This window comes from Ixodes scapularis, unplaced genomic scaffold (assembly GCF_016920785.2).
Source record: "Ixodes scapularis isolate PalLabHiFi unplaced genomic scaffold, ASM1692078v2 PGA_scaffold1__304_contigs__length_218370807, whole genome shotgun sequence".
In the NCBI taxonomy this organism is placed as follows: domain Eukaryota; kingdom Metazoa; phylum Arthropoda; class Arachnida; order Ixodida; family Ixodidae; genus Ixodes; species Ixodes scapularis.
In genome coordinates this window covers 34388929-34461017 of record NW_024609846.1, presented here as the reverse complement: position 1 = coordinate 34461017, position 72089 = coordinate 34388929, and the positions used below count along the sequence as shown (strand labels likewise).

General features: G+C 44.0%; 3 protein-coding genes and 1 pseudogene across 3 annotated transcripts; 1 reads left to right on the top strand and 3 right to left on the bottom strand.

The window, feature by feature from the left end:
* The first annotated feature begins 4456 nt into the window (after window positions 1-4456).
* Window positions 4457-10322, top strand: LOC121835683 (annotated as a pseudogene).
* A 5493-nt stretch (window positions 10323-15815) lies between these two features.
* Window positions 15816-24451, bottom strand: LOC8028727 (protein FAM151B). Its single transcript, XM_002401324.5, has 2 exons — window positions 23903-24451; window positions 15816-18286 (listed from the first exon to the last, which is right to left on the bottom strand). The coding sequence occupies exons 1-2, from the start codon at window positions 24257-24259 to the stop codon at window positions 17357-17359; spliced, it is 1287 nt and encodes a 428-aa protein (XP_002401368.4). The 5' UTR covers window positions 24260-24451; the 3' UTR covers window positions 15816-17356.
* Window positions 24452-39448: 14997 nt separating this feature from the next.
* On the bottom strand, window positions 39449-51948 carry LOC121836044 (protein FAM151B-like). Its single transcript, XM_042290680.1, has 2 exons — window positions 50976-51948; window positions 39449-41384 (listed from the first exon to the last, which is right to left on the bottom strand). Exons 1-2 carry the CDS (start codon window positions 51321-51323, stop codon window positions 40449-40451), a joined length of 1284 nt encoding a protein of 427 aa, XP_042146614.1. The 5' UTR covers window positions 51324-51948; the 3' UTR covers window positions 39449-40448.
* Window positions 51949-52003: 55 nt separating this feature from the next.
* On the bottom strand, window positions 52004-59913 carry LOC121835682. Its single transcript, XM_042290131.1, has 5 exons — window positions 59906-59913; window positions 59453-59586; window positions 56948-57255; window positions 55234-55653; window positions 52004-52270 (listed from the first exon to the last, which is right to left on the bottom strand). The coding sequence occupies exons 1-5, from the start codon at window positions 59911-59913 to the stop codon at window positions 52004-52006; spliced, it is 1137 nt and encodes a 378-aa protein (XP_042146065.1).
* Between the last annotated feature and the right edge of the window lie 12176 nt (window positions 59914-72089).

The following is a 72089-nucleotide window of genomic DNA, read 5'->3' as shown; positions in this document are numbered from 1 at the left end:
GAGCTAGGCACCCTCTGAATCTGCTGTTCAGAATGCGAATCCAGTTTCCGGCTGCAGCAATTGCCTGGTATCTCTCCTGCGTTTGCTGTCGAGCGCAAAAAAAGAACAAAAAATATATATAAAGACATTTTTGTGTTTTGCGAGTTATGCCGAAACCAATCTCTTCACGTTGAGCAGATTAGCGCCGAACTAGAGCCGAAACGAGGCTACCAGTGTCTGCCGTGTCTGCACATTATGTGCAATGGAATGTCCATTGTTCCAATGAAGCGGAAGCGTGCTTACTTACTTGTGCGCAATGATATCTGTTTGCTTTCAGGCTTATAATAATAGATTCGCACTGATTTTAGTTTTACATTTGACTTTTTTGGGTACCGGACATTTCATCGAAAGCCGTTTTATCGAATGAAAGGACATTTCATCGAACGCCATTTCATCGAACGCCGTTTCATCGAATCGCTAAGGGCCGTTTCATCGAATTTCTCTGTACCGAGTTTTGGGGCATAAAAGTGCTTTATCGATGTTTTACATTGTATTTGTTAGGGCCAAGGTACTCACTTGTGAAATTGTTTGGAACGTGGTGTCAAATTACTAGAAATAAAAACAATTGAGTATGCGACTTACTGAAAAGCTTTACTCATGTGCATGACTGAAACCATGACACTACAGGAAAGGACCCACACTTAACACACTTTTAAGTGTCTGTGTCGTTTTTTACCTGCTGTCTCGGGGTTTCAGAAATGTGTAATTCCGACCACCTCGTTTCCACCCTTACGCTTAGTTCAGGTTTATTCACGGAAAACATTTAGCTGCCAGGACAGCACGCGTATAATATAACGAAACTCTACCAGGAGAGCACATGAAATAAAATATAACGATACTCTGATGATCAACTTCCATGCTCAGATTAAACTTATCTACGTTTTTGTGTTTTTTTCAAACTTTATAGAGACAAAAGGTGCACAAAGTGCCTGCCAACATTGTTTTGGGCTACACCTGGATTGGAATCACCTCCCCTTCACTGTCACCTTTATCACCGACCCTTTTGCCTATGAATGATCTTCAAGACGCTTTCTTAGGAAGGCCACCCCGCGCCAGACAACAGTGAAGCCCTGTGTGAACTCTGTCACCCAAGGAGATCCCTTCCGGATCCTCACATAACCCAAGGCTATACGTACACGCTGTCAGACAATAAAACACTACCCGCTTCCCAAAAAGCACATCGTGCTTTCTGTTTTTCGTCTCAATTTTTAATTGTTTCATGTGACATGGAGAGGGGTCATTGTTTCATGGAGGCTTCCTTCTCGAAGCAGGATACGTTCACGATGGAACTTATAAAAAAGGGGAGAATTATATGACCTCGTGTATAAAAATTAAAATAAATTACAAAAATAATACAGGCTGTGACGGCGTTCGATGAAACGGCTTCGATGAAACGGCGTTCAATGAAACGATGTTCGATGAAATGGTGTTCGATGAAACGGCTTCTATGAATGCTGTTCGTGTCCTACGTTTTCGGCGGACGTTAGATTGGGCTATATTTAACACGATCGGTCGGCTAATTAACTAAGACTTCTCAATAAACTTTTGAAGTGGTTTTATTGTTCATGTTCTAATTGCAGTTTCAAAGCCAATCACTAATAGTGGTTAGACCAATTCACAGATTTTGCGAAAAAGCAATGCTCTTTAAATATTTAGGTATACGTTTTTTTTATGTTTCGCTGTAATTCTAAAACGTTCTGAAGCTCATTATCAAGGTACAAGAGTGACGTACCCGTGCCAGTAATGTCTTCTTTAGACAGTTTTACTATAGCACTGCTGGCTCTTCCGTACGCGATACGGAGTAGTAAAGCGTACAACTATCTGTTCAGAAAAAAAATCGGAAGGGTTCAGGCGAGCTGTTGAATATTAACCATGTTAAATTAACCTGAGACAGGGGTAGAAAAGAAACATCAAAACGTAGAAGGGACAAAAAATAAACAGGACGACGTCTCAAACTCAACTAACTCGTTTATTTAGTACTCCTTCTTATATAATCTCAATCTCAAGGTCATCTCCACGAACGCAAAAAGACGAAGTCTATACAGTTCAAGCGCCACAGTCTCCATCACACAATGCAAAAACGTTGACAACCTTTACAGGTCGATGCGATACCCTCTCCACATACAAAAAAAAAACGCTGAAGCGGTAGTTGGGCCAATACACGTGGAAAACCAAACAAAGCAAAATATGTTTTACAGGTTTTTGGAAAATCACAAGCAGGTCCACTTCAAACAACCTAAATCGCAAAATGAAAAAAATTAATAAAAATAATTACATATTTAGAAAGCTTTTTGAATTGCTTCCAAACTGTAGTAAAGCCTGACTTACGCAGTTGCCTAGAGACTTTATTCGCACGGTCTCCCTTACTACTCTCTTTACATCTTTCCTCTCTTTGTGTATTATTTCCGTCTCCGACCAGAGCGCCGTGCAGTTGTTGCATTCATGAATATGTCTTGCTATTTTTGATTTTTGTACATCGTTCTTTACATTTCTTTACTGTTCGTTTAATTTGTGATTGATGCAGCGTGACATCTGTCCTACATACTTAAATCCACACTCCAATGGTATCTCATAGACAACACCAGTCTCGCAACATACCAATTTTTTCCGATGAGCCTTTTTGTACTCACTCACGCCTTCTCGAGGATTCCGAGTCAAGAAGTCCAACGAGTGAAAAAACATCCGACGCGTCAAAAGATCCATTATTGGACCTTCTAACTCGTTGGGCCTTCTGACTCGTTGGACCTCTGACTCGTCGTGGATATTTTGACTCGTTGGATCTCTTGACTCATGGACCTTTTGACCCACATTGGATCTCTTGACTCGTGTTTGGCGAGTCAAAATACCCAACGAGTCGAAAGATCTATTATTGGACCTTTTGACTCGTTGGACCTCTTGACTCCATGCCCGATCATTGGGAGAAAGGGGAAGGGCTTAGAAGAAGTGCAGGAAAAGAAAGAAAAGCAAAACTACGATCAATGACGGCTTTCGGGTAACAACGAGGGGGCGTGACGGTCACTGCACTGCAGCGGGGTGGGATCCCGCGACTAATAACAAAGCAACAAAAAGTAAAGCCGTTTACAAGTCCCTGTAACACCGAATTCGAGCGCAGCTCTTGAGGAGGAGGAGTGAAGGGTACTGAGGGGAGGGTATACCCCTCCTCCCTACTCCTCACCTCCTCCTCCTGTCAGCTACTCCTCCCTCCGAGCGGCGTCGCCGTCGCCTCACGAGGGTCACGTGACCTCACGGGAGTCATGTGACGTCACCAGTGTCATGTGACTTCACAGGGGTCACATGACGATGACGTCATCAGTGACGTCACTGTTGACGTCATTATCACTAGTGACGTCATCAGTAACGTCATCAAAGACGATGACGATGTGAATGCCGGTGACGTCATCATTGAGGATGACGTCATCAGTGACAACGCCGATGACGTCATCAGTGACGTCACTGATGACGATCAAGCCCAAAGGCACATTCTGTGTGAAAAGGGGTCATAGAGAGAAATAAATGACTTACGTGAGTGATAGGACACTGACAAACGAAAACTCATTTGCACGCTGGGAGCCTTATTCGACGTTAAGGTTATGTATAAAGTTTAAGACATAAAAGTATAATTATATATAAAATTATAAAAGAAAACAAAAATCAACACTTAAACTTCCGCTTTACAAGACAACTTCAGGCATTGTTTCTCTCTTTGCAGCACGAGTGTGCGGGCTGGTGATCGAGATTCTTTAAACTAAAATAAATACGTGTTAAAAAAGAAGGATATGACACAAATCACGCGCGTTTAGCATGAGTGATGCTGTTGTTTCATAGAGTTTTTTTAATAAATTTTGTTTTTGTTTAAAGTTTTCTATGAAATTGTAGCCTGACCTGCTTTGTTGAGCTCGGTCTATTTTCATGTCCCACCGCGTATTAGCCGTACTCACATATTTTACTACCTATATGCACTTTTTACCACTTCCACCCGAATTGTTATAAGAACGCAACCTAAATTTAACAAGTTTTATTGTCCCAAACTTTAAATATCATTGGTGCAACAGCATGTCGTTGTTATCTTTATTGTGCGTTACCTGCGTTCATGAATGTCTGTGTCAATGTTTCTTTTTTTAGAGTTGTATTATATTTGTTGTGCATCACAATAAGGCGTTGAGCTGTTACAAACCTGTTAATATAAAACTCAGTATAATTATGCGTGCCAATTTTCAGCATTTAAATTCACTGCACACTTTCAGAGACAAAGCGGCAACGACTATCTTCCTGATTCTGTTTACAACGGCTGTCAAAATATTATGCTTCATTACTTTTAACATAAATATTAATTACTCTTTATTATATTAAAAACGCATTACGCAGTCATAATATATACTTATTTAAGAATTTCTTTGATATGTGATATTGCCGGGATATGGCGCCAGGTTGCACTTACCTCTGCACAAGTGGAAATCAAAGCGAAACCAATACCCAGACGAAAGAATACCAAAATGCTACCGTGTGCGTTGTAAGTGTACCTAAGCATTTTAACACCTTGTTTCCAACTGATTATTTTTTGTTTGTCACCCTTAACTGCAACCTTTAACTTTAAACTTTGTTTTTACGTTCTCGGGAATTTTAAAGTAAATTGAAGAAATCCTAAGAACGTTCTTTGAAGCTTCATTGTGTTTTTAAATATCTGATCAACAAGCAAGCTCCCTCCGTGTTAGAAATCAAGACATGACTTGGCTTTCAATTTCCTGCAACTGAGCATTGTTTGAGCTCATAGAAGTGTCATTCAGTTCTGTCAAATAAACCAGAATCAAAATAATGAATGACTAACAAACAATAAACGTTCTTAACAACCAAAGATAATGAAATGTTCTTTAATTGCAAACCACGTTTTTAATCCCTCCTGGGATAGCTGACTCTTTTGGTGCGTGCCTATTGTAGAAACTATTGTACTCCAATCTTTTCGCCCCTTATCCCTCTTAAGAAAGAAATATATGCAACACCAAGCTGCAGAAAAAAAAACGATATGGTTATTGAATTTTTATAAACGTTTGCCAGATGGTCGCGAAATTAATGTTTTGACGCTGCTGATGAATCATCATTTAACACCACATATACCTTACTCACAATAACGGAATGTATCGCAGTAACCCTTTTAGTTAATTGCTTAAAATAATTTCTGTAGAGTGGAATTACGATATATTGTGCAGAATCAATGTACCACTTTGGGTCGTTGCCGTATACGCGACTGTTACCATATAAATTCAGTTTCAGAAATTTTGTATGAAGCAAAATGAAAGAATATCAAATGTATGCATCTTATTTGTAGTAAGCGAACTTAAGATACCATTTTCTGCCGGCAGGCTTTTGACGACAACAATGATACGAAGCTGGATCACGTTGGGACTTGCTTTTGCGGAGAATGTCAGCGACATACCGAAGAATGTCCGGAATGTAGCAAATGTGAGAATAATTTATATGCAAACCTAATATTTAAAGATTAGTTATGCCTGTATAAAATATTTCGCAATTAACTTTTTGAAAGTATTGCTACGCGTTGCTCATCTATGCCCATACCAGACACGCACGGTACGTTCTTGGTTAAAGTTATCAATTTAAACTGCTCATTCTGGCTCCGCTTTGAAAATTGATATAACCTGCTTATATATAAAATATGCTCCGCCAATGTTGACATTGGTGGGACATTCAATATATCTTGTAGATATATAAACTAACTATTTAAATGGTGTCTGCGAACAGCAAGGTTCATATATTACACTGGAATTTGGTATAAATGTCTCCTTAAGTTGAACCAATGTTTCTCTGGAACGGAATCATTAAAATATTATAATACTGTTTATTCGAGGGCCGATGGGAGGAGCATAAAATATGACGGTTTTGTTAGATTCACGTAACTAAACCAAAAAGAGTGACGCGTAATGAAGGCATACGTAGTTTTGTGCGAGTTTAGCGGATACAATTTGATGCATTAAAGCTCGTGATGTGGGCAACATTTGTGAGAAATATTCACAGTGCATTTACCACATGGCTAATCTCTTTCAGTGAAGGCTCGCTTCAAAGCTTTATTAAGGTTATATACCATGTGGTCTTTCATTAATTGCACACTTCTGTTTTTTAAGCTGTCAAAAAGTTATAGATAAACCTGTTAAGCTTCGACAAAAAATATTTTTTCCTGTTTCTTTGAAATGAACATTTGTCATTTGAAAACAACAGTTTTGGAGTGCCGCTTTAGGGCTGCAAAAGTAAAAACTAAACGAGTTTTAATTGGTATGATGTTCTATAAAGCGCTGAAATTATGTGTCGAATCAAACATTGTTTTAAGAGCCCAGATATTCTGCGATATACTAGATTATCTATATATATTTTTAAGAAATGGCTTTTAAAGTATATAATAAACGTTTTCCAAACAATCTTCTCCGCATGCGCACCATTCTTTTTAAAACAGCGCCGAGAGCTCTAATTACTGTCTGTTTACGGAAATAGAGGTGGCGGATGCTCCCTGGCGACATGAGCTACCTGTCCACTCTACTCCGCGCTGAGAGCGTTAGTTTTTCAAATGAGTAGTATGTTTTTGCGTTCAACGTAAATAGCCTTCTCGGGAAGCTACGCTAGCCATGTATATGGTAGAGACGTTTAGAGACAAATTCGGTACAATTGAGCCCAGATCTAGTATTATAGCCAAGCGATGTGTCCCCAATACGTTCTCCTTTGCGTCGCTTCGATCTCAAATTTGCCATTCTGTTCCGACCGAAAGCGTATGAAGAGACTGGAAACTAGATTAAAATAATTCGCGATAATTATATGACTAATAGTTTTCTATCTAAACATGATGGTAAAATGGGAAGGGACTACCGGAACGTAGGTTGGGTTTGTGCCGGGCAGCCAAATGGTGCTGCAATCCTTTGCCCGAGAGAAGGGCTCACTCATTCGTCCATTCATTCACCTAACTCCCCCCCCCCCCCTATACTGCGTCCAACACTAGCTGACAGGGCACTGGAAGCTATACCGGCTTGTCGTACCATTCAATGGCCTGGTTGCATCCTTTTACCTGGCTTTATGCGCGCGAGTGCGAGTATGCTCACAAAGCGTCGTCACCTGATGCAAGTCTAAACGGTGACTGATCCACCGAGCACGCAGTACCCACCGCACTGCGCGGTGGTACTGCGCAGTGCCACCGCTGCTTAGCGGTAAACGTAGCATAAGCGAAGTGCTTCCGCTGACCGCTGATATTTTCTGTATTCGTATCACGACAAACGACCTCGAACAGAAATGGAACAGTCTTCCTGAGCTTGCCGGCGAGTTTCATCGATGCCCTACGCTGAACAAAGTGAGTTTACGAAAATGATTAATGCTTATGAACTTAAAATATGTGATAAATTGGGTTGTAACGCCTCTCACTCCTACACTTACTTCGCCGAGTTTTGCATTAAGCTGCCTGAACACCGCAGCAGGCTGACAAGTTTTCTAGCAACATCAATATCATGCGGTAAACAGGCAAATCAGTGATTGTTGGTGTACTTTCACAAAATATTTCCCTTTCAAACCATGAAATGTCTAGCCTATTGTTGTCAAGGTTGAAACGCTATCTGTTATGTTATCAAGAGTGATTAGTGGTGCTTTATCCCTTTAATTCTTTAGAGCACTCCCGTGGAAAATTGCCCGTATATTGCACGCGCGTCGGTAAGCGAGCGCGTGCCTGGCCATATCTGCACGGACACTCATAGGTCGGAAAGAAGGGATACTTCTACGGAATCTACCAGGATTCAAATTCCTGCACAATGAGTATTATCAAACACGTGCCCCTGAGTTGCGCAACCGAAAAGTCCTCTATTTTGTTGAGATGCGGTTGAACCCCATTGTTAAGAAACATTTGCACTCAGCTTATTTTTAACGAAGTTGGTAATAGACCGATCTCACCAGGAGTTGCGCGACGCCACCGCTGCCGCGGTGCATCCTGGTACCTGTAGTTCTCCCCAGTTTTCCGGCCGCGCAATGTACGCCCGGCGTTTGGAAGTTTTCGGGTTAGCACGAGACTTTTAGCCAGGTGTGTTTACTCATGGTTTTCAATCGGTGGCTTCACATGTTGTATGCCACGGAGCTATAATAAAAGTACCAGGCAAAAAGGCATCGGATATTATGTCTTCCCGCAAGAAGGAAGCATGGCAAAGAAAGGTCAACAGAGCCGGACAGAGCGGCAGGGAAAATAGCGTTTTACGATTTGTTTCGCGATTTGCTTCATAATTTATATCCAACCTGTTGCACGTCAGCTAAAATGTGTAAGATTACAGGGCTCGAGACATAGAACGTGCCGAAGTGTTCCGTAGGTTGGAATATCTCTGACCATTTGCTCCGTAGCGGTCTATCTCAAATAGGACCTCCGCACTGCTTTGTGGAGGCCGTTTTTAATACACTTCTTGCTCGGTGTATTTTGGTGGTTATAACTGTTATTGCGACGACATGTTTCAAGCACAACTGTGCTTCAAAAGATCGGGACAATCACTAAAAAAGAGCAGCTATTCCGATATGCACCACTCGAAATAAAACAACCTTTTCGGAAGCAGCCTTCATTTTTTTTTCCATACAAACGTGAAACATAATACAATTTAGAAGTTCAACACGTACTTACCGCCAAAAAATGTAACAAACGAACCTCATTCATTTTGTGGTGGTCTGTTAGGCTGGAATTACTGATTCATCCTGCATTAGCACCAGTCGAGACCGCAGGAAAAAGCTTCCTCCGTCGGGCGACTGTTAGCGTTCGGATATTGCGCAAACAAAATAATACTGAATAGAAACTGTGCACGAAAAATTATCTCCACCCCAAGCTTTCAGGTATCTGGCATGGTTGCTTCTTTTTTGATAGATGCCAATTATTACGGCGCGTCAGGCCTGGCCTTTCTGTAGATCAGTTCTTTGTGAGCAGGCTTCTCCCGCTGTTCATCTGTACTCTGTCGCACAGGCTGTCAACCAGAATGAAACAACTTCTAGAAAACTATCGCTGACCGAGAAAGTCTATTTAGCTCCTCTTACTTGATGGCTGATTAAACGTTATGCACAAGACTGAGCACCACCAAGCTCAGTTTTTTATCAGATTTGATGCTGTTCCGTGGTGCTACACCGAGCCGATTGTGCCTCGAATTTTCTTGTTCTTTGCTATTGCACTAGATGTTCACTTGTTTGCAAGGTAATTGAGACGTCCGAGGAGTCGAAATGCTCGAGTAGTGGCGCCGTTGATTTTTTTTTTTTTTTTTTTTTTTTTTTTTTTCGCGGCCGCACTGGGATTACCGCGTGAACGGCAGTGGGCTCACTTGTTCACTAAGACGAAGAAGCAGACGACGACGAAGCAGACGACAAGGCGATCTTAAAGCGATAAGAAGATTGAAACTGCTTTTCTGCACTTGCTGAGGAAAGCAAGTCATCACAAACAACATAATCTTATGAAGTAAAAACATGCAAGAGAATCAAGGTGATACCGGGGCGTGCCAAATGATAATCTATGATGATGTACGTACGCGCAGCCGTATGTTGCCGGGAAGCCGGGAACGGATGACTACAAGTAGCATGGCGGCGGCACCACTTCCGGAATGTGCGCGCCTGCGCAGTTCACTTGGTGGCATCGGTCTATTATAGTTTTGGTGAACTTCTTAACACATAAGCGAGATTGCGTCGAATTTTATACCATAATTATAATGAATACTCAGCGGCCAATCTACTTACTAACGCATACAAAGCACACTTCGGTCGCGCTGAAGCCTATTGCAAGCTCTAGATAGAAAGACATATTTAACCGCTTCCTCATGACCACTCTACGAAATTTCTTGCACAATTTGGGTGTCACAAAAACATTATTTCTGCGTTTTCGACGTTGACGTGTCAATAAAATTACAAATTACTAGTCTGGAATGCACGCACAACTCGGTGTTCCGAAAGGCTATATACATGCGAAATTTCGTAACGTTCTACACGGAGACAAACATTTTTTTCTTCTTTCATGTCAGCTGAAACGACCATAATGAAATCACTTGTATTACGCTACTATTAGAATGTTTGTTCTTCATCAGTCTACCTTGTTTTTATTTTATTTTTTCCAGTTCTGAGACGGCAAAGAGGGCGCCTGCAGAAGTGGATGGTGTTATAAAAAACGAAGTTATCAACCCGCATTCTTTACGGAACTGAAACGGGAATCGCCTCTCGCGAAGGTGTGTCTCAATAAAAAAATCTCTGGTTCTGAACTCTCCCGGCTGCTATTCATTACAAAAGTTTTCTAAATATGCCTCCTCTTGATGCAATTGCCCACAACTGCCCACAATTGCCCACAATTGCGGCCGATTACGATTCGTGTTGGTCTTGTGTATGACGTATCACGTAGATCCTTAAACGCTGTATCAGCCTTGTCGCGTGGCACTTTCGTTGCACTCTTGACACTGGCGCGTGCAAGCCTGGAGATACAAGACGAAGTTTTAGGATGTTGGCTATGTGCTGCCGCTGGTTCGATCCTCAAACTTCGGATTCGAAAAGCGTTTGCGGTTTCTCTAGTTATACGACTCAAAGCTAAGGTGATAAGCAATTATTCATGTTTATTTAATGCCTCAGATGCACCGAAGCGAGCGCACATATGGTCATGAGCATGCGAAAGCTCCCCAATATCACAAAAGGCCGTCCTACTGAATTATGATTTACCGAAGAATACTGCTGTTACCTTCACCCTAGCAGAAACACACAACCGGCTGAAACAAACGTCGGTATCGTAGAGAGAAGAACACACGCGGCATCCGCAGATAACACGGTTCTAAGGACCCGTGCCGCCAAATCTACGCAGTTGATTTGGCGGCCGCATCAATCCGACGGGAAAAGTCGGCTCCGACGTCTGAGGACGCACTACGTATTCAGACATGTCAGTTATATCTACTGCAATTGAGGCAGATCTGTTTGTTAATTGTTTACAGATTTCTTACAAGATCAGTTTGTTTGAGCTTCGTTTGAGGGAACACACATGCTGCCAAACTTACAGAACCGCGCATTAGTGAAGCTCTAAAATAATAATAATAATAATAATAATAATAATAATATTATGAATAATGATCATTATTCAACCCAGAGGGACTGTGACACCCCAGAAAGGTCATTGGCCCATACCTGAGGCCTGTGGCGCTGCATTACTACAAACCAAAACAAGATTCTGATACGAAACACACATTTGCATGCACACACGCACATGCACAAAAGCACGCTCGCGGGCACATGCACGCACACACTCAAGCGCGCGCCCACACACACACGCACCCGCACATAGGGGTGGGGAGAAAGAAAGAGGGAGTGCAAGTCATTGTTCTTGGGAGTGGCCGGATGTCTTCATGCCATCCTTGCTACAAGCTTTGATGTCCTGCTGCTCGAGAAGCCGGCACTCCGTCAGTTCCCTTGGCAGAGAACGACAAAGTGTTACAGCCCTGGTGAAAAGGAGTTTCGATGCCGCTCAGTACGACCGAATAGTGGCTGCAAATCACCAGATCTAGTCCGGCGCAGATGTGGCACTTTATGAAGCTCTTTTTCCTGTTTCTCTTCGTCTGTGTCCCTGTATTTTTTCGGCGCTTTTTGTTTGCTCCGAATCCCATGTCGAACACACTTGGCACACCTGTATCGCGGACTGAAAATGAAAAGCTAATTTTAAAGCGACTACTTCCATTAAAATGGATAAATATTCAGTACCTTCGATCGTCCCAACCGCATCTATTTGTCTTGGCCCGCCCGGCCTGCCGGCTGAAATTTTTCGCCGTCGCTTTAAACGTCCTGAAGAGAACAGCGACAACGCTAGCGGCCGCGGGCTCTGCGGGTCTCTGTGGTTCAGATTAATTTATCTGGTCCCTCCGCGTCGGGAACTGTCCTCACCTAAAGAGTAATACGCCGTGGCCCTGTCTCATACAACGTACTGAACGTCCTTGGTCTCACTACAGTGGCTTAAAGGGGGTAGTGTGGTTATCGCGTAGCCTCCACCATGCATCGGGAACGGCCACTCCTTGGAAGACGATGTAGGTGGCGCTTCGATCCGCAGCTCCGTTGGGTGCCTCAATCGGCCGGCAGGTAGAGGCACATTAAACACGCTTCATAACTAATATAAATACCTCAAAAACAATTATTTGTTTCCAGCAAACTTCCGACGACACGATTTGTGTTTGAAGGAGCATAAAACTGTGAAACTAGCAGACGACAGTGTAGTCGACAGCTGCGAATCGGCCGGAGCTGGCCGGAGCCAAGCTGACCAAGCGGCCAAGCCGGAGGCCATAGCCGGAACGACGGTGCAGCAAGCACAGGCGCCACCCGCAGCCGTCTTCCAACGCTGTGCCGCTTCTCCGGTTTCGTTCGTTACACTACCCTCTTTAAGCCACTGTAGTCTCGCCTCTCCTTGACTGAATCAAAATCAACATGGCGGTCGCCGTGTCGGTGGCGATGTCTGTTCCCGAACTCGGCCGCATGGTTAGGGGTGTAAGACTAACGAAAACACATCTTTTACAATCACACATGATTTTTTTAACAAACCATTCATTATACCAGGTGTACATTTATGTTAATTTGTGTAAATAACGTATACAGGGTGTCACAGACACAAAAAAATTTATAGTTTTTTTTTTTTCCGCAAAAATTAACTAGGCTTCGCCGAACGCTCATTCTCCGCCCACAGGTAGCGCTAGAGGTCACAACCAGATGCCAAAGTTTGAGCCCAATTCGATACCTTACTCAAAAGTTACAAGTGATTTTCTGAGAAGTTCAATGGGATAATGGCGGCCCACGGGGTTTTTGAATACATGGGGCTCTATGGGGGGGAGAAGGGGGGGGGGGGGGGGGGGGGACCAGAAACTGAAAACGGACAAAAATGGGCTTCATTTTCCCATTGACATTTTCAGAAAATCACTTATAACTTTTGAATAAGGTATCGGATCTGGCGGAAACTTTGGCATCTGGTTGTGACCTTTAGTGCTACCTTTGGGCGGAGAATGAGCGCTCGGCGATGCATAGTTTATTTTTGCTGTGAAAAACACTGTAATTTTTTTTTTGGACACTGTATTTCACCTACAAATATTCACATAATACACGGGACTTGCCAACAGTGTAGATCACGTCCGGGTCACCAACTATGTAGCAACCAGTGGTACGGTATCATACAAGATTTTATGTACATCTATTTAGAATTTAATGAAGACGGACGGGGACATCGTCTAATGTGGCCGACGCGTAGCTCTGTTTCTCTCTTGTGTGTGTGGTGGTCGTGGATCATTCACTATGCCATCTTTGCGCCCGACGCAAATACGACAACTCTTCCCACAACGAGTTTTTATACATCCTGCTCTCGCCCAGTCTATGCACATGCTCATTCGCTGGGATGCTGCCAAGAAGCCCCTCTTCGACGGGCCATACACTATTGTCCACAAGGTTTGCCGGGCGGTAGAGGCCAATTTTCTACACGGTGATTCAAAAGGGACGTCGAGAGACTGTTTTACTGGATCGCCTGAAACCTGCATTTCTATCACCTCTTGACACTGCTTCACCAATGTACAAGGAATACGCTGTCGCCTACTCCACGCCTCCAGCACAAGTGCCCCAGGCCCCTTGTACAAGGGGAAGAGAGAGAGGGGGGGGGAGGCGTCTGCAGTAGTGGCGCCATGGAACTTAACAAGTCGGCTAGCGCGAGCCTAGACCAAGAAACGCGGGCACCAAACGCACAACACAAAACCGAACAACCCGTCGCCTACACCAGGCGTTGACAAGCTACGTTTAGTTTAAATTGTAAACAGCCGTACATAAAATCTTGCATGATACGGCACCACTGTTTGCTGCAGCTGGTTGGGAAACAGCTAGACAGAAACAGAACTGCAAACTGTTCGCATTTAAAACCGTGCATATAGTATGTCTTTAGTGCATTTAACATTAAATTTATCCGTCACTACGTGCGTAGGGAAGACGGACTCATTATAAAACATAAAATTAACCTTGTGATCCGATAGAAAATGCCGAAATCGATCTGTCTCAACAGGTACTCACCTTTAAAGTAAAGAGAGCATATGCCTGTCATTCAGCGAAAAAAGGCGCGTGATGATAAAAATTAAACATTCTGCTACTGGTAACCCTAACACACTAAAACAATTTTCTTCGCGAGCCTCTTTGTAATATTAAAGGTGATCAAGAAAAAATATTTTTCATTAGGCTTGCAACCTCGCCACGCAAATTGAGAGCGCAATGTTGTCAGTTTGCAATCGAGCTGAAAATTTATTTGCGCTCGTTATTCTAAGTCATCTAAAAGCACAATGAGCTCACTCCATCTCGCTTGTCAAAGCCTTTTTTTGGTTTCTTTACACGCATAGTCTGTATGTAAAATATTGTTCCGGGTGACTTAGCATGAGTAAAAATGCTGTATTTATTGTACGTTTACACGTATGTTTTTCCCACAACTGTTTTGAATTTAAAATAAAACATTAAACATATAGCAAATGCAAATAGATGCTCTTGTATTCAAGTAACAATACACTGAAATTGCAATTACGCAAGAAAGTACATGTCAATTTACAATAGATTACGTAAAAAACGAATGCTAATATTCTTTAGGTTACCGACAGATTCTTCTCACATTTTTTTTTTTTTTCAGATACAGCAGTTGTTAGGTTACTTCAAAGTCATCAGCCTGCCAGAAGCCGTACGTCGAGTAATATAGGGCCCCCTTCGCAAGGCGGTTCAAGAGCAGCTGGGTGACTAGACGAACAGTCATTATTGCGTCCTTTCAAGTTCGGTCGACCTGAAGTTGTGCAAGGAGGTTTGATAATTGAACAGTCTCTTCACGCCGTCACAGCACGTCTGTCCCACTACAGTGACGCCCATAAAAAGATCACTATACTGTAGGTCTTGTCAATATATATCATTCGGTCATTCCACTTATATACGAAAGCTCGAAATAGGGACGGGTGCAATTAAATTATATCTCAAAATAAAGTTTTAGATATATCGTACTTTCAAATTCACGGCTTCACAACTGAATTCAATTTAATACTTCAGACCTTACGAAGGGCTCTTCGTACGAAAAGAAGAATATTAAAGATTGCCTTAATGAGAACATTTGTGTTATTTCTTTTATCTTTAGAGTTTCCTTTTGCATTCAAAGTTGTTTTTCTACGATAATCTTAACTGCCAATATCAATGTTGTACTTTTTGAATAGCTACATAGTTAAGTTCTGGTTTACTATATAAGGTCTGCCATAACGTTTAGCGTAAAAAAATTAATCACCATCCAAACCTGCCAAATTAGCCTCAGAAGTGCAAGGTCCAAGATTTATTTAATACATAATGAAAAACAAAAATATATTTTTATGGTATTTTCGCTTTTCTATTCCAGTTCAAAAAACTATGTACGAAGTTTTCATGTGGCTCTAAGTGTATGTGTGCCTGGCAAAACACCCCAACGCGCTAGTTTCAGATTTGGGCGATCATAACGATGGCCGAAATCCGAAAAATTTCGATAAATATATATTTGAAGCAAGAACAATTTTCAGTGTTGTTTTAGTCGAGAGCTAGCCTAGCATATATTTTAAACGTTTTTTCCATCGTCACATTTCTGTGAGATCCGAAAGAAAATAGCCCATATAATAGGTTGATTTCAATGACATGCCTTTTTAGAAATATATTTATCTCAAAGACCCCGTGAATAGATGTCTTTCTCACTTTTTTCACCTTCAATTGAATTCATAATAATAGCATTTGATTTACTAACAAAGTGGCAATGGATATCATCAAACTTTATTAACATATTTTATAAACATTTACATCTCTTAATAAAACGCACTTTAAATAGACACATTAACTCTATATTGCTAGACAGATGGTGCTAACGAGCACTCTTCTCGACATAGCGGAATATTATTGCTGATATCTTTATGTTTCCCACGCTGCATATTTGAGATGAGCAAAACCAGTCAATTCTTCAAAGACCTCTACAAAACGGGCACACTAAACAGTTCTTGTTTCTTTGTGCAGTATATCTGAAAAATATTTTTACTTCGGCATGCGCAGCGTACATTTCTATACGCCGTTTGGAATGAAGGTACACCAAACTGCAATTCAATGTATTAACTACTCATGTTTGATTTGGGTATACACTTGGTATGGCAAGTTCCAACATTTTGTTCAAATACAACGAGGAGAAAGGGCAGAGCAACCTGAATGCACTAACATTCATATTGCAAACAAATGGGATAGTGTAGGGAGGCAGTAATATGATGATATGTATGATTAAATTCGTTTGAGGACACGTGGAAGTTCACCTGCAAACCAATGATTGAAATTATTACTGTGCGCATTAGTAAAAATCAACCCCACCAGCACAAGCACCAATCCTGGCCCTCCTTTTTGATTTTAAAGGGGGAGGTAATTTTTTTTATTTATATATGTTATCCTCGAGCAGCAGGTTTTAAATACACCAGAAACAAATTGTGCCTTGTCTTCAAGTGGTCAGTGGTAAGCTGTCTACGTTCGGCCTGTCAATAAAAATAAATATACTCGCCATCGCGTTTCTCGTTTCATTTTATATAAGAATTTTGGTCTGAATCTTTGATCGTTTGTCAGTGTTTACATAACGGCTACGTTCAAACTCCGTGCAGTTTTATGTTCTCTACATAATTTCCAACGGACTGCGTTTCACAAGAAAGGAGGAAACTTCCCTACAAAATCACGGCTCACATGAAACTGTTAAATAAAACTATTGCATAAAACACAATCGTTGATTTATATTACGGTGTTGTCAGAGTTCCACAATGTCGACACCATGAGATTTCGTCAGTGCGCATTTGAATAGCTGCCACTCCATGTTCCCCTCATAGTTCATTAACTCGCTTGAGTATATATTGTAATGTACAGTTTCATTCATAATACTTGCCTATGCGATCATCATACCCTGTCGACTTACCAGAGATACTAATCGAATTTAATTTAATGCAACACATCAATGTCATGATTTCGCTAAGCCTGTCATCTTCTTTGTTTCTCACGACTTAAAGCGTTCAAAATGAGCACTCAAGGATTTATGTTGTGTTTTATTTCACTAGCCACTCGAAGCAATATTTTCACCTGGTATTTGCTCTTGCATTTATATATTATGTTGTAATTTTTGCTAGTGGGGGCTGCTTCACAATAGCCACGAGGTTCATACTTCGCTCGAATTCGTCCCTTTCTACAAACTTACTGGAAGACGGCGACGGCAACTTTGAACACTAACTTGCACAACACGTTAGAACACAGGCTGTCCTAAGCAGTCAGTTATACCCCCTCAGACGGCCAACACTGCAAGCGCCATCAAAACCAGTGCTAGCGAGCAGGACAAAGTCGGTGCGGCTGAATGGAAGTACGCTGCATAGACAACACCTCCAGGCGACGACTCAAACACAAGCGGTACCGTAGCGTTCTCGAAGTCCCACTCGCGGGTCATTTCCGCCGGGCTTTCTTTTCTGGCCGGATCCAGGGTGTTATCCTTGCAGGGTATGCCCCAAACATGACTTGTAACCTTTTGCCCATTCCTGTTGAGAACCATGTAAAAGCAGGGGCCTTCCAGTGTCAGCTTAGACTTGCCGAGGCTCACCGCGACAGATCTTGGTTTACTGAGGTCCAGCTTGGCCTCGAAGTTCGCCCATGGGTCTGGCAGAGTCGCCGAGACCGCCTGGTCTCCCAAGACCACTGCGCGCTTTCCGACCAACGAGGTCTTCTGACAAGGAGAGTCTCCAGTCAGCTTCCAGTCTATTCTCCAGTCCTGGTCTTCTTCCATGATGGGAGCGTCAACCAGATTCTCGAAAGGGTAGTCCCGCGGCAAGTCGTAGACAACGGACGACTCCGGAATTGTCTGGCGAAGTTTCAACAATGCTTCTGTAGGCGGAGCTTCTGATGACGGGTACCAGACAGAGAGGGTGGAATTTGGGACGACGTCCACGAGCCAGGCGAGCTGGGGCAACGAGTTCTCGAGCATTGAGGCGCGTACGGAGAAGGCGACTCTTTTCAGGTACGGTTGTCCACAGCGGGTGAGGCGGGCCATCGTCTCGACGTTCCGCCAGGAGTACGCACCCTTGCTCTTGGTGGTCCACCCAAGAGATACAACGGCGAACGGGTGGAAGGGCGTTGTGTAACGCAGGAAGGTGGAGGCGTCGACGGGTGGCTTGCCGCCGGGGCCTGGGACCGCGTCCGCGTGCAGCCACAGGTCTTTCAGGTTCTGCGCCGAGAACGCACAGGTGAAACTGTATCGCTATACTCACCGATACTATTAGTGTATAGCACTCAATCATATGTTTTAATGAATGGCTAACACTCAATGGAAGGCGGCTGATGGGAAGACAAGGAATCTTCAGATATGTATCAACTAAATGACAGCAAAATGTTTCCTTTGCGTCAACTCTACAAGGCAGTGGCCTGCCCTGGCCGGAGTTTCTAGGCCCGATTAGACCCTGCTCAACAAAGTCCTGACCCAAATCCCGTTTAAGCCGGTTTGTGCCAACACAAGGTGTATTATAGGGTTGTTATTTTTCTTTAAGAGCTACACGTAACGTTACAGAAAAGCGGACTCCCGAGCCCAGAAAGCTCATAAACAAACAACCAGCGCAGCTCGAAACACGCTGCCCATTATGCATATCTCGTTCTTATTAATATGGCTGATATAAAGGGTGGCTTCAGTGTATCTTTAGCGCTAAAACCTGCCGGAAACGACGACACCTTCACATATAAATTTCAAAATTTCACCGAATGTGCTTCGAGGTTCTGTATTAGAGTGTATTAGAGCTGTTCAAAGTGTTAGACATAGCTATTTCTCAGTGAGAAATGATACCACAACCCTGCCGGGGTTAAAGGCAGACGGATTCGCAGATGATCGAGTTAGCGATGCCAGTAACGCATGGCGCCATCTCCCGAAAGGTTCAGCGAACAGACAACATATTGCGTCATCTGCTCACTAAGTCTATCAGGATATAGCCCCACATGTTACAAGAATCGCTAACTCATTCGTCTGATAACCCGTCCGTAGTTGAACCTGAGAAGTTTGCTGGTATCATTTTTCACAGAACGAGAGCTATGCCCTAAACTATCATCACCTAAAAAATGCAACACCTCAAGGCCCATTCGGTGAAAGCTTCAACCTTCTATGTACAGGCGTCGATTTTAACGGCTCGTTTTACAGCGTAAGATTCATTAGAGACACCATATAGTTGTTTTTTTTTTTTTGTTGATGTTGTTTTCACGTCTACCTAAAATTTGACACGATCGAAAATTGTGTTTTTCTGAATCTGCTCAGTCTCAGCCCGACCAAGAAACAAGCGGGCCCGAAATTCACGTGAACGCTACTTATTTTTTCGTGTAATTGGAAATCTTTGTTTCCAATTACACGAACCACACCAACCCAGAAAGTTTTTTTTTTTTGTTAACTTTCTGTATATAGTATCTGCTGAAATATCAGTCAAGCTTAACTTTGTATAATCATGTTTAACTTTGTAGAATCATCAAGTTTAACTTTGTGCTTGTTCCTTGTTGACCCCAGGCAGGCAAGATGACCACAATGCAACTACTATAATAAACAAAAAATGCAGTTGTTTACAAAAAGTGTATTCTCCGCTTTATATAAAGCCAATAAAAACAAAAACAATATTTGAATTGAAATAATGTAGAATATCATTGCTGATATCACTTTACAATAGACAGCAAAATTACCCAATCACCAAGTGGCATACGCTCCTCTACAAGTCTAGCTACACTCGCTGTTCGTTCCGGAGCACGCAAAAATAACGGCCTTCAAGCAAAAAAAAAAATAAAACAGTTGCGAACGACACAACACAGGGTGGTGTGATTCACTGCATCGGTTTTTGTGTCGTTAAGTGGTGTGCCTCAGTACATTTGATTCAGGAGCTTTGCTAGCAGTAGGATAGTTGTCAGAGATGTGCGTTAGGAGATGTGCGAAAGGCGCTTACGCGCTGCCTCTGGCCCGTGGCACTCGGGGTCCTGCGCACTTCGCATGTTCTCGTGCTGCTGCTGCCCTCCGTCTAATATTCTCAGCGCGACACACTTGTGGTTCCCGATCGCTTTACGCACGGATACCGAATCTTGCATCGCCTGGTCATGTCTGAGAGACGGTCTCAAAAATTAGAACCGATCCGACCGGAATAACTGATTGGCCCGGGCACTCCGTCCTGCCCGACGCCGCACAGATGTTTACTGCAAAGTGTCGGCCAAAAAAAAGCAGTTCGTGTTTTCCTCACCGCAAATAATAAACCACAACCCCTGCAAAAGAAGCAGACGGCGCTCCGCAAAGAGGCTGCATGTGTCGTGCGTATTCTGCCGCTCACTGGGACTGGTTCGCAAGCGGAAATAATGCAGTAGCAAGATCGTCACAACTGCGAGCGTACATTTTTTTTAAAGTCTCAACACGCCAAAACAACGCGAGCCAAAGGCCAATAATTTGATTGTTTTACCAAGTAAAACGTGCGCTGAATGACAATAAGTACTTCGCACAAGCCATTGAAGTATTTCAGCAACTTATTATCTGTTAGCGTTTTTTTATTCTGTCGACAAACACATTTAAAACGAGGTCAGCGTGGACTAAACAGAAAACCTGGAGGAACTGTGAACTGAAGCTGGGAATTATGCCAATTATTTCAGAGTTGTTTTTTTTATAGGCAACTTTAATCTAGTGTAGATGGTAGACATAAAAAAGAGAGTAATCTGAATAAACCAAGAGAGTCTGACAAAAGGATCTCCTACGTAATAGTGATTATTAGAATCACCATGACGTGAATAAAAGTCATATGTAAGTTGTGCGTGTGCTCCGGGACAACCACTCAATTTAGTGTTCCCTTAGCTACTTCTTAGTGCGTGTGTTTATTTCTTATGAAGACGAGTCACCGATTGTGTCACTACTGTTTTATTTCCACAAAGTTTTATGAAGCGAATGTTAATAAAGTTGCTGCTGTGTACTGTGAGAGTGGCAAAAACACAAATTACTCGTGGTTAGTTATGTTTTTGTACTAAATGCTCTTAGTTAGCATTTAGCGCCTCAACGTTTCGCAGCACCAGGCGGTAAAAAAAAATATCAAGCTGTGAAAAGGTGCTCATGAATGACTCGCTGGAGGAGACAAATGCGTGGCTTGCACTGATGTCGAAATGCGCATCAGTGTCTATTGCGGTGGTCTTGCTGCTGAGCGCGCACCTTCTGCGTGCATTCCGCACAACCGACTTTGGTTTTATCGGTGGGAATAAGTAAGGGGGGATAATCCAGAAGGACCACCATCACGAGGCGATGACGTCACGTGCACGTTCTGCATAAGAGCGATGAACTCGGATTCGCTACCAATAAAAAAGCAGAGCAGCGGTGCTTTTCTTGTTGGATTGTGACATCCAAGTGCTGGTTGCTGTGCGCGCTCCCGTACACAGCTGCCCCAACTGTTTGCACACACGCGAGAAAGCTCGAGACGCCGATGTCGCCACGGCCGCGCTCTTTGGCTGGCCCTCAGTTTCGACAATCCCCGTAATTATTTAATTCCGGGCGGAGTTTGCGATAACATCCTTCTCCGAACACGAGACGTAATTAGAGCGCAACGGCTACGGAGGACGAATTTAAAGAAGAAAAAAAAGAAAGACGGACTTGTGCGGCTAATTATTGCGCAGTGCGCCTCTCTGTCTCTCTCTCTCTCTTCGCCTTCTTTTTATTTTTAGAGAGACTTCCGACTTGCATCACAACATTCGCGCGGCCGGCTTTCCACCCACACACGCCTGCATGGCGAGGAAACCGACGAATAGGACGGGGGAGGAACCGGTTCTTCGGGTATGCAACCGCTACTGTGACAAATTGGTTCGTAACTCGGCATAAATCGAGACAAGCAAACGCAAAAAACACGACGGACGTTTCAAACATGGACCGCCTCTTGAAAAATAACAAGGTAGGAAGAGACAATTCGGTGGTACTAGGGAGGGCGGTGCGTCCAGAAGCAATTTGAAGAAGCGAGTCGCACACGAAACGATTTAAATAAGGAAGTGGCAAACACGTCTTCCGTATTTGCTAACTCATTCCGCCTGGTATACTTCGTGGTCGGCAAGAGTAATTTTCCACTTAGGCGTGTATGGCCTTCTTTGTACACGTTCGTAAGTGTTCACTTATTTTTTTTTCTATCTCTTTTTATAAGCGATGGTAGAGTCTGGTTGTAATATACAACTCGTGATTGGAAATTTTAGGTTTTGGAGATTCTGTGCACCTGCACGATTCCACCAGTACAAAATACCCCGTAACCTCAATATTAAACCGGTCGCTAGTTTTGTTGCCATCAAAACAACTAGACGATACAAATTTTAAAATAGTTTAGTACTTTTTGTATGTGTTTTTTTTTCTTTCTCGCATGTAGTTCTTGTATTTTGAAGATATAACTCGCGTCACGGTTTTTTAGTATTGCTATAGTTAAATTGGGTGATGTTTTCAGAGGACATATACATGGCCATATGAAATGAGAGTATTTTTATATACCTTTTTCTTTAAGGGACCTTCCTGTAACAATCCGTGTCCAGACTATCATTATAAAATATAGAATTTATAGGCGAATAATTGAGCACAAAAAAATTTGAAAAACGTTGAATATTGGTAATATTCATGACACGTCAGACAGTTCTAAACATAATTTTCTGCAGGCGCATCGAACAATACTTAGGTTATTCAACCGAATTAACTTTCAGTAAATGTGTGCTTAATTATCATTATTTTAAAGTTTTGCTTTGATGAATTTAATCATATGGAGTGTTGAGATGCAAGAACGAACTTCATAAATAATACTTCACTCCAATTAAAAGCCGAATGTTTAATGTTGCTGGTCCAAGCACCCACCACCTCCTTTTACATAGACAGACACAGGTTTAGCATATTACATTCAAGCATTAAGTATAAACTTTTCGAGACACGCAATACCGATATATGTTTACAAATTATTAGCTTTCAGTATATGTTCTTCCTTTTCGTCTAACTGCGCAGACGCTGTTAGACATCAAGATATGCCCCCCCCCCCCTCTCTCTCTCTTACTTTTTTATCTCTGTAATTATTTTGGATATGAATGTCAAAAGTGTTCGAAAATTTGTTCAGAAACTTTAAGGACAACCATTAAAAAATGTCCCATGCCTAAAATATTAAAGTCAACATCATTACATCTGTAACAATAACAAATGTATTGCTTAGATGAACGTTACCCGAGGAATATAAAATATCCCCTGACGGCAACACCATGAGCGTTCAGCGGATGTTTCATAGTTAATTGTGTTGACGGCAGGTCGTATCGGTTTGTTTTGTTGTTTTGCCGTCAGCTCTATTGTTTTAACCTCATCAATTTTTTTTTATATTCTCATTTTTCTTAAATACATTTCTGCGTTGTGTTCATCCATTACTGCCTTGGGTATCAATTTCTAAAAGCTAAAATAAACGTTTTATTCAATTAACTCAGCATCAAAGTACAGCACAGCACTTAGCAAATTCGACTCGCAAGAACGAATAAAACATTTTCTTTCCCTGACCATGTCCAACTATACTATGCCACTTACTCACAAACACGCTGATGTTTGTCGCTAATTCCGGAAAAGGAGCGATAAACTGCTCCCGGATACGTTTTTTCTTTTTTTGCACAACACTCCCTAGATAGCAAGTCCTTGGTGCTAAACTTTTTACGTCACCTTATAAGCGCTAATCTCAGATTGGACAGAAGTGCTGGGTCACTATTCGGCTTGAACTCAGTTCAATCAGTGGAAAGGCGAGTCCCAGTCGAACGCTCATGCAGCGCTCCTGTCCGAACGATCGTCCCAAGTTGCGTTCCTCACCTCTGTCAGAGCACCCATAAGGACGTTGATGGCCGACGGAAGGACCTCGGTGCTCTTGAAGTCCAGCTTGAGGGTAACCCTCTTGGGCTTTGCCGTGACCAGGTTCAGCAGGTCCCGGAGACTCAAGTCCCAGGGCTGATCCAGAGGGTGCTCCAGGACGGCCATGCTACCCTCCACAACCACGTCCGCTTCCAGGAACACGGGCTCGTCACCCTTGAGGGCCTCATCCAAAAGGCGCCTACTGTTGGTCCCGTGAAACCACCGGGCATAAGTAGCGTCGCTGCTCGCACCGACGACGGCCACCGACAGGCAGAGACAGATCAGCTGAAGGATGGTCAGCTCAAGAGACATCGCCATCTCGCTGTCCCGCGGGGTCCTATTGCTGTCCCAAACACCAAGAAGAGAGAAGAGATGCTTTCCGCTGAAGAAGAAGAGAGGGGGGGGGGGGGGGGGGGCGTGTTCGCAAGTCCCTCCAGCTGGGCCAAGGACGCCGGGAAGTCTGCCAGAGTCGCCCTGCCGCACTCTGCCGGCAACCCCCTTAGCGGCAGTTATTTTAAATCGAGCTTGCGTGTTCGCGCGCTTTTTGTGGCGTGTAAATATTGGGACGTGAACGACTGGCACAGTGCCAGTGTCGTGGGTGTGTGAGGGGGAGGAGGACGGAACTGTGTCGCAACAGGGATGCCTCTGAGCAGGGCCTTCGGCTGTCGCGTGACTCCATTACGGTGAAGGTTACACGTTGAGAGGCGCGCTCGCTTAATCTGCCCAGTGGTGTGGGGAAGCAAGCACTCGACCGTGGCCGCCGGCTGCAGAGACACGCCTCAAAGTTGTGCCAAATTAGGTGATTTCTTGCGCATGTGTTATTAACTGGCATCTCATTTCCTTAAGAAGCCGCTTATTCGTGTGTAAACCTCGTGGTTTTTACTTTGCTACTTTGTCTATAGATTCCTTAAACTAATCTTACCCTGATTGGTCACAGAGGTGGGATGGCAATAGCACCCACAGACATTTGTCGGCTGGTGGCGAAGAAACCGGAGCAGTCATACATATTTATATATATTTATTAGCAGGTTGTTTGGCCCTTCGTTTCTCGGGTACGTTTCCTAATCCCCAGTGGATGTGCCTTTGTAATAACAATGTAATGAAACGATTGTTTACGATGATCAGTTCCACAAAAAATGTAATTTATTGTTTTCATGATAAGTAACTTTGTATACTTTAGATGCATGAATATTAGTTATTGGGAAGATATTTAAAGATATGATGATGAGAATATTATCAAAAACATCGAAGCTTTCACTGTGCAAGGTACGCTGTAATAGCCCTTGATTAGGTCACTCGACATATCTATATAATTGCAAACTAAAAATAATTGGATGACATTACTCAGTCATCGTTACATCCAGTGTGGCCTAGAATGTACGCTCGTTTCAGCTGTGACTTCATTACCATAAATCCGATGCCCCTGAAGTAAAGATTTTATCATTTTGATTTTCTTTGCAAATAGAATAAAGTTAAGTCATATTAAATACATTAAGTTTTAACTATGTTCTGAATTATTAAGTCAAAATACGGCTGGTGAGTTACCATCGCAACTAATTAAAGCAACGCGTCATTGTAACTCGCAGCCGTATGAGGACCTAAGCCTCTGCAAGGCAGTCAAATGCACAGAAAAGTAACTCATGTAAATGTGTCATGATTACGCTCACGTAAATTATAGGCGCGGTTCTGTAGTATCTTATATTCCAACGTCGTTGTGCTGCACCTCACCACTAAAAGAAACTTCAGGTACTACAACCATATCCTGCAGAAAGTCACGTTAGCTGTTGGGGTGATCAAGAAGACTGCAAAGCGGATTTTGTAGCATTCCTTAGTATACAAGTATCATTTTCAACGTCGCTTTTTCGCTGATACATTTTCAGCCCATCTTTAAGAACACGTTATCCGTGTTTATCGCTCCCGATCACAACTTCGTGATGGACGATAAAAACCGCCAGGCTATTAGTAGTGCTGTACCCTGCCAAATTCATCATCTGCAGCGGACACTCCAGATTCGCATACGGGACTGACAAACAATCACGTGTTGAGAACCCCGCACGTCGCGCACCATCTCAAAGTGAGCAGTATGTGCCGTCTCGCAATCAGAGGTCCCAGTGCCCGTCGCACGCGGGAAGGGAAAGGTGGAGTGAGCTTCCACCATTCGGCGGTGCGGTTGCGCACCTATTGCGTAAAAAACACTTTCAGACAATAAAAGGAAGTGCAGGGAGTTGCGGAAGTTTCTCAGAATAGCAGCACGGGACGGTGCCACGGAATCAGCAGCTGGGATCTTCTCCCCTCGAATCTCGAGGAGGCTTAATGTCGGAGCACCCGTTTAAAATACAGCATGATTAAAATACTTTCTGGCGGGGAGGCCCTCGAGTTTTTATTGTGCTATTGAACACGTCGGTATTTCCAATGAAAACGGCTCTTCCGTAATTTTTAACATATCATGGTCAATTCGCATTGACTTATAATACAGCTAAAGTTCATTTGGATAATCCGCTCTCCAGTTGTGTTTAGTGTTAGGTTAGTTCCTCGCACAGTTTTATTGCTCGTGTTCAATGTTCATGATGCTCGAGTTGAGAATTATTTTTTATTCAATTTCAATTTAGTGGGTAAAATAGTGAACACATGCATATAGTTTTCGACAATTAATTTACATTTCGATTTGTCCTTCGATTGCTTGACGTCCGGCACCCTATGTTGTTCGATCCATGCGTAACAGTTCTTAGATACATTCTATGACGATAAAGATTGCTCAGTGGTGGCAAAGTTGTTCACTTCTTTCGCTAGTGATCATTCGTCGAAACAGAACCTAGTACGTCACAAAAGGCTAAAAAATACACAAAGTCTACATCAATCAAGAGCATCGGAGCGACAAAAGAGCTCGCGAGTAACATTTAAAAGCTAAAGGCAACATTCAAAACGGCACTTTTTCTCTCTTTATTCTTTTCTCTTTACTTGTTTTTTTTTTCGTGGGGAGGAGAGCGTATATGCTATCAAGCTGCAGATATTTAATTAATGAAAATAAAGAACAGCACACGTATTACTTCTCAAGACGCTCACATATGTATTCGTGATTTACGCGAAGGGAAATTTAGGACTACCGTGATACTAAGCTTACCTCAAAGAAATATTACAGAAAAAAATTGCCTGGAACAAAAACAAAAAAGTATGTATAAGCATAATAAACACTAGTCGAAATCTGCATGTTTCTTCCTGCAAGTTTAACGACTTGTGCAGACACCCTATGTGATAGGCGATGAAGAAAATATCGTACTCCAAGTCTCGTGGATTCTGAACGCGCTAGAATTTCCCTGTAGAGCCTTCGAGACAACCAATCAGCCTTCGAAAATGTAGTAAAAGGCATAACTCGAAAAATAAATACACAAAAAACTATTTCTGGCGAATAAGTGGGGTCCGCAATGTAAGACTGATCACAGCGTGAGCTCGTGAAATGTCCTACTCAGTGCCACACGTCGCTTTTGTTTTCCTAGCTATTTCTGACTCTTAGTGATCTACAGGGAGAAGGAGGCGCATTGCACCATCGTTCCAACTGTTTCAGTACTTACGGTATTTATTATGACACGACGGCATGCAGAAAACAAAATGCTGTTTGTACAAGAATGGAGCGTACATTTTTACACCTCTCACATAAATATATTTCTAAAGGCTGGTTCACGCCACCCTGTTTTCTTACGTTACATTACTTGCAATTCAAGAAGAAACTCTGCACGCGATATTCGAAGTACGGACGTCCCGATGATTCAAAACGTAAAGTGAGAAATTGTGAGCAGAAAGGCCTGAGTGAATGGGCCTTAGAAATGCAGCGTTTATTTTTTATTTTATTTTTTTTTTATTCTGAAGCGTCCTCAGTTTCTTTCTCATTATAAATATCGTTTCCAATGCAAAAACAAAAGATTAGTGTGTTTTTTTTCACTGGAAAACTAAATTATGCATCGCCTAACGCTTATTCTGCTCCCAAATGCAGCGCTAGAGGTCAACTCAATTTGATTAAGTTCATTTATTTACTCCCATCATATATATGGGTGACGGAAACAGGTAAAAGAGCTGCAAAAGGTGCAGCTTGACGAAACCCCTGCTTCCTAATGACATATCTGCAGGCAGGAAAAGTCAACCGAACATTTCAAAGACTGAACGAAACAGGCAGTGCCATGCAATAGAAAATTTTAAAAGTTAGAGGTAAACATTTTGCGTATTGTTTTCTTATCGAATGCATCAATACAAACATGTTGGTCTTTTAAAAAGTTTAGTACGCTTTGCAGTGTATACTGTACCATTTGAAGCTCATAATTTGTTTTAGGACGAGGTACTCTCCAGGGGGATCCGTCGCTACGTACTCCATATACCATATTTTTAACACTTAGTCCAGAAAACCGGGGTAATGGATGGCTAAAACATTGCACCGATGCCGCCTATACTGTAGCAAGCTTATATTGGTAATATTCTGGTATTTCTTTATTATTTTATGCTTATAAAAAAGGGGATCAGTGTGTACATAATACGACGCATTGGTTACGACTCGTATTGCTTTCTTCTGTAATAAAAAAAAAGTTTATTAAGGTTTTTACTGGCCATGATTGTCTACACTAGATGACATAGGGTATACGAGAATTGAACAATAGGTTAAAAATTAAAAGTTTAACACTAGATGGTAACATATGGCGATGTTAATACAGAATGCCTGCGGTATTCGGGACGTTTAGTGAAAATTTTTGAATATAGGAGTCTGATAGCATATGTTCATGAAAAATTACGCCTAAAGTTTTAATAGTGCTTACAAATTCAGCTTTCGAAGAGTTCCACATTAACTTTTCAGTATCATTGGACACTGTACCTTTTGATTTAAAAATAACGGCTTTTGTCTTAATTTCATTTTTTTTCTAAGGAATTTGAGGCAGCCAATCAACTAAGTTTTTTCAGACATATGTTTGCATCGGCAACTAATCTATCAATGTTGTTCCCTGAAACAAATATGCTAGTATCGTCGGTATAAATGATAAATAAGGTGTTACCCTCAGTTTAGACTATATTACCTATAAACAAAGAAAAAAGCAATGGTTCTAAGCAGGGTTGGGCAGTAACGCGGTACAAATGCATCGCGATAGTATTTCAGAAATACATTTCGTATCTGTATTTCTGTATTGCGATACATTTTTTTCACCAGTATCTGTATTCCTGTATCGAAATACATTTGGAATGTTTCTTTGTATCGCGATACAATCAGGGTGAAATGTATTTCGATACATCTTTTGAAAAATAGTCCCCCCCCACCCCCCCGCCTCCCCCCCCGCCTCCCCCCCCCCCCCCCCCCCCCCCCCCCAAAAAAAAAAAAATCCGAAAGCATCTATTTTTTTTTTTTTTTTTTTACTTCTGAGGTGCTAGGTCAAGGAGATGCTGGGGCATTCTTACCATGCCGACCGAGGTTCCCTCCGATTCTCCGAACTATTTTTCTATGCGTCCTCTTCTCTCTTCTGAGAAGTTTTGCGCAGTCGGGGACTCGAACCAGGTGGCGTGCCAGGAGTGGAGTGCGAGCATCTTCTACCGCAGGTCCTTAGGTAGGGATTTCTTGAGTCATTGTTTGCTGGCATCCAATGCCCGCGGCTAACCGCCGCTCTTGCCTTAGCGTACACAGTACACCCAGTCGGCAAAGCTGAGTCACAGTCCGTTGCAGCACGAGCATGGCGGTGGTTGACTTGAAATAGATAGGATGACTCACGCAGTGAAGTTCAACACATATTCGAAGGCGTCTGCGGCATTCCCGTAATATTGCACGGCTCAAGGATACGTCATCAGCCGACGTGAACGCGACCCGCTGCTCTGGTGATCCGAAACCCAGAAAGGAGGCCAGACGTGGCCTCGCTGTGCCAACCTAGACTTCGTACACCTGCGACTCGTCTCGAGCGCCTGTTTCTCGAAGGGCTCGCACCTGTGTCGGCAATATCAGGTCGCAACCCACGAGGCCTCTGTTTCGATGATGCTAGGCGAAACTTGAGGACTGCAATCCATGCGTCGGTGGCGGAGGGTCGGCAGGAAGGACCTTCACAACAGGATGCCACCGTATCGTTTTTTCAGCCGTAACAGAAGATAAGGCATGTGTTCCAGAACGTTTCGGTGGTTCACTATTCTCGAAAACTCCAAATGCGCCTGCATGATCTTCAACGAGGTAACTTACAACGAAAGTACGTGCTGTCCTTTCATACAGCGACGTGGTAAAGTTTCATGGTCAAGGCCACACCTACAGATCAAGAATACTAGTTCATTCCACTGTGACACCACGTGGTATGTTGACAGGGGCGTCCTTACTGGACAAGGGCGTTGTGAAGTTTTGATGGGGTTTAGGATGACATATAATTTATTTAGAGGTCTTTTCGGATCCTTCGTCAGACAGACAGGATGTCAGGGAGGGACCGCGGTCAGTCCTTGATCGAAAGTTTTTTTGAGCCCACTGAAGACTCCTTGTCGTCTGAAACCACTACCTTCAAGGCAAAGTGCCAAGCCCACGGAAAAGTAATTTCGGGTTCAAAAACTTCCACTTCAAGCTTCAAGCTTCATCTCTATAGACCGATCTCATCAAGCGTTCGGCGCATGCGGGACGCCGCCATAACTTTAGTTCACAGGAGACAAACGGCAGTGCACGAGAGGGCTCGTGCCGTTTCGTGCTCTACACGCGCAGAGCTCCAGCGAGCTTGTCGCACGCGCAGAAAGACTAAAGTTCCCTCGATGCATTGCGGCAGCGGTGCCGTAGCCAAACTGGCTGGTGAGATCGGTCTATTAGACGTCTCAAACAAATTCGAAAAATGTATTGCAGTATCAGTATTTCTGCATCTGTATTTCTGCCGTCCCTAAAATGTATTCCTGTATTTGTATTTCCAGATACTTTTTGCCTCTATTTAAAATAGTATTTCCGATACGTATCGCGATACACTTTTTCAGATATATTTCAGTATCATTATTTTAGGTACTATTTTAATATATCCCAGTATTTGTATTTCCAAATACATTTTTGAGTATTTCAGCCCAACCCTGGTTCTAAGACACTACCTTGAGGTACCCCTGTTCGGACTGCTTTCAGAATTGAAGAAAATTCATTGATTTCGACTGTTTGCATCCGACAGTTTCAGTAGCTGTTAACTGGTACAAGAGGATGACCTCGAATTCTATAAAAATATAGTTTTTAATAAACGTTTATGGTTCAGCCGGTCAAACGTTTTCGAGAGATCTATAAACATTCCCACCGTTAAGAGGTTGTTTTCAATATTGTTTAGAATAATTTATTTTTGGTGTAGGAGAGTTAGTTCTGTGGAGTGACCTTTTCGAAAGCCATACTGAAAATCAGTAAATATCTGACTTTTCCCCAAAAGTTGTTAAGTCTAACACATATGATATTCTATAATTCCTTAGAAAAAACGGGCAAGACTGAAATTGGCCCGTGATTAGACATATTATTTCTATTTCCAGACATATATAAAACAGACCTTTTCGCAATCCGCATACCCTTTAGAAAAACGCCAGTCGACAGCGACTACTAAACAATATGCATGAGGCAGGGCGTAATAATCTCAATCACATATTTTACCGGCTGCACCTGCATGACATTACAATTAGCCCATTTACAGCTTTTAAGGTTTAAAAATACCGAACGTACATTCACACTCATCAGTAGGGAAAAGGAAGCAGTTTTCTGAGATGCCTTGAGCTAGACAAAATCATCACTCTCTAATTGAACATGAGAAAATAGATTCGTAAAATTGCCATTAAATTTATTTGCTAACTCTAGTTTAGTTAAAGTTTTACCTTTAATTACAACTTCTCTGATAGCGTTTTCTTACATTTTTACCGTTTCGATTCAAGATATTATTCATTTGTTTCAAGGTAACGTCTCTTCTATTTTCATTATGAAACATTTTATAGTAATAAGCATTTCTTGCTTTTCTTAACCTACTGTTTACCTCATTTCGACACTTCCTGAACATTTAAGGCACATCTATGTCTTTGGTGCGCAAAAAACGTTCATAAAGCTTATCTTGTAGACCCTGAAATGGGGAACAATAAAAAAAATATCGGAGCACAGCACGCCCGCAGTAATCCGGTCCCAGGGTATATTTGTAATAAATAAGTCAAGAACCCTTTCACTGAGTGGCGTCACTCGACTAGGATTTGTGATCACATTACAAAAACCAAATACTGGAACAGAGAAGAAAACTAAACTTGACAAGCAGTAGCACAACTCATATTTCTATTAAAATCACCATTTAAGATTAGGCTGTAGCCGTTTTCACCAACAAGCTGAAAGATTCTTTCAAGAAATCCAAAAAAGCAGATGAATCACAATTTGGAGGTCTATAAATTACTGCAAGAAGAGTGTTTCCGAGTTTCACACATAGGGATTCATAATTATTAGTCATAGTAGTAATATATCATGAGACTGTACTGAATGTCGTTTCTTATATGCATGGGCTATTCTACCGCCACTCCTTGTGCAGCGATTTAAATGAAATGTCGCATAATTATCAAAGTTGAGAACCTCCAATTTTCGTATAAACCACGTCTGGGTCAGCATTAGCACGTCAAAAGAAAATCCGTAGTCATTGAGAAGAATTCCAAGCTCATCACTTTTGTTATGTGCGGACAGCACGTTTAAACGAAAAACAGAAAATGGTTTAAATCTTCCCAAGTCGGAAGGAAAGCAGACGTCTAAGTTAGTCATGTGCACAGAAACAAACCCAAGAAAACGCCTCCAGTCTATTTTATGTACAATCTGTCAAGGTCATCTTGGCCATTGATCGGAATGGCACGCATGCCATCAGACTTTCGAACCAAAACCTTTCCATTTCCATACCGCCCGAAAGCGTAGCCTTTTTCTCTATCCCGGTCTGTAGTGGCCCGAAGAAGTTTCCTGTTGAAACGAGTGAGGTTTTCTTGAATACAGACATGTCGGGTAATATCCTTTAGAGTACTTGTCTTCGTCTCACAAAGCGTCCCTGTTATTTTGTCTTATCAAGGGAATAATAATTTTGAGAACGTGGTCTCTCCTTGCCGGCAACCTGTGTACACCCACAACATCGGAACCCTCTAAGCGGGGAGTTTGCATTTTGTCATCAACTTTATTTAGCTCTGTAATGAAGTTCTCGTCCTGCGTCATCGGTATGCCATGAACTTCTAGGTTCAAACGCCTGCTTTGGAATTTTAGGTCAGTGATTTCTTTCTGGAGTTCCATCATTTGCTATTTTGCCCAGTTCTCCAACTCTATTTAGCTCTGTAATGAAGTTCTCGTCCTGCGTCATCGGTATGCCATGAACTTCTAGATTCAAACGCCTGCTTTGGAATTTTAGGTCAGTGATTTCTTTCTGGAGTTCCATCATTTGCTATTTTGCCCAGTTCTCCAACTCTATTTAGCTCTGTAATGAAGTTCTCGTCCTGCGTCATCGGTATGCCATGAACTTCTAGATTCAAACGCCTGCTTTGGAATTTTGGGTCAGTGATTTCTTTCTGGAGTTCCATCATTTGCTATTTTGCCCAGCTCTCCAACTCTATTTAGCTCTGTAATGAAGTTCTCGTCCTGCGTCATCGGTATGCCATGAACTTCTAGATTCAAACGCCTGCTTTGGAATTTTAGGTCAGTGATTTCTTTCTGGAGTTCCATCATTTGCTATTTTGCCCAGTTCTCCAACTCTATTTAGCTCTGTAATGAAGTTCTCGTCCTGCGTCATCGGTATGCCATGAACTTCTAGATTCAAACGCCTGCTTTGGAATTTTAGGTCAGTGATTTCTTTCTGGAGTTCCATCATTTGCTATTTTGCCCAGTTCTCCAACTCTATTTAGCTCTGTAATGAAGTTCTCGTCCTGCGTCATCGGTATGCCATGAACTTCTAGATTCAAACGCCTGCTTTGGAATTTTAGGTCAGTGATTTCTTTCTGGAGTTCCATCATTTGCTATTTTGCCCAGTTCTCCAACTCTATTTAGCTCTGTAATGAAGTTCTCGTCCTGCGTCATCGGTATGCCATGAACTTCTAGATTCAAACGCCTGCTTTGGAATTTTAGGTCAGTGATTTCTTTCTGGAGTTCCATCATTTGCTATTTTGCCCAGTTCTCCAACTCTATTTAGCTCTGTAATGAAGTTCTCGTCCTGTGTCATCGGTATGCCATGAACTTCTAGATTCAAACGCCTGCTTTGTAATTTTAGGTCAGTGATTTCTTTCTGGAGTTCCATCATTTGCTAGTTTGCACAGTTCTTCAACTCTATTTAGCTCTGTAATGAAGTTCTCGTCCTGCGTCATCGGTATGCCATGAACTTCTAGATTCAAACGCCTGCTTTGGAATTTTAGGTCAGTGATTTCTTTCTGGAGTTCCATCATTTGCTATTTTGCCCAGTTCTCCAACTCTATTTAGCTCTGTAATGAAGTTCTCGTCCTGCGTCATCGGTACGCCATGAACTTCTAGATTCAAACGCCTGCTTTGGAATTTTAGGTCAGTGATTTCTTTTTGGAGTTCCATCATTTGCTATTTTGCCCAGTTCTCCAACTCTATTTAGCTCTGTAATGAAGTTCTCGTCCTGCGTCATCGGTATGCCATGAACTTCTAGATTCAAACGCCTGCTTTGGAATTTTAGGTCAGTGATTTCATTCTGGAGTTCCATCATTTGCTATTTTGCCCAGTTCTCCAACTCTATTTAGCTCTGTAATGAAGTTCTCGTCCTGCGTCATCGGTATGCCATGAACTTCTAGATTCAAACGCCTGCTTTGGAATTTTAGGTCAGTGATTTCTTTCTGGAGTTCCATCATTTGCTATTTTGCCCAGTTCTCCAACTCTATTTAGCTCTGTAATGAAGTTCTCGTCCTGCGTCATCGGTATGCCATGAACTTCTAGATTCAAACGCCTGCTTTGGAATTTTAGGTCAGTGATTTCTTTCTGGAGTTCCATCATTTGCTATTTTGCCCAGTTCTCCAACTCTATTTAGCTCTGTAATGAAGTTCTCGTCCTGCGTCATCGGTATGCCATGAACTTCTAGATTCAAAAGCCTGCTTTGGAATTTTAGGTCAGTGATTTCTTTCTGGAGTTCCATCATTTGCTATTTTGCCCAGTTCTCCAACTCTATTTAGCTCTGTAATGAAGTTCTCGTCCTGCGTCATCGGTATGCCATGAACTTCTAGATTCAAACGCCTGCTTTGGAATTTTAGGTCAGTGATTTCTTTCTGGAGTTCCATCATTTGCTATTTTGCCCAGTTCTCCAACTCTATTTAGCTCTGTAATGAAGTTCTCGTCCTGCGTCATCGGTATGCCATGAACTTCTAGATTCAAACGCCTGCTTTGGAATTTTAGGTCAGTGATTTCTTTCTGGAGTTCCATCATTTGCTATTTTGCCCAGTTCTCCAACTCTATTTAGCTCTGTAATGAAGTTCTCGTCCTGCGTCATCGGTATGCCATGAACTTCTAGATTCAAACGCCTGCTTTGGAATTTTAGGTCAGTGATTTCTTTCTGGAGTTCCATCATTTGCTATTTTGCCCAGTTCTCCAACTCTATTTAGCTCTGTAATGAAGTTCTCGTCCTGCGTCATCGGTATGCCATGAACTTCTAGATTCAAACGCCTGCTTTGGAATTTTAGGTCAGTGATTTCTTTTTGGAGTTCCATCATTTGCTATTTTGCCCAGTTCTCCAACTCTATTTAGCTCTGTAATGAAGTTCTCGTCCTGCGTCATCGGTATGCCATGAACTTCTAGATTCAAACGCCTGCTTTGGAATTTTAGGTCAGTGATTTCTTTCTGGAGTTCCATCATTTGCTAGTTTGCCCAGTTCTCCAACTCTATTTCGCTCTGTAATGAAGTTCTCGTCCTGCGTCATCGGTATGCCATGAACTTCTAGATTCAAACGCCTGCTTTGGAATTTTAGGTCAGTGATTTCTTTCTGGAGTTCCATCATTTGCTATTTTGCCCAGTTCTCCAACTCTATTTAGCTCTGTAATGAAGTTCTCGTCCTGCGTCATCGGTATGCCATGAACTTCTAGATTCAAACGCCTGCTTTGGAATTTTAGGTCAGTGATTTCTTTCTGGAGTTCCATCATTTGCTATTTTGCCCAGTTCTCCAACTCTATTTAGCTCTGTAATGAAGTTCTCGTCCTGCGTCATCGGTACGCCATGAACTTCTAGATTCAAACGCCTGCTTTGGAATTTTAGGTCAGTGATTTCTTTCTGGAGTTACATCATTCGCTATTTTGTTCAGTTTTTTTTTTCTCCTCAAAGTCTGTCACCCTCTGTTTCAGATCTTTGATTTCAGTTTTCTAGAGTTTGATTTGCTTTTCGAACCCGTCAAATTGCTTCAGCGAAAACAGAACAGACAATTCCATACTGTCCACTTTAGGCAGAGGGAGACTGTCCAGCCTCTGATTGATGGCTGTAAGTAAAGATTTCACATCAAGCTCAGGTTGCTCATCCCCACTGTTACGTGATCCGGCGCCTCTGCAAGCAGGACATCGCCATGTCAACTTTGCCGCTTCACTTTTCTCATTAAAGAATTTCTTTTTTTTACACCGACACACCGGCCGCAATGATACCTCCATGCAAACTCGCTACATTCTACCGGCCCGTCCTACTCAAGGAACGGTGCCGCACAGGATAAACAGGTGTCGGACGTCGTTCGCACAGCACGAGGATACGCAATATAAGACTCTTACTGCAGTCTCAGTGGCAGCGGCAGCAGCGACAGCATGGATTCAGTCAAAATAGAAAGAATAAAAGAGGTTACCAACCTGGCAATAGACGTTGTTCGGTAAGCCGTGTTGACAAGACGCTGTCGCCATTCCCAGAAGACCGCAGCACGGAGAGAAACCGCCACTTATCTGGCCTCGGCGCCCAAAAACTGCGCTTGCGCAGAAAGAGTTTGTCACAGATTCCAGGCTCGCAGAAACTGTAGCGCGAGGCCAAGGATGACGGGGCAGCAGATGGTCGTCGAAATCAATCGCCACGAGACCACAGCAGTGCCGACGAAAGCAGAGGATAGCGAAAGCGGGCACGAATTCCAAGTGGGCAACTGCAATAGACGTTTTGTTCGGTTGGCAGTGTTGACAAGACGCTGCCGCCATTGCCAAAAAAAAAAGGTCCGAACCAAATTTCAAAGTTTCGCCTTTAACCGTTATCTTATTCAAAAGACACGTGACCTGAAATTTTTAATGGGAGAAGGGAGCCCAATTTTGCCCCTTTTCGGTTGCTGTCGCCGTGCACCTCCATGTATTCGAGAGCTCGATCGGCTACCATTTTGCCATTGAAAATTTTAGAAATTCTCAGAAATTTTATATAAGATAACGGTTAGTGTTGAAACTTCGCCATCTGGTTTCTGACCCTCTAGCGCTACATTCGGGCAGGTAATGAGCGTTCGGCGATGCATCGTTTATTTTTGCGGTAAAAAAGAACACTTAAATTTGTATTATTAATATTAGTTTACACCCTGTACTTCATACATTGTATATACCTTTCTATTGACTATTTGACGAACGGCGTACTAAGTAAAAATCGCAGTAGGCGATAGCTGCAACTGTTCTCTTTTGAACATTTAGAAACGCAATAAAATTAGTATTGTTTGAATCTGTATCTGGCGCCATTATATTCGCCCCCTAGAAATTGGAGGGTTCCAACACACGCACGCAACATGTGTACTTCAATTATGACGCTATCGCACTACGACGGAGCGGGCTTGAATTTGATACATGTGCTGCCTCAACATTTTCCAGGGCAAACGTTCGTAACCTGCGCTTTAAGAAAGAAAATATATATCGGTTAAGATTTTTGCAAAGCACGAAGACAGTCACTCATGGCGAACGATAAAAAGATCCAAGCAATTGAAGAAGCTCAGAGTACAATCAGACCGAAAAAAAACGCGATGTACGACCGGTAAATAAGCGAATGAGACGTCATGCACAGTGTCCTGCGCACATAGTGTTTCATTCTCTCTTTTTTGTCGAATTTTAAAGAAGCACTGACAGATCAAAATAATATTGTCTTTTTATTATCCGAAACGATTGAAAACGAGGCCAGGACACCATCCTCGAGATTCTGAACTGGCGAACTAGGTATTTGCGAAGTAAAAAAACAATTTCTAAAAGTCGGATTTAAAGTTCCCGCGTAATCCGCGCCAGTGAATTGACGTCAAGGATTGAGTCGTCCTTCAACTCGAGTCTCTCACGCCTCCAAACCCTGGCGACCCGAAGTGTCGTGTTCGTTCGCGTCCTGCGATCAACCAGTTCTTTACGCGTGCCGTCAATCGCTGTGAGCAGACGGCGCTTCACTTTCAAGTTGGGAGTTATATTAGGGCCCTTTCAGGGCGATCTCAAGTTATTTTAAAGGGCGTAGGTCGAAGAGAACGCTCAGTGGACATTTGTGAGCAACGTGAAAGGCCACGTCGCACCGGTTCTGCGTGGAAGCTGCCCCGGCATAGTCACAACCGAAAGTGCGGTACACAGACACCAAACCCCTTTGTTTTGACCGTTACGCGATTTCTTTTTCGAAGTCTGAGAGACAGTCTGACACATAAAAAAAGAAATTCGTTCAATTCCCCGACTTACCGATCGTTCTCAGTGCTACGTGTGCCGAGCGCTACCATGTTTTCCTAGGCGAGGATAAAAGGTCAGAAATGACATCATTCCGAACTTCAACTTTCAGTATTTCAAAAAAAAGCGCTGTGTTCCGTTCGCAATTGCGTTAAAAAAAAAGAGAGATGTTTTACGATTGCAGTTTTTTTTTTTAATATTATAGAAACGTCGCTTACAAAGCTTCTAAATTTCATGAAATATTACGTCACAAATAAAAAGAAGCAAAGACGTCAGAAAAAAAAAGAAAAGGGCACAAAAAAATTAAAAGAGCGCGCGGACCTAAAAAAAATGTTTTTCGCGTTGCTGTTTTTGTTGTTGTTGCTGTTTTCCTCTCTGTGGGTACAATTTGCATCGTTTTAGACAACAAATAAATCGACCTTTGGGGTGACAGAGCCCCTTTAAGTTTTGTTATTTACTGGGATCCTCATATTGTTCACCGTGATTGACTGTCTCCGTGTTCTGCAAAAACAATTAGCTCACAAACATTTTCTTTAGTGCATGGAACTTACTTCTTATTACAGCGTTGGGAAACGCTCGGCTTCCTACTCCGCCCCGATAGCTGCGCCATCGCTGTCGTAGAGTGATGACGTCTCTCGAAGAACAGCAGACATTCATCTATAGGGCGAGCAAGTGTTTTGAAACGTGCTTTGGCGCATCGCACCGCGAGGAGACAGATACACCAATCAAAGGACTAGATAACGTAAAAAACGCGCAAAGAACGCGCGATGACGAAGCAGCAGAGCGCGCAACGTCATTGGTCGGGGTCGGGGGAAGAAACAGAAAGCACGTCCGGCAAATTAGAGAGGTAAACAAATGCGCGAGGTTCGCAAGAAGCAGACGAACTTGCACCCCGTATAGTCACTGAAAGCTTTAAACGCGCAAGGTGCGGCTTATATATGCTCCCGTTTCTAACTTCGTGATTCGTTCTTCGGCGCTCTTGTCGGTAAACACCGCAATGCCATAAGCTGTGGAGCGATAATGAGATGCCCGGAAGTCGCCACTCTCCTAGTTTCTCGAGTTCTAGGTGAGCACAGCCACGGTGTGGATCGTGATTCCCTCGCTATCTGCTAGATGGCGACTACGTCGCACGGACGCGCTCTTCCAGCCGAACCGCACACAACGATGCAGGCGCGAATTACATATGAATTGAAAACAAAACAGAAAACAGACACACACATCTACCACGAGCATGAAAAGCTGTATTCCAATTTTCATAATAACGTGATACGTCGAATTGTGGAACATACATGAGCGAAAAACGACAAGACGTAAATTTTAGCGCATCCATTCAAAATTCCAAATAAAATGCATGCTTATATGGCGGTCCATAAGGACCGGAGAACAACACACGTACTCCACGCATTCCTTTTGGTTGGCCGTGCCAGGCTTAAAAGCGAAACTAGAGAGCTCTGGCACGGCCATTCCATTTTCTCGTTCTCGCCGCTCTCGGAAGTGAAATTGCGCTGAGGGCGTTCATGGAGTAGAAGCCCTTCACAAACATTTAAGCTCACGCTTGCAGTTTCTGTTCAGGGTGCCGAGAAAATTGAAACACCGAAATCGGTAAAACTGAAGAAACTGCAGAATAAGCCCTATACATTGCGAACGAGTCTTCTAAATACGATCTTCGTTAACGCTAGTACTAATTTAAATCGATTGATGGCCATTGGCAGTTTTGTAGCCTAAAGTCATAATTTCTAACATACAGTGCATCTCTGTTCATTCCAAAAATTACCTAAAAGCTAGAAAAAAAACGCAGCTAAAAACAACGTGATTAACCAGCATGGTTAAAATTTAAGGGCTTAGCATGACACACCGGGCGACAATTCAGCATCGAAGAGTTTGAATTCCAAAGGGGCGACAAAAGTAAGATCCACTATCTGACTAGATCCAATGTTCCGAGTTCAAATTACGTGACAGCATAGAAGGCAGCTAACGCAAGGGCCATCACCATGACCGCGCTCCGAAGCGGCCGGGCAGCGGACCCGGACACGTGCACATCATACACCACAACGGCGCCGTCAGACTCAAACCGCACTACAGCGTCCGTCCCAGCACCCACGGACCACAGGCGAGTCATCAGCGGCGTCTGAGATGAGGACACGTTGTCGTCGGAGCAGCGGAAGTTCCAGAAACGTGCTGTCACGTTGTCTGCCTTGTTGAGTACCGCGTAGAAGCACTGACCCTCCAGGGTGAGATGGTGTTCACCGAGCACGACTGTGAGACTCCGCGCTTGTGTGAGGTCCACCTTGCTCTCCAACGTCTCCCACCTGCTGGGCAGTTTCACCGACGCCCAGGTGCCCCTCAGGAACACGGCCCGCTTTCCAGCGAGGGGCCTTGTCTGGCAGGACGGCTCCAGCGACAACCTCCACTCTGGCAGGTCGTCTGCTTGAGGTCTGTAAGACACCTTGCTCCTGGCCGCCTTGAAATCCGCGTCTTGTTGTCCCGGGAGGTCGTAATAGACGGAGGACCAAGGGAGCTCCTGGCGGAGTCTGACGAGACCCTCCGTGGCCCAAGGGTCGTTGTCCGACGCCCAAACGGTCAGTGTCGAGTTCCGTGTGACGTCCAGGAGCCATGAGAGCTGAGGGATGGACGTGGCAACTAGAGACGCCCGCACGGGAAAGGTTGTCCTGGGCGGCAAGGGAGCCTCGCAGAGCAAGAGGCGTGCCATGGCTTCTACTTGGCCCCAGGTGTACGTGGACTGCGGCAGCGTGGTCCAGCCCGGGGAGATGACGGCCCAAGGAAACCGGGTCGAGCACATGTGCACGAACCGGCGTCCGTCCACGAGTGGGGCCCCGCCGGCGCCTTGCACTACGTCCGCATTTAGCCACAGGTCTTGTAGGTTCTGCGTAAGAGTGTACCTCTTCATTCGAAAAAACAAAACTCTTCTGAAATTAGCATGTCCACTCCTCTATCGTAGACACATTAGTTGTGCCGAAGAAACGAACCAAGTTTTCAAATCACAAACTGCTAATGCTTAAAGGGGAGGTACAGCGATAGTCAGTTGGAATCTTGTTCAATCTGCACGAGCTTAATGAAACTATTGGGACTTAAGTATACTCGCACGCCACGCCACTGACCAAGAAGCTTTTTATATAACGTTTAATTTCAAGAACACAAGCAGGTGTTTTTCTTCTATTTCTCTTTCGCGCAACTTGATGACGTAGCACCGAGGTCGCATTCAGCGTGTGCCTAGCCCACAAAGTGACGATATTTAAGTGCGGCTCATAGGTTGGTGACCTATGATGGCTCGGGTCCAATTGCTGTAATGATGACAATAGCCGAACCCTAACAATATCTGGAATTCAGCACGTGTCCTGTGCTTTGCCAACCCCAGCGCGTGGCTATGCTAAACACTATACTCTGTCACATCCTACGAAGGACTAAAGGCCAAAGCCACGGGCCGCCATGTCCAATCACGTTTAACGCTAATCTATGGCAAGCTTAGCACTGAATAGGGGTGGACAAATAATGCTCCGAACCCAAAAGCACTGCATCATTTCAATAGCTTCGACACTGCAAAGAGCACGTATGTCGTGGCATTCTTTGCAATGTAAAATTCTTGATTTACTCAGTGCTATTCGAATCGAACCACTGTCCGCCCATCCCCTTCAGTGAACCGAAAAGCGGGCACCGATACATGCATCGAAGCGAAATACCACACAATTTCTAAGTGGCTCGTGATTGCATCTGGGGGTTCGTGGCTTTTGCCTTTAGTCAATAGCACGGTGAGACGAAGTACAGCGGCTTATAATCGGCTCTCTATCACGTAACCACTTGTCCTGGCTGCGAGCTAAGGGGGTGAACGTTCCTCATTTTTCTTACATTTTTCCTGCGACTACCATCGCGCGGGGATAACACTAACCCGTGCTTGCTTTATACGTTATAAACGTCGTAATCGATTGCAGTGTATCCGCTCCTGTAGAGCATTATGTGTCATCTAAGTGTGCACGCTTGTAACTTTAACGAAATTGTGCAAGGCAGGATAGCACACTTTGGATTGATTTATGCTAAGTATTGTATTATAAAAACGTATATTAATTTGAAGGATCCCTGATCAATATTTATAGAAGCAAAATGCTATGGTGCATGTGATTCCGAATGTAAATTAATATTTCTTTAAAGTAATCCAGGTTCGTGTGTAACACGGGTGGTTTCCATTTTAGCCCTTTGTGTCATTTCAACTGACCTTTCGTACCTTCCAGTGTCAACTCAATTGAGACAAGTTTTTTTTTTACATACATTTTTTCAAGATGTCTTTTTACTTAAACAACTTTCACATTTCTATGCTACTGTTTTTTTACTACAAAAAAAACGCTGCATCCTAAACATTCTATCGTTGACTTTTTTTTCACGGTGACCTACTAAGTTTTAAATTAAATTTTTCCAGAATCCTAGCTCATGTTTGCTTTCTGCACTGCTCAAAAATGGCATAGCGTTTTTCGTTGACGCCAGTGTAGATGCGTCAAGCCGTGACTTTGAAAGATTGAGAAAAGAAGAGTGGTTCCTCTTAAATGGGTTCTCGGTCCAGAAGAAAACAACCACTGCAAGCGGGAGCCATTGCGCTGCTGTGCACTTCCTATTGCACATCCTGCTGGAAGTGTATCCGTTCAACCGTGAAAAATACGCGGAAACCGCAGATGATCGAATAACAGCAATATAAAGCACTTGATCTATGAAAGTGGGTCTATGGAACAATCGCAACACTCGGGCATTCGTGGTGCAATGTGCTGGCAACGGAACAGGAGTGGGACACTGTTGTTGACTATATTCACTCATTCACGCCAATCTATCGGCCACTACAACATCCCTGGAGTGATACGCCAAATGATATATGCAAGTGGCAATACCAAGCGCCATGATCCTACACTGTTATAGCGTATTTTTATGATTTCATCTTTGCAGAGTTTGGTGTAAAAACAAATGTCTGCATTTAAGGATATTAAAAGGTGATAAGTGTGAGGTGTTATGATGTTATGATACGTGCTGTGTCATGTTTCATGCTTTTTTTATCATCGCATGGTATTTGTTGTTTTCTTGACCTTTATGCAGTGCTATCCCGTGTGCATTGTTATGTTTATGCATTTCATATTGTTGTTTACGTTTCGCAAGGTTTCCCCACTCTGCCTTCGTATGTGCCACGCTGAGTGATATGCGGGGGGGGGGGGTCGGGTCGTCTACGCTTTGTCAGGCATTTTTAATTGCCTTTGGCGACGGCCCCCTAGACAACTGTTTGATGTACTTGTCTCAATAAAAACATTGAATTGAACATTGAATTGAATAAATCAGGGTGTCGAACCGGAACCGAACCGAACCGAAAACCGGAACCGAACCGGTATTTTTTCCGGAACTGAACCCGAACCCGAACCGTTATATTGTTATCGCGATGAACCCGAACCGGAACTGAACCGGAAAAAAATAACGGTTACCGGCTCATGTCAAAGCGCTGTTGACAGTGAATGAGCTATCAATGCCATTCGTTTTTTAAGTGCCGTCAACTGACGCACACCTCGCTTACATATTTTTCTTCTCAACTCAGTCTTAGGAATATAAACGCTGCATTCATGAATCTTGACATAGGAACCAGTACTGCGCTGGTCGCGGCTTGCACGGAAGAAAAAAATTGGAAAGCTGTGCAAAAAAAAAAAAAATTCGCGTCACGGGATTTCATTTTCCTACAATCTCGTAAATCCTAAATGCTGCTGCGTGCTCATTTCATAACACGTTTCTAGAACGCGCGAGTTCTTGAAGCTTGCTTCCATCGGAATGAGAAAAGAAAAGGCTGTGGAGTTTGATAATAATGTATCCGGTTTCGTATAGGCACTTAGAAGCTAACATATTTGTGAGACAGCGAACTCTTCTATTTTAATATTTATCCTATTACGTCCTTCTGGCGTTGCGTTCGGGGTAGTATTTTTCATATTCCGTATCTTGTTTAATGAAAACTTCTTTAAGGGTCTAATTTGAGTTACCGAAGGCTAGTTCAAATAAAGAAAGCTGTATTTTCTCCCCACTGTTCCTTCAATTGCTTAGACGCCGAGGTGGCGGGATAGTTAGCAAGTTCTACTTGTAAGTGGGTTTGTAAGGAGGTCGCGGATTTTACAGCTACTCCGTCGGACCCAATTAGATGAAGTCCGAATGCGTAAACGTCGGTGAGGTAACCTTTGAGTGCACATAAAGAAACCATTCCTGGTAGAAATCCCTGAGCCTTAAACTACGATGTATCCCGTTTCGTATGTGCTGATTTCAGATGTTTTATTTGTAATTTATTTTGATGTTGCAATTTGTCATTTATAATTTCTGAACCGGTTCGCGAACCGGTTCAGCGCCCCGAACCGGTTCGCGAACCGGTTCGCGGATCGAATTAATCAAACCGGAACTGAACCGGAACAAAATAAATTTAACTGAACCTGAACCGTAACCGAACCCGTATTTTTTTCGGTTCGACACTCTGGAATAAATAAAAGATGAAGAACCATCTTCGTAGTCTACAGGTGAGACATAACAAATAATCAAGAGGCTGGCATTTTGCGAAAGACTGGTCAGAAAATCACGTGGAGGATGATTCCTCAACACTCAATAGGATTTTTTCCTTTCTGCATATAAAACTCCAGCGGCTTTCAGTGGCAAGTAATGCCGAAAGTGGTTTCTGGCAAAAATTATTAATAGATTAATAGAGACGCACAGCGATGAACAGTGTCCATGAGCAAGCGCCTATCAGCTATTCATTCTCTACAGTGATGTTTGGCACTAGAACTTAGCTCAGTGTCATACAAAAGATTCTCATCAGCAGTGGCCTAGTTGTCAACAGTATCGCCATGTATTGTTGTTTAAATTCGCGAGACACGTGCCATGTGTCACTTCAAGGAAGAAAGCGGCGCCTTGACAGCGCAGTACCACCCCGCACCGCGACGATCTTCCCAATAATAAGTCTTGGATAGTACCTCGTTACTCTATATCTTTGTTACCTTTTGTAACGTTTCAACACTAACGTGTTGTTGTTTTTTTGGAAATATAACTTGCAACTGTATTTCTACTACTGTTTTCGAAGTCACAATGAAAGTTAACGATGCTACTTTTGACGTTACTTGTCATAGTTCCTTGAGGAGGAAAATTTAACTGAACAATTATACAACGAAGCCTTTCTTTGTCTTTGAAAATTATGTTCTGACATTTGCAGTGTCATATTCGACCTTCACCTACTTGTGAACGTCATTTGTGATGAGTCACAACCCGACTATACTCACGTGTGACTGTGATGAGGAGAAAGGAGGCACGGAGGTGGTGGGGGGGAGGTGGGGGCGACGGTTTCTAATCTCCTTGAGTTTGTTTTATGCAAAAGTAACAAAGTAACGCCGTTGTTCCTAAAGTAATCATAAATGTAACACGGTGTTGTTGTTGTTTTTTTACTAAATGTACGACTTATTTTTTGCTTTGGTAATTGTAACAGTAGCTTCGCCATCATTCTGTGTAGGCATCTGTAACTATAACAACTTAATTGTTGAAAGCAACTTACCAAGACAACCAAAAATTCATGAGGAAGGCGTTCTTTCACTGGGGCACCTGGGAATTTAGCGTTGTCAGGTATCGTTCGTTTTTATTCTATGCCCCACTAAGACAAGTCCGCCACTTACAATTGGGCAGAGCAGTACAGCCGAATCTTACGAGGTTTCGAAACCGCCCACCTATAAATCGACTCATTAAACTTTAAATTATCAAACAATCACTCAGCGGCTGCAATGCAAGGGATGCTAACTGGTTGTGCTTAAAAGCCTCACACGCACATAACGTCTGTACAGCTGCAGAACACGGAAAACACTGCGTCTGGCAGGCATTATAGCTGCAAGCTAAGAAAAAAATTATTTTTTGTTTTTGCTTTTGGAAAGAGGAATATCTGACTGGCAAGGGAGCAAATGACAAGACAAAAAGAGAAATAATAAAGGTGTTTATCAGGAATGCTGGAGACAAGTGCGTCCTTCGGTGTCCTATTTTCTTGGTGATTTTATCTGATTAGAGTGACACGTGGTAGATAAATATTTTTTACGTCATATTGTTATTTTATTTTTTACTTATGTGTCTTTCTTCGCCACATGCCATGGTATGCATATTTCTTAGTTCAATGGTGCAATCAACTTAGTTGGAAGTCAGCGCCAGTCCTGTCATATGTGCACCTCTCGGTCCTTGTTCAGTTTGTGCTATTTTATTAATGTCACGTATTTTCAAAATTGACAGATGAATAAAATAAAAATGCTACGTTAGTTCGTCTTTCATTGGGTCTAACAATTATGTTGGGCCTGTTCTTAGACGCGAAGTTCTTTCATTTTTATGTCGTAACCTGTTCTCAGACGCGAAGTTGAAATTGGCTTGTACTGGTATTTCACTTTATGTGCTAGGGAAGCCAAAGCTAGAAGCACGACCGCACTTCCCTGAACAATGATCGGGCTGCACGTGCTCGGCAGGAACGCTAAAAACCAGGAACCCACACAAGCGCTGTTGAGCATTTGCCTATCACTATCTGACTTTGTCTTTAGCGTTGTTAGCTGTTAATAGAAGTTAAAATAAAGCAACCGCTAGCAGTTGCTAGAGAAAATCTTCAGGCTGCCATAAACTTTCAAAGTTCAGGGTTATCAAGTGAACCGGTCTGTAGGCCCCTTCCTAAAGTCACCTGCCGATTATTAGAAGGTCGGAACCCCTGCACAATGGCGGAGCAATTACATCGGGAAACGAGCAAGTCATTCCATAAGGTCGGAGCGCGGCCAACTCTACGAGCAGACGAGCCAATCAAACTGCATAGAAAGTGCATGTCACTCCGTCCATCCCCTTTTTCTGTGGGTGTGCTTTTTTTTCCCCCAACGGTGCCGTGACGTTGAGGTTTTAGTCCACCATTGTGCAGGGATTTCCCAGCTGCCATCCGAGGGCAATATTTCGAAAGAGGTCTATTGAATCCTTCGATGTCTACAGAAAGCCAATAGTTAATTTAAACGTCTTGAAAGCTATTATAATTTTTTAAGTACCATGCTTATGTTTGGTTTCACCCAGGAACATCCAACGGCCAGCATGTTATTATGCAAACACCAAAAAAAAAAAATCAAGTGTCTTACGTGGTTCTACTGAGATAAGCTATGAGTCACGCTTACGGTTTTAAATAAAGCACCAGATGTGCTTGACTTAATAGCGAGTTTTAGAATAGGGGGCTCCGCAGCTTTTGTTGCCCTAAAAAGCTTGGGGCGTTCAATTGCGCATGTGCAGAACTTCTGCGCATGCGCAGTTGGTCTCCCCAATCTGTTTGGGGAACCCAAAGTTGTGGGTTCCCCAAACTATTCTAAAACCCGCTATTATAGCGAGAGATAACTCCCCCAAAATCGACAGCAAATTGGCTGAAAATGAGGAGTCAACTAACCTTCAAGGTAGTACAAAGAAAATAGTTTAAAATATTGTAACGAAATAACGTGAAAGTATGTTTGTTTGTGCTACGCTCATTCACTTTCAAATCCCTCAAACGAGCAGTCGCCATCACTGTCAAACAAAATGTCGACCATTTTGTCACATACAGGTCCTGCGATTTTTCAAACTGGTTATCGCAGCGAGAAACTTTAGACACCTTTACGAATACTGCCCTCTGTTAACAGCAGTAGAATCACTTACAATGGCCGACTCAAACTCTCAACGTCATTGCACACTGCAAAAAAAACACCCACAGAAGAGGCTAATGAGGTTGTGGCGTTGCACTTTCTACGCTGTTTGATTGGCTCGTAGCATGGCAGTGTTGGCCGCGGTCCGACGTTCGCTTACTTATAGAATGATTTACTCGTTCCTCGATGCAGTTGTTCCAACATTGTGCAGGGGTTCCGACCTTCTAATAATCGGCACCTGAATTTCGAAAGGGGTTTATGAACCAAAGGTGACTGTCTTTCGCTGTGAGCATTGCTTGGTTGTCTCCTGCCGCAGCTAACCAACTTCGCTTCCGCGAGTTCTTCAATGGCCCTGGCAGTGAGATTACTAAAAGTGGGCTATCTCTTTCTAATTGGAAAAAAACAATAAAAAAGCAAATCCGTCAAGAATAGCAGTGGATTATCTTTCGCTTCTCAAATTTCCCCGTTGAGTCAAAGGTTGAGTGCCGGTCTCGCAATCTTTTGGAATACTACGATAAACAAATAAAAAATATTAAAAAAAATTACGGGATCGGCACGCATATTTTAAAAATTATCGACACACTCATGGCGCGCGTAATCGTAAAGAAAATCGTAAAGAAAATGTCAGTTTTGCAAAAAGGGTTACCGACAAAGCACTCTGCTTCACGTTAAGTCCAACAGTATAGCCGGTTCTATGATCCGGCAAGGCCAATCTGGCAGTGCTAAGAGCGTATCGTCATGGCGTTCGTCGTGCTTGTGCGCTCTTTCTATCACGGGCTAAACTAATCACTGAAAGCATAGCCTCCTTTATACTCACAAAGCCTGGCAATTCGACGACGCAGAGCCAGAGTGCCTGGTCGCAGATTTGGAGCGCGAGGATCTGGTAGCACAGAGCATCAAAAAGCCATTTCTCGGGGAACCTGGACGTCAGCGCACAGCTTTTGTAGCGGCGAGGACCTGAAACACACTTGTTCGCTCGGGAGACGTGTGTTTCGGCGTCTCGCCGCAGCGGGGCACCAGTCACGTGGCTCTCCTCTCATCCGTTGTCTGCCGCTCCACCTTTTCAATTTCGGCGGCCGCTTCTCGTGGCGATCTGCCACGCTTTGTCAGTATAGAGGAGGCTGTGCTCAAAGCGAAGCGGCTGTTATCTCGCGGTTCTTTTTTGTGTGCTTCGCATGGTTTAGACGGTGATAGGATAGCGAACGCCCAAACACGACGAGCGTCATGACAGCGCACTTTTGGCTTTGCTTCCCCAAAGCATTGTAGCGTAGGTAAGCTGCAGTCGGACTTTGTGTGGAACGGAATATGGCTTGGTTGTCACTGCCAGCATATAAAAAATAGCTGCCGACTAAGCTGGTTCCATTGCTTAATTGACAACGATGTAAATTATGTTGACTTTAATCCGCTCGCCTCCGCCTTTTACCTCGTGCTGGAGAATATTTCCTCGGAACCGAAAAATGCATGAATATTGTTTATGCGATATAAAGTGCCATGGTATTTAATATCGCGTTTTACATGGCATCTGGTGTTTTCTTTAAAATCAAGCGCCATCTTTCTTTTTATGTCCACAAGAACACATTATTTGTTTTCACAATCTGTTGGAAATCTCATAATTATGGCGTGAATTTTGTCACAATATTTGTTTTCTCAGTTTCGTGGAATAGTGCTTTCATAGAAAAAAATATGCATGCATCATCAAACCTGACATTCTAATGTTGAGGCATATTTAAGTATTACTGCGATAGTATGCAACTTCAAATAATTCCGCGATAATGAAGTCATGTTAACTGACAACGTGGCTACAATAAGTCTTGTCCTTATAAACAGCGCGCACGAAAGCCTAAATAATATTTCTCTTTTGGAAGCAGCTCACGCAGCCGACGCTGTGATGTTGGTTTTTATACGCATCAGTGACCTTACGAAAGCCGGTGCAATAAACCGCCGCCTCGGAAATCCCTTTTTCCTAACCGCTGCCAGTCACGGTCATTCAGGCCAGATGTAATTGGGCAGGAAACCATGCCAGGTGAGCTGGCGCACGCAAAGTAGCGCGCACTCGAGAAAACTCAACTCCCAGTCTGAAATTCGTGTAGTACAGGCCTCAACGAAGGCGCAAGATATCGAGAATCATTAAGATACATCTCACCACACCTCTCCCCTACACGCCAAGCTACGTAAGGGGTCGCAATTTGTCTCAAGAAAAACATCCCCTGGAGCACTAGACCCCATACCACTTTCCTACATCGCTCATATTTTATAAATATATCGTTAGAAACTCTTTGAAAAATAAAAGTTCAAAATTAAACTGGAACCGAAATCGAGTTCATTTTTGCCACGTGTATAGGGTAAGCAGAAAAAGCGCACACAAGTGTGGAATGAAATGCGGCCTTCGTTTATGAGCACAGGCCATATTATATATAGAAAATAGAAGAATATAACTGGTCGCAAGCGGTGACCAGCTGCGGAATCAGAACGCTGCGGAATATGTTGTCCCCAACTGCAGAGACGCAGCTGTGCAACACGTGGTGGTTCCGATTGAGCACATTTAAAATCAAAGCAAATTGTTGCTCAAGCGTAAATGCTTCAGAAATAAATTGGTGTAGCAGCAAAATATACCTCCGCTAATATTGTGTCAGTTTGCCAGTTTTGAGAAATTTTACATAGTACCTCATGAACACTCGCTCAACCTCTTGTTGTCTACGTGCTCGAACATTTCAGATACAGTCCATGTCCTAACATCAGTAACATGACGCACACAGGTATCAGCGAAACGGTCAGAGTGTTGTGCAGCAGTATAGTTCTCGTACCTTAACCGGGGCGTTGTCCAAGTCGTGGAAGGCGGCATGAAGAACATCGTTGCTCTTAAAATCCAACTTGAGCGTGATGTTCTTGGGCGTGCTGCACACCAGGCGAAGAAACTCCTTGAGACTCAGGTCCCAGGACTTGACCGGCGGATGCGCCATCACTGCGATGCCGTCGGCGTAGCTCACGTCGGCCTCCAGGTAAGGGTTCTGCTTGTCGTTCAGGGCCTTGTCCAGCTTCCAGCGGCTGTTGGTGGCGTGCGACCACACGACGGACGACATGTCCTGCGCCGCTCGCGCCGCAAGCGGCACGCAGAACGCCAGCAGCAACGCGATCCGCACAGGCGCGCCCATCGTTTCGACTCCCGGCCGACAAAACGGGTGCAAGACTCCGGCAAACCGGTTGGCTCCCTACTCCTCGCTGCAGGAAGCGATGCTGTCGTAGGCGTGTTTTCTCGCCGCACGCGACACAAGGCCAATATACCCCGTAACGTCTGGTCGTCCCGAGCGTCAGCGCTAAATTGCCGCGCTGTTCCTACTTTCTGCGACCCATATGGATGTCAATTGTCGACGAGCGGAGAGAAGAGGGGAAGCGCCGTAGAGTGGCGGAGGCGCCGGTCGGTCTCTCGGGAGCTCATCGCACATCCCGAGTTTTATCGTGATACAAACCGTAATACCCATGTACGATAGCCGCGCAATTTAGAACGAAGAGAGTCTGATAAGGGAGATCTCACACCAGTGCTGCACCGAGGCGCACCCAACATGTGCTCGCCACTTTCTCTTTTTTTTACTACGAAGCGCTCGTTATTCTGCCATTTCAGACAGATAAACGCGCTGCGAGGCTTTGGCGCCGTCGGGACCGGCGTTTCGTAAAGGGGGGGACCCTTGTAGATCTCTGGCCCGAGCTGTCATCGTCGCGAACGAAGCCAAGTGGTTCGGACGATTGGCGGGACGGGAGAACGGCCTTCTCTCTATGAACGAGGCGAGGCGACAGCGGGTGAAGGGGAGAGGAGGCGTGCATCCGGACATGACAGTCAGTGGGAGGAGGCCCGCTTGACGAGGAGCTGGAAGGATCGCAGGGGTGAAGCCAGGGGTTCCCTGCCGTCGCAGGCAAATAGACCGGAGCTGCTGTTGTCCGCCAAGACGCCACCCAGGAGGAGACGTCCGTCGGGGGACATGGGACGGCTGCGGCCCACGGCCACACCTCCGACGGACAGGCCGCGCCCGAGACTGTCCGCTTCCTGCAGCCATTCGTACGTGGTGCCCGGCGACTCCGCCAGGTACTCGAAGATCAGGGCAACCTGAAAAACATGCCATGTTTAAAAGATACCTTGCCGCTATCAATTGTATACCGTTTATTATTTAGGGGGTCTTGAGCTGCAAAATAAAGTTGTGTCAAAAATAGAAGCCGCACACGAGTAAGAATAGAGGATGAGCTGCGCCATCTTATTTGTCCTTGGTCAACTTGTGGAGATAAAAACAGGGCCACAAATGTACTCATTTGTTTTCTCACTGATACTCGTTTATTGAAAGGGTTTTAGATTTTGATAAAAAAATACGGCATATTATGTAGGCGTCGTTTTATTATAATATTTCTTTTTCCTCTAAGCGTTTCCCTATTCCGTCCTACGGAGTTTCCAACCCCGCTCGTTCTCTTCCTTTCTCACGAAGTCGCAAATCATCCCTTTGTACGTTGACATGATCATGTTTGAATATAGCATTTCAGTAGAGAAAGCAAAGAATTGCGGCACGATCACACAGCGTGATGCGTTAAGACAGCGCGGCAGCTGTGCTGCTTATTCGACGATATGACGATGACAATCGACTTACATTGCGCCGATTCTGCGTCATACAGTGATCTGATATTGAAATGACGTTGCGTTCATTTAGCATCGATACGTTGTTGATGTATGAATGATGTGAAGGTCGTGGTGTGTTTTCCCGCCAAATTTAGCAAGGAACCTAACTTAATTGATAGGTCACGTGACGTGAAGTTTCCGCTAAATTTAGCGGGAACCTGAATTTGCCCGTAGGCTCTGTAGCGTCAGGTCACGTGACGTCAATTTTATCGCTAAATTTAGCGGGAAAACTGAATTCGAGCATAGGTCACATAACGTAAATATTTCCGCAAAATATGGAACAGAACCTAAATTTGCCTGTAAGTTTCGCAACGTCCGGTCACGTGGCATCAGTTTTTCCGCCAAATATAGCAGGGATACTTAATTGGTGCATGGCAACCCCAAAAATAGAAAAAGGGCTCGTGAGCAATCTCGAAATCTTTGAAACCAGATAAAGGCAGCGTTAAAAGAGCTTCGCTTATTTTAGCATGACTAATGCAAATAGTGCAAATTCAAATCTGAGAGGGTGACGGATGGCATGCCGACAAATTACCTTTTTGCTAGTTTATCTCTTAAGCTTTTATTATTTCTCTGGTGAGCTTACATCTACTTGTTTTTTCATTATCCTGTTTGTTTGTTTGTTTGTTTGTTTGTTTGTTTGTTTTAAGTCTGGGGGTGCATCCGCAGTCGCGACTATAAACAGACCGATCTCACTACGCGTTCCACGCATGCGTGACTGTAGTTCACAGGGGACAGGCGCCAGTGCACGAGATGGCTCGTGCCGTTTCGTGCTTGGCTCGCGCAGAGCTCCAGAGGGGTTGCCGCACGTGCAGAAAGACTACAGTTCCCCTGATGCATGTCGGCAGTGGCGGCGTAATGAAACTAACTGGTGAGATCGGTCTATTATTTTTTATTAAGCAGGACAATAAGAAAAGAGTAGAGATAAGCTGTCCAGGGAAATAATAGAAGCATACGATAAGCAACCAAAAACACAAATGTATCAGCATGTCAACCGTCATCCTCTCAGATAAGACATTGCAGTATTTGACTTAATCATGTTAAAATAAAGAAAGCTCTTATAACACCGTCTTTATCTGGTTTCAAATACGGCAAGATTGCTCCCGAGTATTTTTTTTTTTTTTTCTGTTTTTCGTACTTCAGTTTGTTTTGTCATCGTATAAGTGTGTATACTATACTTGGTGAAAACAAACTAAACGATCAGTTGATAGCAAGGGCTGAGTCCCGTCTGTTCTTGATGGTTCTTGTCCAGTTGCGCTGTTTTTACCTCAAGACCCCGGCTTTCCTCACTCTCCCTTCTTATTCGGGTTTAATCGGTGACTAGATGCCCGAATGTAAATTTTAAAAAACTAGTCTGTACCATAAATATTGCGTATAGTCAAATCACACAGTAATAATGAACACGGATGGCTAGTTGGGCTGGTTGGTTTCGTATCATGGTGTAACACGCCAAAACAACAGGGACAAAAAACGAAGGAAGAACTAGACAGGACGCGGCGTAACTTTTAACTGAATTGTTTATTTGGATGACAGAATTAAAAAAAAAATATAAAAGCAGCCAAGTGTGCCTGCTTTTATATATATATATATTTTTTTTTTATATTCTGTCATCCAAATAAACAATTCAGTTGAAAGTTGCGCCGCCTCCTGTCTAGTTCTCCCTTCGTTTTTGTCCCTGTTGTTTTGGCGTATTACACCATAATAATGAAGATTCGGGATGAAAAGGCGCTTCACTTAGCATACAGGTACAATCGTTTTCCTTACTATTGTTTTAATAAATACCTGTGTACCGGACAGGCTCACTGCGCACTTTAGATATGTCTTACCGACTTCTACTTCCACTTTCAAAATTCGTAGTGCACTAATTCATCATCAATGTAAAGATAGGGATTTTTTTAATGACGTTCCGCAACGACGGTCGATCGTATTCTAGGAAGTGTGTGGACACTGGTTCCACAATTTGAGATTAAACACGTATCTTCATCGTGTGATAAACGGATGACCTTGACCTAGAACCCACGTCACTTGAATAGTCAGTTGGGAAACTGCCATAGGAGCCTGCTTTGAAAACGTGGCACCGATCCCTACTCGAGAACCGAACAAATGGCGATCGCAACGCAGCCATTTCTCCCGTAGCGGCCACTCCGGGCACTGCACAGCTGCACTTACTGGTTAAGGTCGAGTCGCGAAGGGGCTGGTGGCGCCATCTCGCAGGGCCCTCTCACCTTTACAAAGCAATTTTGTTTTGACTCATCGCTAAAGAGTAGCCCTTTTATCGTATTTAGTTTGGTCTTGGTAGACGCCAGCGGTCCATGTTTCAGGGGTGAGTTTCCCAACTGAGTGTTTTAGTACCGTTTCCTAGAACCATAAGCAAAAGAAAAGCGGCAGCCCGAACCTCATGAGCGTACCTGTCCACCCAACAGAACGCAGCCAGTGTGCACAACTTTGCAGAACGAGAACCGACTTTTGTAGAACGCTCTCCCCACTAGGGTCGGGACGCCATTTTCGAAGCCGCCGTAGACAGCCTCATCCGTGACATTGCATCGCTCGAAGCACTGCAGCCAGCGCTCGTTAGGAAACTGCGACGGCAGCTTGACGAGCAGCTCGTACTTGGGGAACAACCGCACCGATGCGTGGTCCAGCACGATAAGCCTAGGTGACTGGGAAGCGCGGATGACGCCAGCCAACAGGCTGTTGCCGTCGAAGCCCAAACTTCGGCCGTAGTAGAACAACTCTTCTCCAGGGGAAGTATCCGTGTGAACTGGGACGCGCACAGTATTTGCGGGCCACGGCTCACCAGCCTGGTGGGGCTTCCAGAAGAACGTCACCTTCAATAAATAAGGTGGAAAACGTTGTATTTAAGACATATAGATTCCAGTCCGGACGGCCTGTTGGACTAGATCATACGGACAAGTTCCTGAAGAGCAGGTAAATCGGAATGAACGAGTTTAAGAATGGTAGGTACGACAATATGAAAAGAACGAGTTCATCTTTCTTCTTTCCAGTCTCATGACTCCCGCAACCTTCCTTAAACCCTTAAACCTCAACCAGTCAAACAGTATATGGTTTGGCATCCGACCTTTTTGCTTCAGTCCTTGTTGGAACCATTTCTACCAAATTTATAGGTACGTCGAAAAGAGCGAGGTAGTCTGTTCCCTTTCATATTGTCACGGGTGAAAAGGTGCTCGACAAATATAAACTGAAAATGAAGGTTTAATCGTCGAACTTGTGCCAAACAAAATAAATAACGAGCGTGAGACAGCAGAACACCGGGCAGCGATTTGGCGGCGTAACAGCAAGCGAAGCAAGCGAGAGAGAGACTGACTCGACAAGGTCGTGGGCCGCTCCTTATCTAGTGTGCGTCGGTATCGCGAAAATTCGACCAAGAAGGTTCGAGCATCGAGCGTTCGGGGTAAGAATGAACAGGCACTTTCGAGAACAATAAACTAGGGGGAAATAATAAAAGTTACGCGCCGAGTAAAAATAAACGCGAATCTTCTAAAATACCATGACCGGGCGCTGCTTGCTCAGCCCTGCGTGCGGCAATATTGTTGCCCATAAACCCGTCCAATACTCGTTTTCCGCGCGTTGCCATTTTTCTCTACAAGGCTGCGGAACCCGTTCTGAGCGTGCGCATGCAGTAGCTCTCTTGCACGAAACAAGAGACGCCGCGCATGCGTCTGCAGTCTAGTGACTCAGCATCTTTCTCCTGGCTGATAAGCGCTGCATAGGTCTATAGTACATCGGTGCCTAGGGGCGAAGTAAGCCGTTCCTCTCACGAAACGATGGACGCAAGGAGTGGGGTAGGGGTAGCACCACTTAGAATAACCTAAGCCCGTGCGCTAGCATTTTTACGTCATCACGGTAAAATCAAAAGCAGCACAAATTAAACAAACGTGCTGCGTCTGCGTTCGGCCGATCTCGTATCCACTCAATGCGTTGAAGAATGCTCGGTGTCGTGCCCGAGCTCATTAGCTGAGTTGACGCAATCCAACTGTGATGGCATTAAGTAAACATATTGGGGACTGTTCACAGGCTTCGAATATCCAAAGTTGTGTTGGAAAGTGTAGGTCAAACACGAGACAAGTATGTGTGGGGGCTGGAGGGGCATTCTCCGCTCACCTTCGACGACAGTGCTAGGTAGTCGTAGTCGTCGGCGTAGACCGGAGGTACCCCTTTCCAGACGAAGACGCAGCGGCCCGCAGGGACCGCCACAATACATGGACCGCCATCGGAGTCCTGAGACCTGCCCAAGAAGGAGCGACGACGGTTGAAGAGGACTCCGGCCAGTACAGCTTCGGGGGGGAAGCGCTTCTCGATTGGAGGAGTTGATGCCACGGTCGTCCAGCTGGACCGTGCGGTTGTGTTGTTCGGCAGGCTTTCAGACGTGACTTGCGTCAATTTCGCCGCATTCTCCTCAAGGACACGGGCTGAGAAAGTAAATGTACCGAGGTTTAGTGTTTACGGAAACCAATTCTACGTTATCGTGCGGGTTCTCACTAATATCTAGAACAGCGGAATAAATAAAAATACTTCGCTGCCGTTTTGACGGCGAGCTAGTGAAGAGTTTTCAGAAATTCGCTGCAACAAGGGTGATGGAATTTTTCGATAATTTTAAGAAAGCTTATAACGGTTCGTCAAGAGTCACCGCTCGCTGAGACTTTGCTCCTTTAAAGGGGCAGTGCAACGATTTTAATGTTGAAAGAATTGCCAGTTTGCATTTTTTATATTGTTTATACAAGCCCAAGTGACCAAAAACGCGTCACCTTTACCGAAAAAACGGCTATTCTGCTGCGTAATCGCAAGGCAAAGAGGAATTATTTGCCGATCTGCAGCCGCCGGTGGCGGCTACGGGAACTAAAATGACGGCGTCTCTGGGGGATGCGCGGAAGTCAACAAACCCTGTCCCCCTCCGCTGCTACACTCGCCGTCAGCCCCGTGGCGAACCGTCCTTTGTGTTTATCGCTAGCCGCGACCTTCGACGAGGCTAATCCTTTGAAAGTCGACAATCGCGGAGGAAGCGGCTGGGGTCTCTGAAGAGAAGGCCCAAGGGGTGACCACGTGAACCCCCAGAGACGTCACTCGAAAGTCGGCGTGGAGAGTTGGGAGGCACTTTGACCTTCGATTTGGTTAATTTTTTTAAATAAGAACTAGCGGTCGCAAGAAAATGCGGCTTTCGGTTTTTCGTTCCATAGGTGACGCAGATTAATTTCCGCAGTTAATTGGACAAAGTCTGAAAATTGTTGCACTGCCCCTTTAAGACTTGGACTCAAAGAGGCTCATCATTCTCTCGGTGAAATTCTGGGTGTCATTGAGAAGCAACCAAGGGCATTTCTTCTTTCGTGTTCTTCCTACCAGCTGCTGGAACTTCGGATAAATTCGATCAGTGAGGTAGGGTCAACGCGTACTGTGCACAGGACCCGAGGCTGTGGACGTCTAAGACTGAGGAGTAGCTGTCACTTTCCTAATCGTTCGAAAACAAACCCTTGGAACGTTCGGAGCAATCTAATGCTTTGACCCAATAAGCACTGTAAGCAGCGGACAATAGAAAACAAAATCAGCTACAACATAAGAGACACAAAAACCTTCTGCCGAGCACGTTCACTGGCGGCCAAAGGCATGGCAAAAAAAAATAAAGGAAACACATGGGTTACCAATTGCAAATCGAGGTTGCTTAGACCGTGTTTTATTAATAACATCGGTGGATCCTTAGGGAATGCGCTAACATGACCCTTGGGACACGTCAGATACGTCCCCATTTGAGAAGCGCTAACGCTGAGCCCTTTACTTTTCTGCTTTGGCTTTCTCTTTTGGCTTTCGTTTTTGCTTCCTCTATTTTTGCTGCCTCTTTTTGGCTTTGTTACGCGGTCAGTGTTAGCGTTCCTAGAGGGGGAGGTATGTGGCGTTTCCCAAGGTTGATGCGAACGCATCCCTTAAAAATCTACAAGTGTATGTTCCTTTAATTTTTTTTCCCGGCGAAGCCGGCTTGCCAAGGCCGCTCCGCTTTAGCCTCAGTCGCACGCAGACACGCGTCGGCTTGCCGCTGTTTGCGACACATTTCGGCCAGCCAAGCTAGGCGCTGCTTTCGCTCCTGCCTCGTTCGGCCGCCTTGCACGCTTAACAGCGGCATCCTCTGCCTGACGCTCCTTTCGCCGTTCACCGGCCTTTCGCGCGCGCATTGGCTTCCGCCCTGTGACGTAGCCTTCATCTCGCCTTTGTCCGTCTTCTCATCTCTACTCGGAGCGCTTCTCTTTCCAGTGTTTTGTCCGCAGACAGACGGCGTCAGCTTTTCGCTGTCATGTAGGTACTAATGCTGCCACTTTAAAACAAACAAAACGGTAATTGAGACAAGACTAGAACCAAACTTAGTCATCCGTGCTCGCTATATTGAGGGCCGCAACCGGTTTACAGCGTAGTAAATCGGCATGCTTGCTAAATCATAATTGTATTGGCAAAAATAAAAATTAAAAAATCGTTGAATACTTTTTACTGTACAGCTTAAAGTTTTCTGGCTTCCGTCTTGTTCTGCGGAATGTAAGTATAGAATAGTCGAAGGCCGGGTGGAAATGTGCAAACCGGAAGATATTGCCCCTCTTATAAATCTTATTGAGAAACAGAGGAACTTACGGGCGACAGAGCTTATCACGATGGGCTTGCTGGTCCACTCGAAATGAATGAGGAAGAGAATGAGGATACCTAGTATGGTTGGTGCTACACAGAGACCGGCGAGTACGTTGGCCGTGGTATTTAGCAACCGGTTCCTGCAATCAAATCGAAATCAGAGGGCAAGAGGTTAAATATTGGCGAACTCCTTTATAATATTAAAATTGTAGCCTCGATTCGCGGTGTATATCAGACGCCGGCTTTTAGTGAATTGTACATGAGAAATTTTAAAGCTACTTAAAAATTAAAAAAAAAAAACTGAACACAGCTATTTTAATCTTTAGCTGGATTACGCTGGATTAAGCTGAAAGCACTTCAAACCACCAACTGTGTTGTTCTATACTGAATACTCTTTTCACTCACAAGCTGATTACACGTTAGTTTCAATATATTGGTTTTATTCGAAACCTGACTTACTTTCTCATAGGGACATTCTACAGAAGTTTAGTTGTTTTCTGGTTTGTCAGTCATTCCAGTCTTATGTTTTCGTCCTCTTTTCGCTTGTACCTGCTCTATTATACCCGTGTATCACTACAGCGACAGACAGAAACAAACGACAGCGGCAAGCCTCAAACCAGAGTCTTTCGCGATTTGAGAGACTTTGTAGAATAAAGGAGGCTATGCTCAAACAGGAGCATCATGCACTCGAGGGTATCTTTGGCAGACTTGCAATCGCTCGTGCTTACTCGACAAGCACTGAACGACTAAACGCCTGCCAAAGGTACCATCGCGAGCATCCTGCAGGGGTTTGAGGCTTGTCGCTGTCTTTTGTTTCTGTCTGTCGCTCTGGTGGGACGCGTGCATTATAAAGCCGAAATTCTCCTTGTTCCTAATATAAAAAGAAGCAGCTTGGTCACACCAAAAATCTATCTCTTCCTCTCTTTCTCTCTGGTTCGTTCTTTCTTTCTCCCTTTCTCTCTCTCTCTTTCTCTCTCTCCCCCTCCCTCTAGCTTCAGATTCTGACGAGACAGGTGTCCACACACAACTCCTTCCGTCCCAGTCGAAGGTCCAACTGCAGACTTTGATGAATCACCCCCTATTTCTTTGCCTAGAAATACGAGCTTAGCTATGAGCAATTGGCCTTTGATTGTACTTTATGTAAGAAAAATTGGGACCGGAACTATTTTTGTCTGAGCGGTATGCGAGTGAGGCAACGTCGGACGACTGCACATTTAGGAAGTGTTTTGACAAAGCAAACAGTTGCGCAAACTAAAGCTCATTATGTACACGGTGTTGTCTACACCGATGCTCTTTTATAACATTTCACGGCAGTGACGTACTTCTTTTGGGTGTAGCCTTGCGTAGAAATTACGGGTAAACATAATTCAAAATGGCAAGCAGTGAGCTCGTTAAAAAATGTAATGGTAAAATGTAAAAAAAAAAAATTTTGGGGGGACAAAAATTGAAATGTGTATTATTCTTTCGATTTCTCTATTGGTAGACAAACACAACATCATTATTGCGCTGCAATGATTAGCAACATTAAGTTAACAATACAATTATACCTAGTGGCGCAAATGTTCACCGTCTCAATAGCTCGTTTTCAAATGTCGAGCCAGGCACTTTGTCCTTGTCAGAAACTATCTTGCCCAATATCCAGGAAGCAGTACAAAACCCCCCCACCAAGGAAACGAAACCTTAGGCCCAGTGCTAGAGTCATGTTGCCGTGTGCAGTTAATTTCAGACGTGGCGTCGTTTAGAGGAGGATACCATTTCTTAGAATGGCTGAGGGGCCCGAGAGGGTCAGTGCCTGAAAGTCTGCGTTATGTAATACCAGAGGTCACACTAACGCACGCTACCTTTGCGAATTATCACTCGCATCGGCTGCCATTGTGATGGCCTTGCTGTTGACCGCCTACCTTCTACGGCACGCATTAAAAGTAGAAATGGCCAACGCTACTTTCATCAGTCAGTTTACAAGCTTCCTAGAATATCTGACAACTTTTTGTTGCGCTTCCGTTCGGTACGGTGCTCGCTAGACCATCAGCCCATCCACATGGAAAGAAGCAATAAAACCGATGAAAAGTTTGATGCACATTGCCTGTGGTGGCAGGTGATTCCATGGTTGTTTTAAATGGAAGCTGGGGTGTTTTTTAATCTTTTTCTTTTTATCCCATTTCAAGCCTCACGAATATCGCAGGAATGGGCCTATTTCATGCCCGTATTACATAAAAAGACGCCTTCGAAGTTGCGTTAAAACCACGCCCCCCGCGGCAGCGGAAGAGGGCAGCAAAAAGAGAAGGGAAAACATGACGTCACGAAAGGACCCCTCGCGCGTGCTCTTCGGCTCGCAGAGCCAGCGTGGTACGTCGTCCATACTCGATGCGATGATTTGTGATTTGTGCTTCTGAAAGATGCCTGCTGAATGTAGGAAGATACACGACAGTAGAGAGACAGAAAAGAGGATAAAAACGCTCCTAGAGTAGCAACCATTTACTAAAGATAAATCTTTTCTTCCATACCTATTAGTTTTATTCTCGGATCTAATGGGTGTGGAGGAAAAAGAGGTATATCTTTAGTAAACTGTTGCTTGTCTAGGAGCAGACATGTGCGTAACGCGTTACGTACAACGAGTTACTTCGCTTTTGTTTTCGGTAAGGATTATAGGTAATTCTTTTTAGAAAAAGAACGAGTAACGTACTTAGTTATTTTTAAGGCCAAGTAACGAGCAAGGGTATTTCGTTACTTTTGAGGAGCAACGTCTACAGTAACGTGTACAACAACGTTTAAACAGACTCGTTTTAATTCTAATCTGAGTATCCGTCCATTCGACAAAGGCAGAAGGGGAACTCGAAAAACAGCACTGGGACAGTATAGCACCGTTTATCGCTGAACGTGTCGGTGGAACTCTGCAGCCATGGGAATGTCCTTTACCCAGCGAACACAAGAAGGTCATTTGGTTTAAACCTTCTAGAATCGTGTACAAACAGAATGTAAACCCGGAGGCTGCCAACGCGGGAAGGCGCAGAACTAAATATCAACTTAGAAATTTAGAAGCAGAGAGAACAAGAGAGGGGAGAGTCCCAGATTCCCCAGCTCTTCCTGAAGCACAACACTGCCGTTCCTTCGAGCGTGCCAGTAGAACGACTCTTCAGCGTCGCCGGAGTTGTATTTTCAATAAGCGGGGAAACATAACAAATGAAAACTTCGAGAGGCAGTTACAGCTTAAATGCAACGGCTGCTGAAAACAAGAAACCAAGAAACAAAAGCAGCGGTGTATTTGTTCGTCAAAATAACGATAGAAGTAACTCGCTACCCTTGGGGTAAGGTAACGCGCTCCTTTTGAGAATCGGTAGCGAGTAACATATTTAGTTGCGTTAGGGTCGACTTTCATTTTCCCAGTGGCCGTGCGCGCGCAATCCACGGTCGTGTCTCTTATTCTATGTTGCATATAGGAAATTAAAAAAAAAAAAAAAGCGGAGCGGGCATTCCGAGACGACTTTGTGTTGTTTTTGTTCACTCCATTCATAATCTTGTTTTATACTAACGGTCTTTTCCACTTTATTCACTTCCAAATGGTTTAGCCTTCTGCTCCCCTCCCTATCATTATAAGGGACCCGTCTGTTCATGGGTGTCTCCCTCTCCTGTTAGCTGAGAAAGGGGAATAAGAGAGCTCTTAAAAGGAAGAAGTAAAAGAGAACGTCAGAAGAAAAAGAAGGATGGTTGGATGGTAATTAACCTTTATCGCTTAAACAAGAGGCTGTCATGAGTAACGAACGGCGGGTGCTACCGTGGCCCGGCTATGAAGTGCACTTTGACCTTATCGAATATAGTGGCGATAACTTCACTGCTCGCTGCAAATACTGCATAAATGTAGAGGCAGCCGGGAGGTCCCCTTTCTTTAAACTTCGTAAGCACCTCAGGAAGACGGAACGACAGAAAGCTGAAACCTCGACAGTGCTTTCCAGTCTCGACTTTACCACCATTAGGGAAGTTTTCTTTACGCCTTATTACTCCGTCCAGCCCACCCGCTCAAGGGTTATATTTAGCACCATAAGGGGAGAGTTAAGTGATATTTGAAAAGCAGTTGCTGATGTGTTGCAACATTAACTAAATAATGTATTATTTAGTCCACATTGTATCGAAGCAGCCAACGCTTTGATTCAAGAAAGTTGTGCTACGGTAATAATAATATATGTATATATATATATATATATATATATATATATATATATATATATATATATATATATATTGAAATATAACTATAAAGACATTGATCACAACACACATTGACTATGATTTATAGTTATATATATATATATATATATATATATATATATAATTATAAATCATAGCCAATGTGTGTTGTGATCAATGTCTTTATAGTTACATTTCAAAATAAAAAACACGAAAGCGTATTAAGTAACTAAAATACTATGACAAAGGAAATTAAACTATGACACCTTAATTTGATTTTCGAAGTAACTTTAATTTAAATACATTTTTGACACACTAGCTGTAACTGTAACTAATCACTTTTTAAAAGTAACTTAGCCATGACTGCTTAAACCCCGAACGCGCATCCCACATTCGCAATGTCGCCTTATGTCTCAGGAAATTTTTCTCATCAAGGTCACTTTTTCTGGCTCAGTAAGCACACTCAGCACCTTGGAACTCCCCTTTTCCACTGAAAGTACTTGAAAGTTCAAGTACTTTCAGCCTCATCCAGAAAAAAAAAAAAAAAAAAACATATACCTGCACCGCGCTACGCGAGTCTTTCATGGTCATCTCAGCGCAATCTTGCTTCGCAAATTAATCACAGTGGGAATATGCGGCAGTGGCGGCGACGCCGCCTTTGCCGCTCCACCCTGGCTTCCGCTGGCTCCTCCCATTGACCAGACTCTCCCTATACGCGGCTCTGTATCCGACCGTATAAATGTAGAAGAAAAGAAGGTCCGTTCTCGAACGACAGTTTTCGATGAAGCTTCTCATCCGATAGATCTAGGAACGTTGGAAATGACCGCCAAAATAATGCGATGCAGGTTGTAGGAGCGGGTCGCCTGGTCCAACGCTTTGGATCCCTAGGTTGCCCAAAACGTTTAAGCGCATATTCTAGCGCGTTGTTCACGGCTTATACTCAAATTGAGCTTCAAATTACTGTCTGCCACAAAACACAATCTAGATGGTATGGAACGTACACAGCGCAACACCGTTAACGCAAACAAGCGATCGCGGGATTTTTTTTATTTATTTATTTAAAATATACAATTGCCATAAAACCTACTAGTGTGACGAAAAGCTCCCGTTCAGGGCAGGAACCTAAGCGTTAAAGTTTGCCGTCCGTCAGCGCTCTGCATGAGTAAAATGAAAAAAGCGCGGATGCCGCGCTCGTGCCAACAGCACGCGCAGTGTACAGACCTGCAAAAGGTAACTGCACCAACCCCAAAGTCTCTCGCCACCCTTCTCGTTTTTTTAAGATATATCAACGACAGGCTTCCAACAACTAGGTCGATTAAGCTGCTAACATATAGGTCAACGCATCTCCTACAAAACACTAGCTGACGTTCTGCGCGTTTCGTGAGTTGAGATAGAGCCCCTGACACCGGAGGAGGTATTAGCATTAGTACAATGTATTTTTAGCCAGGAGGGTGAGGGAGGCCTAGCTGTAGCTCTCGAGTTTGCGCAACGCCTCTCGCGAGCAAAATCAAATATTTCTCGGTCGTGTTACGGTTGGCTTTAACTACGCTTTTCCACGTTGTCAGCGAACGATAACCTGGCAGAATTTCATTGGTAAATATAAAGCGGAGGATATAAGCTACGATAAAATAATTCTTATCGTTTCGATAGGACACTGAAAGCGCAAGCTGCACATGATTTTTTTTATTTAATGTATTTTTATACTTCGTCCCACCCTAAGTCCAGACTCAGCCAACGCTATGCCAATGGGACCAATCAAGCAGCGTGAATAGCGCAAAGCACTGTTTTGTTTCCCGTTATGATTGGTCCAGTGATGATATAACACGAACGGAAACATGACGAACAACATGATGATGCGCTTTCGAGGCTTTCTTATTAGTTTTATTAGCTCTTAGCGTCGGCTGCGTTTCTACTTAAAGTGAAACGAAGTATACTGGCTTCAGACGTTCTGTTACTGCGCATGCACGCACGCTGAAACACGCTTGTAAACGAATGCCATGGCTCGTGCGTGGTCGAAAGCTGCCGCGCCGCTTTATGCTCCATGCATGCATTACGTGGTCGTGCCTTACGGATCCGCTCGCGCCCCCTGGTTCAGAGAAACAGGTCAGCGACAGGCTAGAACAAGCGGCCACAAAGGCCTGCAGCGTTCATGGTATGGTCACATGTAGATTACGTTAGAAGTGGAGCTATTATTTCTTTTCATCGGTATACGTGAGGAAGCATCATGGAAGCGTATTGAAGAAGCGATGCAACAATTTTTATACTTTCAGTGTCGCTTAAAATTATTCCTTGACATTCATACGCTATAAAACATGCGTTACTTTTTTTTTTTTTTTAGTATGTTTGTTTTTAAGCAAAGGCTGTCACAGATAAAATTGAGAGAAACAAACTGCGTTCAACCCCCAAACTTTCAGCCAGGACAAGCGGCCACGAGATCTGGAGCCACTTATATGGCTTAATGTTTATTCTTCCCACGCGCCGAGGTGGGAAAAGCACGGGTCACGCGCTGTGCTCCACAGATTGTCAAGGTTCGGCTTTCCGGCAATCGGTGCGGTTGAGCAAGAGCCACTACCCGAATCCATGTTGAGGCATTGATTGTCACGATTCCAAATCGCATCCTTACGCAGCTCTACTGTACACTGCTCCAGTGTATGAGCCGCATTTAAATATCGTCACCGCAAAAAAAGCAAAGCTTGATGATAAAATCCTGGGGATTGCATTGTTGACAACGCCAATAATGCAATGCCCACAACCTTCTCAACAAGTTTTGCGAAGGAAAGACTGAAAATGAAGGTCCGCTTTTATCCTTCTTATTGCACGGCGGCAAAGAAGAATCTTGGAACATTGGGTGCAAGTTTAACAGGGTCCCACTAGTGCCAGTAAGCTTGTGTAAAGGTAAAAACATTCCTACACAATATTGTTGCACGGCCACTTTCAAGGCTATTTGCGTCGGTTGCGTCCACGGCAGCTGAAACCACAGCAGTGACAGAGTCACCGGGACCAGTGTTTGCCTTACAAGCAATGTAAGAGGCGGCATCGTCAAGTAATAGAAAGTAACAATTTTTCCGGTGTTGTCGTTATGCTCCAATTTGCCTACGACCTGATGAACCTGTTTCCCAACCTGGAATGCCTCACGACGACCATGACGCTCTTGTGCGGGATCAGTTTATTGCGGAACTCGGCGATGACGTTCGGTACCGGGTACTCATCGCTGCTCCAACATCTCTGGCAGCTGCAGTAACCTCTGCAGCCCGCAGCAGCTGTCTCCGCAAGGCATTAGTAGAGACGTCGTTTACTGCTACTGTGCGCGAGGACACATTTGTCATAAAAGCGGACCTAGCATCCGCCACCTCTACCACGGCTGCTCTCGCGGACAACATCGAGAACCTCCAGAGGGAGCAAACGACCACGTACCAGGTCTCACATCAGCAACGCTGCTTCCGTTGTGGCAGGGCAGGACACTTCGCACGCAGTTGTAATGCAAGGATATAGAAAAATGGAGAAGGAAACAACTCTAACCGCCGTTGGAACCAGCGGCGTTCGGAAAACTGATCGGCGCCTCCACTCCGAGCCCTGCGCAGGCGCCCATCAATTAACACGTGGTTCAACAAACTACACCGCTTGTCACGGTATGAGGGACGATCGAAAATCTGTTACTAGACTTTTTCATTGATTCGCGGTCGTTAGTGACTATCATTAGCTTTGATGCGTGGACGCAATTACTGAATACAAAGCCCACAATCGTACCAGAAGAGCACGATGTACGCGCCCTGAGTGGTGGGCCTTTGAACGTGGAAGCCATTTGTTACCAGGAAATTGAGTTTGCAGGCATCAAGACGGCACACCCGGTATTAGTCGTTCGCGGTATAACCCAGGAGTCCATCATTGGCATTGACTTCCTCACTAAGTCCTGGTTCTGTTTTAACTTTTTTGAATTTCTCGTTGAGAGCAAAGAAACTATGTGCAGAAACTACCGGCGCGAAAATGAAGCCACTCAGATTTTTCCTTGCTACTACAGTGTTGCTTCCGCCTCACAGTGGAGTTTTTATCGATGGCCATGGTAACTTAGTTGGACCGGCCTTTGACGGTGTCTTGGAACCCCGCCCAGGCCTCCTTCAGCGAAAAGGACTGGCATCACTCCGGAGCATCGTTGAGGTTCGGCGCACCGTTCCAGTTTGCGTTCTGAACGACACAGAACCAGTGGTCCGATCCAGTGTTGTACGGAACGGCGTTCCAAGGAACGGCGTTCCTGGAACGCATTCCTTTTAGGGGGAACGAAGGAACGCCACCGTTCCATTTTCCATCACTGGAACTGGAACGGGAACGCGTTACATTTTTACTGCAACGGAAAGAGTAACGGCGTTCCTTTTTTTCGTCCAGTGGGGTAATTTTTATTTTATTTCTAACAGGGAAAGTATGAAAGTCCAAAAACATTATATTTACGAAGTGCAGGATCTCTAACTTTTTGGCTACCAATCTTATGGATTATTTTGTGTGGTCCTCGCTTGCTAACAGTTTCGGGTGCAGGAGAGCTGGTGGGCATTGATATTTTTTTTAATGCCCGAAACTACGGTACAAAAAGCAGAACTTTTAGTCGTAGGAAAAGACAAAGAAAGAGGGTTGTTTGAAACTCAGCTACTTTCTTTGGTTCCACGAATCCTCATACACCCAGAAATCTTATTCCGACTACAGCAATTTTTGAACTTCAATAACGAGACCTACAATTACAACAAGATCACAAATTGCCAGATATCGGACTCACGCTTGTATCCCGAACACTATTCACTTAAAAGATACACAAAGAATAACCTTTATTCCTTCTCTTGTCCCCCACCTTCAAACTGAACAACAAATCCAACCTTCACAACGAAGTATTTGTAGCTTTCAAGACTGACTTTCCAAAAGCCCTACCCTCTCCTTTACTTGCTCGTCTTGTGGACAGCAATATCGAGAAGCAACTGTTGTTAAGTTCTAACACGGGACTCTGTTAAATTGAAGCGTGTGAGGTTGTTGTAAAACGCTCGTGCTATCTTGGGTAAAAGTACATTTGGCTCCTCTGAATTGTACACTACAAACATGGACATGATTAATAGCTGAGATTTTTAACATGAATATATCAACAAATGAAACCCTACTTCCGCGTGTTTTCTACTCCTGGTGCCTTTCCATCACGACATACAAACTCGTATGTTGACTATTAATGGTATAGATAAAAAAAACTCTGCTTGATTTAACTAAATATGGTAATTAGCAAAATATACAAATGTAACGTATATGTAACGATGCGTTCCATTTTTTTAACTGTAACGGGAACGAGTTCCTTTTTCACATATGGAACTTGTAACGGGAACGCGTTCCAAAAATCAGAAGGAACGAGGAACGAGCTTTCGTTCCTTTTTTTGAGGAACGTGCACAACACTGGTCCGATTAAACCAGGGAACAACGCTGGGGCTCATTCATCACATTAATAATGTCAATGACGACTTCTGCTTGCAAATAGTGTCCTCTAAAAATGCAAATGCTTGCAAAGACTGTCCACTAATGTAACGGTTTAATAAAAATCGTTCTGAACCCCACATCGTGTGCAAGTTTATTTGGGTCCCACTAGTGCCAGTGAGCTTGTGTAAAGGGAAATAATTTCCTACACAATATTGTTGCACGGCCGATTTTGAGGCTATTTGCTTCGGTTGCGCCCATAGCAACTGAAACCACAGCAGTGACAGAGTCACCGGGAAAAGTGTTCTCCTTACAAGCAATGAAAGAGGTGGCATCGTCAAGTAATCAAAGTACCGATTGTCCCGGTGTTGTCGTTATGGTTGCTGTAAATACAACCGACTCAAATATCAGAACCAGTATTGACTGTCAGCGCGCACCAGTGGCAATGGGTTCAGCTATTGTAGCGAACCCCCACCACGACACCCCGAGGCTTAGCCTAAAGTTACACCAGCAGCGAATGCTCACCTGTCGTACTGCGTGCCGCCCGATCGCCCTCTCAGCGGACGCCCGTTGAGGCGGCTGGTCCGGAAGGTGGCTGCCCCCACGCCATAGTCCTCGTCCATCGCAAGGGAGAGTGAAGCTCGAGAAAGCACGAGAAAGAAGCTCGCTCCCTGCGATTTCGAAACGCTGCTTGGATTGGCTCATAAACGTCGAGCTAACATTTATCTTAAATTTTTGTTCTAACCACAAATAAAATACAATATATTAACGAAGTCGCTTAAAAGAATTTAGAAGGTATTTGCACGAGGTTATTTGGAAATTTTGTTGAATATATTTTCTAATTGGCCACTCATTGCATTTCAAGAACGATAAGGTTGACGGCGGGGAGCGTGCGGGAGTATTCCAGCAATTAAAAGAGAAAAGAGATAGAGGCTCGCCAACACGACGCTTGGAAATAGCCTAAACCTTAGAATCCTCTATACCGACAAACCCTGGCAGATCGCCACGAGATGCGGTCGCCGAAATTGAAAAGGTAGAGCAGCAGACATCGGATGGGAGAAGAGGCATGTAACGGGCACCCCGCTGCGGCAAGACGCCGAAACACAGTTGTCCCAAGCGATGGAATGTCCGCTCGTGTTCCTCGCGTTCCTCGGGCTACCGCTTCTTTTCTCGTCGGGTTTGAAAACCATGTTTCGGGTCCTCGCCGCTCAAACGTTGTGCGCTGACTACAGGCTCCCCGAGTAATACTCTCCCAATCTGCGACCGAGCGCTCTATGGATCCGTCGTTGAACTGTGAGGCTTTGTGAGTATAGAGGAGGCTACGTCCAAACCAAATACAGCGGTTTTTTTTTTCTAATTGCATTGCGTAAAGTATCGTAAATAGTACAACCTGATTATGAACCTATCCCGCACGTCTACGTTGCTGCATAGCGTGGGAACCAGTGGTTGGAACAGCTGATCACTAGCTTTTACAGAAATATATCAGTGGATAGACTAGGCACCGATGACAATTAAAGCCTAGCGTAAATAGCATGGACGGAAAGCCATTTGGTGCTTTCCGTCCGTAGCAATTATTCGCCCTTTGGCAACAAACTCAGTGGCGGCCTATATTGGGTAGCCCCGGCACACTTCCGTTTCACGTATATTTCCTCATTTTTGACTCATCATTTTTGATCATAAGAGTGAATTAAGCCTGATAGTGTCATAAGTGACCTTTCCTGCATATTTGATTTAGCAAATGCTGGAAAACCCACAGTCTAGTTAATAACCGGCAGTGGTTTGGGGCTATTTGCACACTGGCGCCACCACGTTTCAACTCCTACGAAAAAGAGCAAATAAACATCTGCGTGCCTTGCCGAAAAGTAGACGCAGGGAAAGATAGTACTACGCATATCGCAGTACCTTAGGGAATGACTTCCGCTAAATGTCGCTCCCGTTGCTCTAGGCATCTCTTTCCGTACTTCGGCATTCCCAGAAAAGAACCCACGTTTGCCGGCATTTGGTTTCCCCATTGTGCGACGCTGTAACCCGCTCTGGCTGTCGCCATTGACTGTAGTCTCATATTCGCTCACATTATCTGCGTGCGAACAAACTGGTTTGTTGTTGTTGTTGTTGTTTTTGTTTGCCGCAGAACAAGTGAATCGAAAGCTCTATCTACATCTTTTGAAGTATTCATTGTTTATCTTATCAGTGCAACCAAACTTGGGAAGTAATTCGTTCCAAGTAATGGATTACTTATAATGCGTTTTTTTCAATTAATTTTGCTATTGCCACCTTACTTTTTTTCGGAAGTAATTTGTAATGTAATTTCGTAACAAAATATTGATAACGGATTACTTTAATTACTCGTTACTTTTTAAAAATACGAGCCTAATACAGTAACTGGAGCAATACGAGCAGAACATTCAACAGCATAAAGAGAGCAAGTGCCACAATATAGAAAACATCAGAAAGGAGAGAATAGCCGAAAAGAAAACACGACTGTTTGTATGACCGGTCATTAGAACCACTAGAAGACTGGCAAGGCATGCACAAATATACGAAAGACAAACAAAGTAAGAAAACACCGAGTAGGCTCTCCGTCGCCTTTCATCGTGTTTTTCTTCTTCTCCCGGGCAGGAAAAAACTCTTCCTGTTCATTTATTTTTGTCTTTTACACCGTTTCATCTCTTCCAACTTCTTCGACTTCTCCCGCCACCTGCACAAACATCAAACGCGGGTCCGTACCCCTCGATTACGGGTTCACGGCTCGCGTAACAGGCGATGTGGCCTCGCGCGAGGGGGTCGAATTCTCTTTGTCTCTGATGTGCGGTGCTTTATTTTTGCACGCTCTTGATGCGGCACGGCTGAAAATCGCCCGGCGCGAGGCTAAGAGCGTCGTCTTCAAGGGTGCGAACGATACTTCTTTTGGTTTACTTGTCTGGGCCTTGTGGTCGAGTCCACTCCTCACTTTACAGTCAACTTTCAACATAACGGGGCGGGGGGGGGGGGGGGGGGGGGGGGGGGGAGGCGAGGCCATCTAAGG

Coding starts and splice junctions, on each gene's coding strand:
- LOC8028727 (XM_002401324.5), bottom strand. CDS start 24,259: ATGGCGATGTCTCTTGAGCTGACCATCCTTCAGCTGATCTGTCTCTGC. Junction 18,287..23,902: donor TTATGGGTGCTCTGACAGAG/GTGAGGAACGCA, acceptor TTCTCGGCGCAG/AACCTGAAAGACCTGTGGCT.
- LOC121836044 (XM_042290680.1), bottom strand. CDS start 51,323: ATGGGCGCGCCTGTGCGGATCGCGTTGCTGCTGGCGTTCTGCGTGCCG. Junction 41,385..50,975: donor TGGACAACGCCCCGGTTAAG/GTACGAGAACTA, acceptor ACTCTTACGCAG/AACCTACAAGACCTGTGGCT.
- LOC121835682 (XM_042290131.1), bottom strand. Junction 57,256..59,452: donor CGTGATAAGCTCTGTCGCCC/GTAAGTTCCTCT, acceptor TTACTTTCTCAG/CCCGTGTCCTTGAGGAGAAT. Junction 55,654..56,947: donor ACCTAGCACTGTCGTCGAAG/GTGAGCGGAGAA, acceptor TATTTATTGAAG/GTGACGTTCTTCTGGAAGCC.